A 72,089-nucleotide genomic window follows, 5' to 3' on the forward strand; every position below is an offset into this window, starting at 1 on the left:
AGAAGCCTACCAGGTTTAGTAGGCATGAACTACCCTTGATGAAATCAAACTTGCTCGGGTCCAGTGTCTAAAGGTTTCCTATGTCATTATTAATCATTTCCATGAACATTCTTTCCATGGCTTTGCAGATGAGACTAGTCAGACTAATGGGTCTATAGTTCTCAAAGTCCATTGATGGTCCACCCTTGTGGAGAGGGATAACAGTTGCAGTCCTCCATTTGTGTAGCAGAAAGCCTGTTCAGAGGCTAAGGTTAAAAAGTGACTCCAGAGACCCTGATATGTTATATTTCAAACTACTTAGGAGACATCCTGGGATATTATCTGGGCTCACTGAAGCTTTGCTTTTGGATTTAGAGAGCACATTTAGGACCTGCTCTCTACTGATACTTAGGGAGGTTATGTTTAATGATATTTCCTGGGGGAGCAGTTGAGGAGAGTAGGGGTGAGTCTGAAGCTGAATTTGTCAGCCAGTAGATTTGCTGTATCTTCCAGCTCCATAAACATGGTTCCACTTACAACCAGTCCAGCACACTGCACACTGTTTTGTGTTGCCTTTAAGGTTTCAGGCATAGCTAAAAAAGCCTTGTGATTGTCCTAGGCCTGGGAATCTATCTTAACCTCAATATTGGCTTTGTTTTGCATTAATTTGCCATCTTTAGTTATCTATTCAGCTTGATGAGAGAGTTGTTATCTTTTTGAGTGTTGCACTCCCTAAGTTTAGCTATGACTTTTTTTCTTTTATTGTGCAACCTGTTTAATATTTGATTCCACCAGGGTGGTTTGTTTTTTTTTTTAATTTGATTTGGGCTTACTTCTGCTAGGGACAGCAGCCTCTGTGCAACTATGACCATGGCTGTACAGTTTCTATGAACAGCTCCACATAGGCTGATGTGTTATCTGAGTTTGCTGTGGCTTGGAATTTTAACAGGTTATTACTTAATGAGGTGGTTTGTCTTGGAGTATTTCCTAACTGTTACAGAGCTATGTCATAGGTGGTCTGAGAGAGAACATGACACTGGGTAGGGTGGAGTGCAGTTTCTCTCATATTTGTGTGTACCAGGTCCAATATGTTTGCACCTCTAGTGGGTATATGCACTGTCTGGTCTAGGGTGTATCTGTAAACAAAGTCCAGGAATCTCTCTGTCTGCAAATTTGAGGTTGTGTAGGATTACCAGTCTCTGGAGGCTAATTAAAGTTGACCATGATTATGGTATTTGTTTGAATGGTAAGTGTCTCCAGCAGGTCTTATTCAGTAGATGTCAGCCAATTAACTCCACTCCCCGAAACTACAATTTGTAGTGCATACTGTCAAATATGTAACCATTTCTCTGTTCTGATGCAGTATTTTTTTTATTTTCCATTTCCTTTATAAAGAAGATATAGAATTCAACAAACTGAGAAGGGCATGGCTTCCTATTGAAACGTCGGCCCTTGAAATGCTGACTGCCAACAAGCCAAAAAAAAAAAAAGAAAGGAAACACAGGAGAAGAGTGAATCTTGAAAATCATTAATCTCCTTTAAACTTATTTTTATGGAAGGGAACAAGCCTCCCTGCAGGTCTATATTATAACATCGAAGTTTTAAAACTTCAAATGTTATAATATCGAACCCATTTGATCGAAACACCAGAAAATCGAACAGTCAGACAAACATACACACAACACAAGCACACCAAAATAAATAATCCACACACATACACTTCACAAAACCCTACACTAAACCATACATACACTACTAGTTATCCACTTACCTTAACCCAACCCTAACCCTAAGGTCCCACTATCGCACACTCACCTTACCCACTCCCTAACCCTAAAGTCCTTATCGCACACTCACCTTACCCACTCCCTAACCCTAAGTTCCCTATCGCACACTCACCTTCATTCGCACACTTACCTTAACCCGGTCCAGAACCTTCGCTCCACAGTCGAGGAAACAGTGAAGCTGCAGAAACGGCCCACCAAATACCTTCCCTAGGAAAGTATTCAATATTCTGCAGCTTCGCTATTTTCAGCGTTTGGTGCATAGGGTTCGATATCATAACATTCAAAGTTTTCAAAGTTTTAAGACTTCGATGTTATAATATAGACCACCTCCCTGCACCCCCCCCCCCCAATGTGGAGGGCAAGCACCTCACACCACCTGAACTTATATATACCAACTCAGAGAAATGGCATCTTGGAATTGGCATGTGTAGGCGAGCACCCCACATCCCCCAGACTTATATATACCAAATCCAAGATTGCCATACTTCAGAGAAAAGGGAATATTCCATGAAACGGCATCTCAGACTTAGTATATGTATATCCATTCTTTTGGCAATTCAGTGTCTGTATTTTTGAACTCAGTCTATAGAGTCCTGATATTTGAAATTGTTACTGAAAGGCATACTTCTCAACTTTTGTTCACCAAAAATGTGTAACACAAGCCAGATGTGGTAAGTGAATTTGTGTGATAAGCGGCCATGTGCAGGGTGCATGCAATTCAGGAAAACAGGCTGTGTAACATGGCTGTGCCAAGCAGCAAGCTCTGGTTCAGTATATGCATCTGGCTGCATAATGATATGGTAATAGCAACATTATTAAAATGAGCCTCTTTGTGTTTGCTAATGAGGCAAAACAAGATGGCAGAGTGATTCAGAAGCATATAAATACCACAAAACAGAGATGTGCCTGTTGCATATTTGACCCTGGCCAAATGTTGTTGTTCAGACTCAATGAACCATTAAACAATTAGGGCCTGCCACAGCTTTAGTAAATGTGCATCTGCAGGAGGCTGTTATTGTTGCTGTCACACCCAATAGTGCTCAATGTTGCCCCTCTAGGTGCAGGATCATCCAACTGCACTTAACATTTCATAGACTCCACAACACTGGCATTGTGGACCAGTACTGTGCTGACAGAGAAACCATTCAAGAAACTGTGGACATGTGTTGGCTTGTTCTGCCATCAGTGTGGGAGAAAACCTATCCCTGCACTTACTAAAGTATGTGTGATTTTACATATATTAACTACAGGGACCTTTCAGTGACCAGCTGGGGACACAGTGGTGGTATCTCGGGCATTTATCTTGAGAATACTCCATAATTTTCTCAATGCCATGATTAAGCATGTTCAGCAAGTGGAGGAGCATATGTGGTTCCCACGTACCACAGAAGAGATAGAAAGAGAGAGACAATACCATTCAGGACTTCTATGATATAGCTCATTCCCCTGAGATGGAGGGGTCCTGGACAGTATCCACAATGAAATAAAGGCCCCATCTGGTGAACTGGGAAGGACATATGTGAACCACAAAGGACGTCATGGTATCACCTGTCAGGGAGTCCGCAATGCACAAGGTATTATCTGCAATGTGTATGCAGGCTACCAAGGCAGTTTTCATGACTCCCACATATGACATACCTGTGGCCAGTACTAACAGTTTGTGAGGAGTGACTTCCCACAGGGTCATCTTCTTGGTGATGCCAGCTTTGTCCTGGAATCCTAGCTCATGAGAACCATAAGAAATCCACAAAATCAAACAGACCATGGATACAATTATGCACAATCACAAACAAGAAACATTACTGAGCATATGTTTGGACAGCTGAAGGCACACGTTCACTGTCTGAATCCAGCTGGTAGTGCTCTGCAATATGGCCTTTACCCATGTGCAAAAATAGTGCCTATGAGTGCAATGTTACACAATATTATACTAAGGAAGCTAATAAATCAGTTCACAGCACAACAGACATTGGAGGCTGAGAGAAACAGAGTCAGTGGAGGAATCACCAGCAGGGGATGACCATGCTAGATGGAGGCGGGCACAGTATCTCACAATACTAGCAAAGCAGCAGCAACTAGCACATACCTTCACAACATAAGTATACAAAAGTAAATCATATACACTACACTAAAAATGATGCATTCAAAACCATTGGGCCATGCTTACTCATGGATAAGTTGCCCACACTGAGTATCAGACATATGCGAACAAAATAAAAATGTACAAAGGGCAGGATACAGTTATCATTTGGGCAGGTGGAGAAGGGAGCACAGGAGTACATGTCTTACACAGGGAAGTGTGAGAAAGTGAGTGCTGAGGAATATGAAAGTAAAATGCACTTTTCTGTGAAATGACAGTGCTGGGGGAAGGGGGCTTTAGTGTAATACTTGTTGAGAAGGGCTGTTGTCAGTGGAGGTGTGTAGTGAGGGCTGTGGTGGGGTGTGTGTGGGTCTGCAGGGGCGCAGCCTCAACAGTAGTTGCAAAACTACAGCTTGGTCTATTCGACAGGTTCAGGGACATGCATGTAAGAGAGTTCAACAGCTCATACTCACGAGAGCTGGCTCTACCAGTAGTTACACAGGATGCCCCATGACACTGGCCTAAATTCTGGGGTGCGTGTGACCTTGAGAAATGTCTCCTATGAGAAATGCCAGCACGATTATAGCCATGACTATGGGTATGGAGTTTCCTGGGAGTAGATGCCTCCATGACAGATTTTGCTGTGGAAGTGCTAGCACTGGAGGAGAGGGTTCTCAGTCATCCATGGCCACATTGACTAACATTTGTGGATGTAGCAGATGACCAGCTCCATGGCTGACCTCTTGCCCCTAGCAGGTGAACTAGGGAAGGCATTGTGCATTCCAGTATCTGAGTAAGTCTATCCAAGAAATCACACATATGAGACAAGCACTCCCATAGGTCATCATGCATACCCTGCATCACCCTCAATGTATTAAGAACCAGCACATTTCCCTGATCCATAGAATTCTTATTAACCTGTCCTCCTTGTGAGGTGTGAGAAGCCTGGGTGTCTGCAGGAATAAATGTTGCATCTATGGTCTGTGCTGGAGATGCAATGTCACAGTCCCTGTGCCTAACACACACTCTGTTCTCTCAGATAGTGCCAGCTCAACCCCACCATCATTATCAGAGGCTTCATATAATCCAGCATCAGATTGAGGCAGTTCTTCATGGCTGCTGCTGGATAAAGTATCGCCTGTAAATCCACTAAAGCACAAAATATCCAGTGTAAGTATGACCCAGCACCAGAGTATACAGGCAGCTGACAGTCTTACAAAAATAAACATAATAAAAAGTAATACTTTTTGTGCATACCTTGTGCAGAAGACTGTGGATATTAAACCCGTGATATACCTACATACTGTAAGTTAGACAGCTTTAATATGTTTTGTAATGACTAAGGGGTATAGAGGACTTACAGATATTGATACACAGAAATAGGCCTACATACATGGGGCATCTGCAGTTGATTGTCTTTGGAGCCTGTCCAGCTTGGCCCTAACATCCAGCACTGCATTACACTGCAGGACTTTGTAGAGATGCCACTCCCTTTGAGAGAAATCAGGAACCCCTCCATCTCCATCAGAAGTGGCACACTTGAAGATACACCTACCTGATGCCTTACATTGCCATGGCAGGAGCTGTGCTCTTTGTTGAGCACCACATATCACATCAATGGTCCTAGGTCACACCATTTCATAATCACTGTCCTTCCCATGAATCACATTAATGTAGTTACAGTGCCTTCACAGGCACAGCCATGGTAGGGCTGGTCAGCTGCACGCAGGCCGTGGATATGCAGGGCCTGGGGTACACATGGATGATATCACAGCAGAAGTATTAATGCGTTTCTGCTTGACCTGTTTGTTAGGCATTGCTCTCTTGGCATGAAAAAACAATAGAATCAGTGGCCTTGCTCCTACATAACCCTTACAAATCTTAACACAACCAGTATCTTCCTTAGCCATATAACATACTGTTTGTGTGCCTGATAGTTATATATCTGTATCTACACTCTTTAAGCAATATCAGACACCTAGGTTTATTGAACTCATGCCCCCTCAAAATAATCACAAAATTGCAGTGACAAAGAGACATGACTGTTCCTATCACTATTACAAATATTTTTTGCTACTGAGAGATGTTCAACATATACGATAGTAAAATGTATTGATCAGTGCTCTGGGTATGTGTTCATGGCTGGGTCTCCCATTAAGCTTAATGCCATCCATGTGTGCCATCCACAGATATTACAGAGTGTTCTTTTTATATCTATAATAAGCAGCTGTACAGGAGATGACTGGCGCACCTATGAGAGAACCGGGGTAAGTATGCTTCCTTTAGACTGTCTTGCTTTTAATATTAACAGTACAAGAATCATAGGTGGTCAGTGGTATGCAGTCCAGGAGACCATTAATAAGCCTAACCCAAATTCCCTAATGCCCAAAGCACTGTCTATTTAAATTATTTGTAGAAGATCACCCTATAGGCAAATGAAGCCTGCAGGAATCAAACCCTGCCCCTTAGAAAGTAGCTCATTAATAACTCCTAACCTTAATCACCTGCTCCAGCTGCCAGATTAATCCTCAGTACCAAGTGCCAAACAGTTCTGAAATGTATACCCAGTACCACTTGTATTGTAAATGCCATAGCTCACAAGTAGCAGCATGACTGTTAATGTTATTACTGTGTTCGTTCGTGCATCCTGTCATACTTGTGGACCACTGGGCCAGGATGTTAAGACCCCCAGATTATGAGGATGCACGTGGCTTCAAACCTCCAGCCCCACACCCTACTACCACCAGTTGTGTTATCATGAAATATTTCCGGTTTGTTTACTGTCTCATTATAATAACTACAGAATTAGATGCAGAAAATAAGTACAATCAACATTTTTGGTTGAGTGAACATCTTTGTCAGATAAGCTCTTTCCTGTGCTTACAACCTGTGAATGAAAATTTACATTTGAGCAGCATAATTACTTGTATATGTACGTTTGTCTCAGACATCATTACTGCATCTCAGACTAGAGGCATCTGTTGTTTTTTTCTAAGTAGCTCATCACATTAATCCTGTATTTATCTGAATGCAGCTGAAGATGGAAGATTTTTAGGTCTCCCTCTCAGCTGTGCATACTAAGAGCCTTGTTAAATTCAGAAGTGTTTTTGGTCTCTCAAGTGTATTATGTTTAAGTGTATCATAGTCTAAATATATATCAGCTTCAGATTTTCGTGTAATTTGTACTTCACTCTCCTCCACCCTCTTTGTCACTATCCTTTCTATTACATGCAGTTATTTTGTTTATTTGTCTATTATATGCAGCAGCTTTATGACCTTCACCCATTCCTCTGGCAAGGCCTGTTGGGCCCCTCACAGGTGGCAGAAGCAGCACCATCACCCCCAGAAACACCCAGCACATCTGGGTCCCAGCCTGCCACAGTCGCCTCCACATGTCCTGCCTCACCCTACTTTCACCACCATCTTCAGGTAGCCCTTCACCAGATGCCAGTACAGCTGTATCCACTGGTAGCAGTGTAAGTTGGGGGTGAGATATTTGTCACCCTTCAGTCACTATCAGACATTGTGGGGAGATTATCAATGGGAGGTTGGATGCCTGAATCTAACAGATGGAGAACCTCTTCCAACAACTCATTGAGTCACGTCCTTGTCCAGCACTCTCTCCACCATCTGAAACAAGGCCTAGTAGTGATGTTATCCAGGGTGGCAAGTAATCTTCCACCAGGTTGCAGCTGGCAGAGACTGCTACTGTATCCTATCTCCCAACCTAGTGTTCCCCTCCCTTTTGTGTCCAGGCTCACACCAGAAAGTTGATCAGACCTCTCCTCACCATTGTCTTCCCGCTGTTTGTTTGCTGTCGCCTTCACCATTATGTTCTCCCTCCTTCATTGTGTTACCACATACCCTGTCAGTCTTGTCTGTCTTCCCCTGCTACCTAACCTACCTATCTCACCTTCCCCTCACATCCCTTCCTTCCCCAACTTTCCTTATATTTATGAATTAAAAATGGGCATCTATACCACTAAAAGAATTTACCTCACCTTCCCCACCACCATTCTACTCTTTCCTTAATTACTTGCCTTCTGTTATAGTCTCAGTGTTCTTCTCTTTTTCATCTCTTTCCTATACTCCAATTCCCACCTTTAATCTGACTAAAAAATAGATCAACACACCCCAAACAAGGGCTTCAGAATCACTTATCATTTGTGATTGTACTGTGCTCAACTGTCCACAAAAAACACCACTGATGCTCATATAAAACCAATGAAGACTAACAGTGGTAACTATATAGCAATGATGAAGTACAGCCACTGTCATCTAGTACATACCTTACCCTCAGTGACCATCAAGCATACTAATGAGTTGAGTGTCCCTGCTATCATCTAGTACATACCTTACCCTCAGTGACCATCAGGCATACTAATGAGTTGAGTGTCCCTGCTATCATCTAGTACATACCTTACCCTCAGTGACCATCAGGCATACTAATGAGTTGAGTGTCCCTGCTATCATCTAGTACATACCTTACCCTCAGTGACCATCAGGCATACTAATGAGTTGAGTGTCCCTGCTATCATCTAGTACATACCTTACCCTCAGTGACCATCAGGCATACTAATGAGTTGAGTGTCCCTGCTATCATCTAGTACATACCTTACCCTCAGTGGCCATCAGGCATACTAATGAGTTGAGTGTCCCTGCTATCATCTAGTACATACCTTACCCTCAGTGACCATCAGGCATACTAATGAGTTGAGTGTCCCTGCTATCATCCAGTATATACCTTACCCTCAACTGCCATTGGGCACACAAGTGAACAGAGTAACAATGTGCAGCACTAATGTGCATATACAACATAAGATAAAGCTGATGCCTTTAGTGTGACTGCTTTTGTAGCTCATCTTGTAAATGAAGTGCTTTATAGAGTACAATCAGAGAGGGTTTTGGATTCAAATCATTTCTGGGTTGAATGATTCTTGTAAATATTTTCTTTCATTCTGCAAGTGTGTAGCAATCAATAGCTATGTGTTTCACTATTATATTTGGTGTGAATGCTTCTAGAACTCAGCCTGTAAATCAAGTGCTTTGTACGGTGTAATTGGAGAAGGTTGAGAGTTCAAGTCCCCTAAGCAATGAATGTTTTTGTGTCTTTTCTAAATTCTGCAAGTGTGTAACAACCACCTGCTATGTGCTTTACTGACACCTTTAGTGTAGCAATTTCTCTAGCTCAGTCTGTAAGTGAAACAGCATGTCCAATATAATTCGTAGGATCATAGGCAGTTCCTAGGCTAACGTCTCTAGAACCTTTTTAAACCTAGCATTCATGCCCCAATTTTCCCAGTTACCAATGTCCACAGGCTAGAATGGCTTTGACATATGCCAGTGTCTTAGGACATCTACTAATTATGTAATTATGGAGGGTTAAGGGTTCAAGTCCCTTTAGGGTTGTATATAAGTAGAGAACACCAATAGGGTACCTGTTTCATGATATTTGCATTATAGTACAGACACAATAGTGAGACTCTGCTGATGTTATAACTGCTTTTGGTTGATATATCTTGATCTTTTTCGGTACTCCATCCAGCATGTATTTATTTTTTAACTTTTTTTTATTTTCAATTACTTGGGATTGATATCTGTGTGTTGCATGACTCCTTAAATATTATATTCTATGTCCCTTATAGTGTCACAACCTCTGTTTGCAGTCTTGTCTATGTTAAATGTTTGTTTCTGTGGCCCAACTATCTTCTCAAACTTATTACCTTAATCATACTTCCCTTACTACCTTTCACAGCTATCGTCTGTGCATACATATCCATGAGTCAAAAATACATCAGCACACAAGCTTCAAGATAATGCAGGGTTGTCACAAACCCTTCTCTTGCTGCAACTTGAGACTCATGCTCAATAGATGACCATTGCTGATGTCTGTACTTCTCTGTGGCCACACCACAATCCTACACAATCTTCCTGCAGGTCCCTACTGTGGCCGCAGTGAGGATCTTTCTTGAGCTTCTTGTCACACACTTGCATGTCCTTATTCATTGTTACTAGGCATCAGAGCCTGTCAAGCACACACAATAAATAAAACAGGGTTGGCTCTGATTGTGGGTTTGATGTTTATGAGTACCCAGGAATGATGTGACAAGTGATCTGAATCTATAACATGATAAAAACCTGAAATTAGAATTGCAAGACAGTATAATCAAATACCATGCAGTACACAAACACTATAAACTCCAGTGATATCATAAATTATTCTGTTACTTTAAAATATCATTAAATAGTGCATAACATTACTTTCTTATTCAGAACTAAATGAGTGATGTACCTCAGTGTATGACAATTGAAAAGCATGAAGAGGGGTCTAAGCATTGTGATATTTAGCAAGAACGAGTTCTGCAAAAACCATATCTAGAGACATCCTGCCACATGAAGATGGGTATAAGCATTCTGGTAGTTAGAATTAATGAGTTCTGCAGAAACAATTTCCAGAAAAATCCTGCCAGTCTGAACAAAAGAAGGATGGTGCCCCATGCTGTAATCAGGATCAGTTGGTCCAGTTGCAATGTGTTAGGAAATGTAATCAGGAAGTACAGATCCTGCATTTTCTTTTTTGTACCTGGTACAGAAATGTGCTCCAGTGCTTCAAGTGTTGAAAGCTGTAGCAACTGGCTTGCTGCAGTTAAAAAGTAGAAGTCCTGTATTTTTTTCACTCTTCAGTTGAAGAGCTGGGAGGTGGGATTTGGGGATCTGACTTGGAGTGCCAGACTAAGGGAGCAAACTGAAGAGCTGGGAGGGTGGAGGTGGGGAATGTATCTCAGTACAGAGCATCAGTCAGACTAAGGGAGCAGATATTTTTTTCTTACCCTTCAGCTGACGAGCAGGGAGGGCAGGGTGAAAGATTATGAACCAGGCACTAGATGAGACAATTATGTCTCTGTTTAACTAGCGGTCCAAAATTGTGGACTATGTACACGTTGGTTTACAAAACCCATTGAACATGTGAGAGTAACAGAAAAATGTAGGAATTGTAAAACAGAACTGGAAACAGTTGCACATCTTGTTGCTGGTTGTGACATACTAATGGCAGAAGGACTGTATACTGAAAGGCATAATAATGTGGCAAGACTGTTGCATTGGGGATTGTGCAAGCATTATAATACTGAAGTAGCTGAAAGACAATGGAGACATGAGCCACAAAGTATTACAGAAACCAGCAGTTCAAAAAATAGATGTGAGAAAAAAAGATATGGACGGCACAGTGGTGCAACTGTTTGTGTTATCACCTCACAGCAAAAAGTTCTATAGTTCGATTCTCGGGTGGAGTGCCTTCTTTGTGGAGTCTGCATGTCCTTCCTGCATTCATGTGGGTTTTCTCCTGGTGCTCCAGTTTCCTCCCACATTACAAAGACATGTGTCTGGAGTGTTTCTCCCTGGTCCTCTTATGAAAATTGTCTCATTCCAAGTTGGACTTTTCCAGTAAACAAACGTTAAATAAATATACTAGTCCATGAAAAGAAGACAAAAGTAGCATTGAACATTGAAATTGCTGCACCCAATGAATACAGTATCTTATGTACAGAGAGACACAAAGTCATAAAATACCAGGATTTGCAGGCAGAAATGAGGGCAGTGTGGAAGAAGGACACCCAGACAGTTGCAACAGCAGTAGGAGTAATGGGTCTTATAAAAAAGAATTGGCAATCTTACTTTGACATGTTACAAATGCGTGTAACTCTGTTTGAATTACAGAAGTTATTACTGGGTACATCGTGGGTGTTGCGAAAAGCACTTTTGGCTAACATCAAAGACTGAAACAATACTAATTTCATGAACTTTAATCATACTTTGACTTAGGAATGGGGTCCATTCCCATCACAGTATTAGAAACCTAAAAGACTTGGAGAAATTTAAAAAGGGTGTGGACCTTTTTTTTCTTGCCCTTCAGTTGAAGAGCAGAGAGGCAGGGTGCCAGATTATGAACCGGACACTAGATGAGACAACTATGGCTCTGTTCATCTACAAAGTCAGTTTTTAAAGAAGATAACGCTGTTCAGAAGGACTAAGAAATTAACATTTTTATCTTATTTTGCAGGTAGGTGACCTGGACCACTGTGATTGCCTTTTCAGTCCATCTAGTTAGAGAGAGTAAAAACCTAAGCTTTTATGTTACAGTGGTGTGCAACTAAACAAAAGTCAAAATACAATAAAGTGCAGTTAGCAGCAATTATGAAGATCAGTACACGTCATAAACTGTCACAAGTGTATACAAAACAATATATTGCTCTACTTGTGGCAGATAGCTACAGAGAATGCTGGCCTGCAAACATAAACAAAGATGGTCAATAGGCAGATATTTAAGTTGCATGTCCAGTATGTCCTTCTGCTTACTGCTGAAGCTGTATTTTAAGTTGGCTGGTGAAGGAAGTAAAAGGTAGTGAGCTGCAAAGTGCGCTTTGGGATGAGTTTCAGATAGACAGGCTTACATGGGAGAAAGTTCTGTCAGTGCAGGGAAGTGAACAAAGTGGCGTGCTAAGTAACTTAGCAGTAGAAGCAGAGCTGAGAATCCTGGAGTATTATTTGACAGAAAATGAGTAAAATTAAGGCTATGCACTCATACAGAAGAAGAATTTTATACAGAACTACGCAAATGAGAAGAGAAAGTCTTTGGGCAATCAGAAGCATGTCAGTCTATGGGACTGCAAATAATGGTGGTAATGTTGGGGCTCACAATCAGCCCCAACAATAAGACAGGTGTGATTCTGCAGTGTATGCAGTGTCTGCAGACTTCTGTCAGAGGAAGACCCAATAACAGAAAGGGCGTATTTAAGGGTGACTATGACTAGCATAGCTGATACGTTTGATACCTGGGGAAGAGACTGCAAGGAGCTGGCAGTTGTTTAAGGACTGCAGATTTTACTTCTTAAAGCCTTACTATTTTAGCCAACTTGTTTTATATAAGGCTCAAATGGGAGAAAGTACCATCAGCACAGAAAAGTGAATAAAGTAACATTGCAGTGGATTCAGAAGATCAGAGACCCCTGGAGTGTCTTTTGCAAGAAATGAGCTAATGTAAGTCACTGCACTGATACAAGTAAAGAATTTTACACTGAGCTTTGCTACTTTTAAGACAAGCTAGCTAAAAAAAAAAGATTTGGTAAAAAGCAAAATAAACAGTCCAGAAACAACAGAATATAGTACAAATATTCAACATATTCTCCAGATATGCTGTACTTTCTCCTTGCCTTACTATCACACAACCTCATGTGTGCTTTAAACCCAAACGTCATTACTTAAACATAATTCACAGCACAATCACAAAGGTGAGTCATTCTCTCATAAGTATTTCTTTTTATTTGCTACAATTAAGTATCTGAACAGTAATAAGTTTTCAATTATTTCAAGCACAGCAGCTTCTAAAAGGAGCAGGAATTGAATAATGTATAATAATAATAATATATAATGTTGCTTAGGTTACACGATATATAGCAATATATGTGCAATATAGTGTTTGTCAATGATAATTCGTTAATACAGTTTGATTACTTTTATATAAATTTAGGTTTGCCTGTCACAAGTGATAAGTCAAAGCTGGACTTGCAAACTTAACTCCTTTTATAAGCAACTGATCAGTTAAATGCCCCTACCCTTTCCCAGCAGTTTGTATATGACATGTGTTTGTGTGTGTGTGTGTGTGTGTGTGTGTGTGTGTGTGTGTGTGTGTGTGTGTGTGTGTGTGTGTGTGTGTGTGTGTGTGTGTGTGTGTGTGTGCGCATATGACTATGTTCCAATCTCAAGGGCATTCTGCTAACCTTTAAACTCTTTAGTTGCAGCACTTCTAGTCTGTTAAAATATCACAGTGATCATACAAAGGAGACAGTAAGTTATAACCAACTGGTAATGGCCATGTTGCCATATCAAGGTTACTCTTCTTTAAACTCTTCATTTGTAACTCCCCTAGTCTGCTGTCATAGTCATCATCATTTGGCCTTATAAGTGACTGGTCTATATGCCTTGCATACTGCATTTCCAGACACTGGGAGTGTTACTCTGCAATATCACTGAGATGGCTCAAATGACTGCTTATCAAGCAGCATAGTGACACTGAACAGGTATACTTCACTCATTCCTAAAATACTTTTAATTTCTCATGTTATGTCTAATGATACTGTGCCTTTCCAAATGCTCTAATCGGGGATGGTTAACAACAGGTTATGCAGAAAATGTTGCACATTGTAGTCAGAATGGAAGAAGAAAAAAGCATTGTATGCACTGCATATATATATAATACATGGTGCTGAGATATCAGACAGCACTTTTGGTATGCACTCATAAAACAGAGTTCTCTACAGAGGGCTCAGCAACCATCATGGCAAGTCGAGATCAGCCATTATGGTGACATGTATTCCTTACGCTGTCTTACATCACTGCTTCTTAGTGAGGTGCTCATCATTTCTCCCTAAACATGCAGTCTGCATATCACCATACAATGTGGCCCGGGGCTATAGAAAGTTAGCAGAGTAAGAGCTATACACTCCCAATAAAAATCAATTGTAGTGAAAGGCTACTGCTGCAATCCATGTTTTTTAAATGTCTAGGCTAAAGGCCAAGTAAAATGAAGGTCATTCACTGCCATAATCTTTAACAGCCATTTGTGATTTCAAACATTTTAGACTGAATTTTAATTTTCTGAAGACCATGCTATCTGAATAAGAATAATAGACTAAGGATACTTACCAAATAGCTATTTTCTAATAGTTGTCTACACAAAATATTTTAGAGCAAAATGCATCAGTACAGTACAACTTCTGAGTGAGCAAGTTGTGCGTTGTGACTTTTTTCCAGTCACTATACCCTTAAATGTATGCAATTTATTTTTAATAATAAAGGATTTCAGTCATACCAAGAATAATATTTTCAGTATATTGGGTGCATGCCATTATAACAGTATAATTTATTTAGTGTAACATTTTTTTCTGAAGTTTTAAAGAGGTAGGGTTTTTGTACACCTCTTCTATGTAAAATTAAGCATATCTGTATTACAGCTCTAATGAACCTTCATCTCTTTCATTTACATATTCAAAGAAAAACACAGTTAACATTTGGTAATTAGGAATAAACATAATGTGTTTTTGCAAAATAAGCATATGGGAACTCCTAACAGCAATGTATTTTCTGCTCTTGCTAAACAGTAATCTCCTAAAATCTTCAAAAATATGTTATTTACCTTCGCCTTGTTTTATATTTCATATTCATGAAATGAGACCCCTCTGTCAAGATGAATCTTTAACTCAGAAGGACAACTTAATGTTGGGTTGCTAAAATTATAAAACCAGGCTTAATAAAGAAAACAATCAAGAGTCAAACATCCCTGATTCCCCAAGGTTGCTGTTGTTCTTCTTTCGGCTTTTCCCAGTTAGGGGTTGCCACAGCAGAACTCCAGTCCACTAATGATTAGCAGTAGATTTTTACAGTGCCGAGGTGCCAGCTCGACGCCCAACCTTCAACAAAGACACGCCCATTCACGCATGTCTTTCGAACACCACTCAACCACGGGGAGGACATGCAGACTCCGCACAGGGGGCACTCCAACCGAGAATCAAACAGGAGAACCTCTTGCTGTGAGGCGACAACGCTACCGCTGCATCACCGTGGCTTCAATTTTTCATATTTATTGGGTAAAAGAACAGAAACAAAAATAGACTCTGTCCTACTTATATTCCCACAATACTCCCACAATAACCTTAATGTGAGTTTTTTTTTATTTACAATGCTAACTAGCACTTAAACTAAGATCTGTGCCCAAACCATGAAAACAACAGCTTCCCTGCAACTAATGCTAACAAGATAACAAGCGGTGGGAGTTCAAGCTCCTTACCAGGGCTCTCATAGGAAGCCACTATATTTTCCTTTTTTTAACGAGTTTCTTTTCTCTCTGTAGTTGTACAACCATGAGGTAAGGAAGTGTAAAGGAAATACCCCACCCCATTTGAAGGGTGCAAGGGGGTCTTGCCTCCCAATAAAAAATATTTTTGCTAAAAGCCTCACTAAATTGAAGATTCAACCAGTTGTTTTCATCCAGGTGAATCTTTATCTAGTTGTAACTTGGTGAGAAATAGATGAAAAATAACAATATATCCACCAGTATTGCATGTATTTATGGATTATTGATCACATAAACAGGAATATACACTAACCTCATATAGGACAAAAATGTACTTTTGCAGGAGGATTAACCTCCCTGCAACCCCATATGGGCCCTACACTCCCCTTACTTAACTAACGTCATGGTCCCCCACCAGAAGGGAAAGTGTAGCCCCCACAGCATTTCAGAAGCATCTTGGAGCTAGCTAATTCAAACTAATAGCCCCTGCAGATCAAACCTAACTATAGTTCAGAAACTTTGAAAAAAGAAGTAAAATCTGAAACCACTACACAAATGAAACGAAAATCACATAAAAAAAAATAACATCATTCCATTAATATACATCAAAGTTATACTCCAGCTATTACACAGCAAACAAACCACATATTCACAAAAAGTATAACTGGAATAAACTGCTTTGATATTACTGGATCTCTCAATCATGAATCCAACAGAACATGTTCCAAACAAACTGTACATATGCAATGTAACTTAACATATTCATGTTACATACAATAAGTAAAAAAAAAAAAAAAAGAGGTGGTTCATAGGTTCATAAGTGTGTACTAGGCTAATGGCCCTGGAGCCTTTACAAGCCTTGCCCATAGAAGTGCCCTGGCATCGTGCCACCCAAAGTTAGTTTCCAGTGTCTCTATCAAGTAGATCCACTGGATTGAAACCCTGGGGTGAACTTTCTATTTCCCATCCACTCATCAAGATTTCTCTTGAAGTGGGCCAGTGAGGTGCTCTGCTTGACATGTATGGAAAGTCTATTACAGAGCATGGGCAGTCTCTGGGTTATGAACTTCTCCCTCCAGCATGTTCTGTTGATTGTGGTAATGAGGTTGCGGTCTCTGGAGCATGTGGTGCGGAGGGATTGGGATTTCTTTAGATGTAGCATTTCTAACAGAGCTGGGTCAGACATGGCTTTGTAAGTCAAGCAGAGATCGCCTCTTAGTAGACGATATGAGACAGAGCTGGATTTTTTTGAGTCTGTCCATGTAGGACATGTATTTTGAACCCAGGACCCTGTGCACTACAATCACAGCAACATACCGCTACACCATCTGAGCTTAAATTCCTAAGCTGTGGCTTAGAATATAAATCAGTAGTCTGGCCTCATCAGTCTGGCCTTCTAGTTCTCCAGACTCCAAGCTGATCCATTCATTCTCACTATCTTCCTTGTGAAGCAGCACACATTGGCCCATGCATGCCTCCCTTTTCTATTGGCACTACCTTTTCAGTATCAAAGACATATTTATAGTTTGCAAATGAGACAAAAGTGCTGACAGTTATAGTAAACTGTCTGTCATATACTGCTGCTGAGGATTTTTTTAATGCACCAAATACCCCACCCTTCCAATTTGGAAAGTCATGTGCAGTATATGCTCTGCTGATATTTTCATATGCCACACAGGCTTAATGCACTGTGAACATTCATACTGTCTGATGGGGTATCTTATGCTCTGGAACCCACTTATTCTATGACCCTCATTTCCCTGGCCTTCAGCTATAGTCACTGACAGAATGACAGTCTCCTCATATCCCTTCCTGAGTGGAAGGTGGACAACCATTTGTTAAATCCCACTTCACTAGCTCAACTTTAAACAGCTCCAAGCCAAGATCTCAAACCTGGTTTAGTAGCATCAGAATCAGGGCTCTATCCCTCTCCATCAAACGGCTTGATTAAGTTGTAAGCTGTTTCCAGCTCAGCAAAAGGATCTATACAGAAACAGATGCTTGGTGCCAGAGCCATGGGCTCAAGCTCAATACCAAGAAATGTATAGTTATCCCCTTTGGGAAAAAACATGTATCCGCGAATTACCATTTAGGTGGCAGTACACTAAACACCAAAAGTGTGATAAGAGACTTAGGGACACAGGTGGACAGTGGTCTCACCTTCGATAACCACATTGCCACAACTGTCAGGAAATCCTTCTATGTGGCACATCTCATCACTAAGGGCTTTTCATCCATTAAAAAGGAGGTCATTGTCCCACTGTACTCATCCCTCATTAGACCCATTATAGAATACAACGCCCCATTTGGTATGTACCTCTCAAGACATCTGCAACAACTGGAAAGGCTGCAGAAATACCTCACTAAAAGAATCACAGGCCTAAAGCAGATGCCCTACGCTGACCGCCTTAAAAAAATCCAGCTATACTCTGTCGCATATCGTCTACTCAGAGGCGATCTTTGCTTAACATACAAGGCCATGTCAAACCCAGAGCTGTTGGACATGCTACACTTAAAGAAATCCCAATCCCTCAGAGCCACACGCTCCTGGGATCTAAACCCTGTCATCACAATAAACAAAACATGCTGGAGGGATAGGTTCCTGACCCAGAGACTCCCCAGCCTCTGGAAGAGATTGCCCATACATGTCAAGCAGAGTGCCTCTTTGGTCCTCTTCAAAAGGAACCTTGACAATTGGATGGGAGAAAGAAAATCCACCCCGGGGATCACATCAGTTGCCCTGCTAGACAGGGGTCCAGGGAAGTAAATAGTGTGGGAAGAAATAGACAGGGAATTGTTATGGCTAGGCTTGTATAGGAACAAACCAAACACATGCTCGAGGGACTAAGTGCACGGTCCAAACCAACGCGAAAGGGTAAATCCAAAAACGGACCAGCACAATGGTATAGCAGCAAAATTTAATTAGTTATAGAAGTGAAAGCCATTAATAATGGCTAACAAGCAAGCAAACCGGTTTTGGCTGTACAAAGCCTTCTTCAGTGCTAAAAAGCAAATGTTGAATAGTTAAGCAGCTCCCAACATCATGGTGTTATATAAAGAGACATTTAAAGGCACATTACAGAAATAAGTAATGACTGGATAATGTACACATATCATAAATAGTAGCTGATGAATATAGTAATAATAATACAAATCAAAATCACCAAAATAAACTCATGTACATATGAAATATTAAAAGTCCAAAACAATATAAATAAGGAAGTAGGTTGACATATTATTCTGTTTCATTAAGCCCAGGTTTGAACAAAGCCCCTAACCTGGTTATCCACATATATTCCATGTTATTAAGTTTAGTATGCCAACCTGCTTTAAAGTTCCTATGCATTTGGATTTTGTCTATAATAACAAATTTAAAAACAGCAGTGGGATGATTAATGGTGTGTTTATAGAGGGCATTAGACAATCGGTGGTTTCTAATAGCACTAAGGTGTTCACTAATCCTCAATTTGATTGGCCTGGACGTCTGACCCACATAAAAAGAGGAACAGGTACATGTGGCCAAATAAATGACCCAATCCGAACTGCAATTCCCAAAGATGTTAATATTGTATACCTGTGATGTATTTTTACTTGAAAATTTCTTAGTTTTGATGATATGTTGGCAGGCACTACAATGTCCACAAGGAAAACACCCCACCAAAGGATCACCAAATAAGGTGGTTTGGACAGTAGTCACTGGTGTATATATCTTGTAGTGAGTGAAACGAGAATGTATAGTGCGACCCCTATGGTATGAGAAGGCACATTTATCTGGTAGTATGTCATTCAGAAGTTCATGAGATTTTAGTATGTCCCAATGTCTATTAATAATTTCCCTGAATCTGAATGTGTTGTTTCCGAAAGTGGTTACAAACCTTATCGGCTGCACAGAATTTGATTTGTCATCATGCTTCAAATGTTGGTATTGTAATAAGCTTGAGCATGCCATCTGACTAGTCTGATCAATGGTTTGAGAGATATGATACTTAGAATATCCACGGTTGAAAAGCCTATTTGACAGATCTTGTGCACAAACTTGATGTTGTTCTTCTGAGGAACATATGCATTTCATACGCAAAAATTGGGATTTTGGAATGTTTCGGATGATGTGGCGGGGGTGAGAGCTTGTTGCATGTAGCAATGTATTATATCGAGGAAACTTCCTATGAACATTAGTGGCCAATGTGTGATCTTCCAATCTAGAAATGACAACATCCAAAAAAACAATCTCTTGATATTCTATGTTTAAAGTGAATTTTATATCAAAAGGATTGTTGTTAAGATACCTGACAAAATCAAACACATGGTCCTTATCCCCACACCACACCATCCAACAATCATCTAGATATCTTCTCCAGATGTCCAAATGATTTATATGTAGATTATGATGTGCATCATATATAAATGTTTGCTCAAAAAATCCCATTTGCTGCTATACCATTGTGCTGGTCCATTTTTGGATTTAGGCTTGTATAGGCCCTAGGGCTGATAACCTAGTACCAACCTATGAACCTATGAACCTATTTCAATTTATTGAACAACCAAATTGTCAAAACCCATGTGGTCGAGACCACATGCTTGACAATTCAGTTTGTTGATAAACAACATACACCCAAACAACACAAGCAATGTTTTTGCAACTTCCCATACTCCTGACTAATCACTTATACCAACTTTGAGATTACACTACAGTGGGGGAAAGGGTAAATTCCTAATCCCTACCATACCATGATCTCAGAATGGTTTGGCAAATCAAAATATCGGGTCTATATTATAACAACGAAAGATCAAATGATCGAACGTTGTTACATCGAACTCAAAAGTTCGAATACACAACACATCGAACTACCAGAACAGCAATTTTTTCCCAGGGGAAAAAAATCGCTGTTCCCCAAAAAAAAAAAAAAAAAACCACATTCAAACATTGCATAGTGGGGGGCATTGCCCCACACACACCCTTACTTAAATATACCAACTCCGAAATTGCATTACAGTGCCGAAAATGGCAAAGTGATGTAAGCAGCCAAGCGACTTTTTTCCCAGGGAAAGAATTTGCTTATATGCCACTTCATCATTTTGCTTTTTCAACATTTGGAGTTCGACCAAGACGCATTCGACAAAATGCGTCTTCGGTCTTCTGATAGGAACCCAAAATATCAACCGTATGGTCTCAACCATATGGGTTTCAGCAACTTTGTCATTCTATAAACTGGCATAGACCCTAGCAAAAGTCTGTGCTTCTGTCAGGAAAGGTAAAGAAAACCCCATTAAGATAAACAAAATTTATATAATCCGAAGTGTATCCTTAAAATGCAGGTAACAATTCTATATTGCCTTTGTCTACTGCTAAAAAATGCACTTTGACCAACATCATTGTGTTCTCTGAATACGTCATAAAGATTAACCATAAATGATGAGACATCTGTCTCTTCCCTCAGATTTAAATTAATGCCTAAATTGAGATTTTCAGTGCTTTCATTTTTATGAATGGTATTCAGTTGAATATCATTCTGCGAATTAGCTAGATCTCTTTAAATTAAACGTCAGCAAATTGTTTGGGACACTTCAGAGATTACTACACTCCATTGTTAGGACAGATCTCAGAAAGGCATCTCTTTGTGGTAGTTTTATTGGAAGCAACTAGCACCTGTGCATAAAATCTGCACTTGTCTATCATAAGGCGCTATTATAATGCCCCAACATCATCTGAGTAATATATAGGTTTTGGCAGGACTGTGTGAATATCTTATAAATTAGAGCAATCTTATTAGGAATCTTTTAAAGCATTGGGTGCTCCCCTAAAAAAGAGGATTGTGAAGCAGTTCCCCATATTATGATCTAAAATTGTGTTTTTACACGAGCGACTCCAGAGGAATCTGTGCTCACAGCATATTAGATTATCTTCAGTGTTTATGGTTGTTGGTTTATGCTGTTTTTGATGTTTCTGTGTTGGTAGCATGGATTCCACAGCAAATTTGCTTATTCATAACTCCCCCATTCAAAGAGATGAGTTGCAGAAGCTTCATTGCGAAGTTTCTATTTTGAAGGGGGAAGTCACTCGCCTCATTGAAATGTTTACCCAGTGTGGATCTAACATTCAGCGTGGTATACGTATACCATCACCATGTGATGCATCAGCTGGAAGTATCTTAGACTTTGAACTACCCAATGATCAGGGAGTTGATAATGGTTTACCAACTTGCCCAGGGAACCGGAGACTTGTCGGGGACATCGGCTGCTAGTAACACAACTAGGCAGCAGGAACTTCACGTTTGATTTTTCACTCCATTATCTCGACGGGGAATATCGTCGTATGGGTGCCAAACCAAAATGAATTATGGCTGGAAGGATATACTCGGCAGCAACCAATAACAATAATTCTGTGAATCCGATCAATAAAGGTACTGTAACACACAGCTCTAGTTTCAGAGCTAGTGTTAAAGGTAATCAAAATCAAAAAGAAGTAACTAAAGAGAACATTATTCATTTAGATAAATATTTTGTAATGATGGGTACAATTTTAACATCAATAGTATTAACATTGATGCAAAAGCTGTAGGGAAAGATGATGTATCAACTAATGGGACTTTAAAAGACTTCATTTATCTGTTTCGAAAAAAACTTAATGCAATAAAAGGTGTACATATAGATAATGCTTATTTAAACAAATGTATGACATGTAAAGTTGTCCCTATGGGGTTACGTTTTTTTAAAGTACCTATGGGGATAACATTGAATGAAAAAACATGTGGTGAATTTAATGCACTTTTCAATCAATTCGGGTTTGAGTTCATTAAGCTCTTAATAAAGAAAAACAATGAGAAATTATGTATTTTAATGAATGAAGTGGAGAATCTTAATACAATTGTTAATGACTTGTTATTTATGCAGTGGGTAAATTGTATAGTAAGCAATACACTATAGCAGATAAGAAAGCAGAAATGATTTATTCTAAAAAATTAAAAAGGGACTTAGAACACTACAAATGGAATTCAGTCTATCCGTAGAAGGATAAAGGGAATAAGGGGGACAAGAGAGATGATAGAGACATGGGTAGTAGATATGTTTATGAAGCACAAGCAAGTTACAATTCCCATTTTCATCTGGATTGCAAATGACAACAACAGAAAATACGATGGAAGAAGGACAGGAGATAGAAAGGGAACAGACAACCTTGGGGAAAGGAACAGAACTCGGGTCAGAACTGGGAAGTGGACATGAGATATTAGAACATGTAGAGTTTTTGGACGAACCCACTATTACAACATCTGATGGTATAGTATATTGTTTAGACAATTTTAAAATGTACAACTATACAAGTACAGCTATTAATAAAGGCCATTTTGGATTATTTTCCAAAGGTATGAAATATATACCAAAGGGGAAATTTCGGGTGGTAGACTAACAGAGATTAAATTATTTTTAAGGAAAATCAACTTGGCTCTTTTTTTTTCAAAATAAGACTACATCAAGTAGTAATGATGGTTTAAGGAAAAGAAGCACTTTTATACCACCTACCCACCCTAGTGTGGCTTTATATGAAAAATGAGTTACTAAGGAAATTTACAAGTTACAGAATAAGGTAAGACACAAGAAATTTTCTAGTGACTTATCGATGGAAGAGATAAAAACATTATAGCAGGTTAGAACAGATCTCAACATTAGAATTATGAAGCCAGACAAGGGAGGGGGAGTAGTGCTTTGTGACAATATGGATTATATTAACAAGATGTTTAAAATTTTACATGATTCTGGGAATTATGAGACAGTGTCCATCAACAAAATTAACATTGGATACAGATGTATAGGCATGTATATCTAGTGACATAAACAATTTTTTAAGGGTTGAACATCCCTTAATGGCTACAGTAGTGGGAATCCCCAAGGTACATAAAAGTATTACGGATCCGCCATGCCATCCTATTGTGCCATTGATAAATGGTTAAAACACATATATGCTGAGATCCCACACTTAATTAAGGATTCCTGGATATTTTTAAGTAATTTTACACCAGGTCTATGGAAGAAGGGATTGATATACATCACTGTTGATGTAATAGATTTATTTTCATGCATTCCAAAAGTATCTGGATTGGAAGCATTCAGACAGTAGTCAGACCTAAATTGGGATCAGATCAGTATGATTATGGAACTTATGTCTATAGTACTTGACCACAATTACATCTTTTTTGAGGGAGAATACTATTGAAAAACCAGTGGGGTGGAAATGGGGGCTGTGTGTGCCCCCATTTATGCCAACCTGGTTATGTTGGACTGGGAATCTACCCATTTGTTTAAGTGTAATTATTTTCAATACATCAGATATTACACAAGATTTTTGGATGACATCTTTATTTTATGGGAGGGTCCCAGTTATATGATAGATGAATTAATTTCATACTTGAATGGTACTAGTAGTTTTTTGAAATTTACCCATTCTTGGAGTCTGGATGGTATAGCATATTTGGCCATCTACATTTCTAGTTCCCCTAGTGGGTTTACTTCATGTATATATAGAAAGAATACTTTTTCCAACAGTTATCTGGAATTCACCAGCGACCAACCCAAGAAAATGTTGAACATATTCAAGGGACAATGTATAAGGGCAGTAAGAATGACATCTAGTTACCATGAAATGATAGATGAGATAGACTTTATCACCTCCCTATTTAGATCTAGGAGTTATCCCATCCATTTGTTGAAGGAAGTTAGTGGGTATGTAATAGGAGAATGGGGTAAAAAATACCCACCCATTTTAGGGACTGAATTCAAGAATAATAAGGTGAGTAGTTATGGCAATGATGCTTAATATAAGAGGGCATGTGTTTTGGAATACAATTGTCAAGCCCGTGATATTAAACAAATTCTTAGTAGAAATTGGAATGTGTTTATGGTTGATAAAGGAATTTGTGATATAGTTGGAGATCATCCGGTATTTGTATATAAAATGGGTTGTAATTTGAAGTCTCTACTTGAAAGAGGTAGTATTAGCAGGAATATTAAGAAGCAGAGGAAAAGTACAAGACGTTGTGGGAATTGCAGTCAGTGTAGCTCAATTTGGGAAGTAGATGGTGTTACATTAGACAATATTAACAAAATCAGAATTACACTTCAACATGGGAACTGTAATTCCAGGAACATTATATATCTAGCCAAGTGTATGACATGTCCTAGCTTCTATATAGGAAAAACAGAGAGGTTCTTCAAAAGAAGAATTTATGATCACCTCTATTGCATAAGACGGAAAGATAAAATTAACGCCTTATACAGACATATAGATAGGCATGGGGACTTACATACATTTAAATTTGCCATAGTGGAACAAGTGACTTTGGGAGTACGTGCAGGTAATAGTGAGGCAATTTTAGGGCAGAGAGAAGTCAAATGGCAGCTGTTAACTGACGCATCTAGTGAGCCAGGTTTGAACGAATATATAACTATTAAGCCTATTTTACAACTCAAGATTTAGGCTTTTATACCACTGTGTTTTATAATTATGTACCAACAACTTTTTAACAGTTTAATGACAAATATGATGATTATGATATGTGTATTTTTGACACAATAGAGTAATGTATTATGAATTCCATATATATTTAAAATGAATAATTATTTAAACTAACACAGGAACCAGTACTGTTAACACGAATAGAGGCAGCACAATATCAAGCAGGATCCGATTTATTCAAACTCATAAAATAAAATACAATAAAATGAAATACAAGTAGATGTGATTGTATTTAATTTTATTGTATTTTATTTTATGAGTTTGAATAAATCGGATCCTGCTTGATACTGTGCTGCCTCTATTCGTGTTAATTATTTAAACTTATGTTTTTTATTATTATAATTAATTATATTATTATACATAGCATGTATGGATTGGGAAAGTTGATTAATGTATTGTACCATCCAAACATATTTTTGGTTATGGTTTTAGGGTGTATACCTTTAAAAGTATAGGCTTTTAGCTCATTAGGAATTGTTGGCGCCAAAAAATGTGGATATTTAAGGATCTACTTGTATAATGCTTATGTTCTGATGAAGTCCATTGACATATGGATGAAAGCGCTTAACCAGAGGTTATTTTATTTTTATGTGGAATAAAATTGTGTTTTTACATGAGTGACTTCAGAGTAATCTGTGCTCACAGCGTATTAGATTATCTTCAATGTTTATATTATGATCGTCATGTAGCTCATTCCTGCTTTTGTTTAATTTGAGTGGATGGGAATTGAAAAGAATAGCACCGTAACTTTATAGTGCAGTCCCACTGTCTTAAAAATGAGGAAAAGTAGAACATAAATTCCCAGAGCTTCTGTCAGTTCTCTGTTATGAGATCTGTCATTGTCTGTTTATTTATTCCAGGCTGAATATGGTGTGTACTATTTCTATCTGTTTGCTCCAAGAATTTGTATTCTTGGCTGAGGGTACAGATGAAACATTTTTGCCCACACTTGTTTCCAAAAGGAGATAACTTGGATATAAGGACCCAGTGCACACTAGAGAGGGAAAATTGTTACTTAAGAACTTTGAAGGTTCTAAATTCTTCTTTGTCAGTCTTCTGATTGAAATAATGTATTGTCTTCTGTTCCAGTCTTTCACAGGCATCAGTCAGTAGGGGTTGAGGAGAAATCTATGTAGTATGAGCTATCCTTGTGCTCATGTGCACATTAGCATGAGTCACTGATATACCTCAGAGCTTTCTTGGTTCCTGTATCATGTCCATCTTTTTGCATTTATGTTAGTAAAATATCTTTCACATACTAAATTTATTTCCCTACGGTCTTCCATCTTTAGCTATGGACTGAGCACCCTCTGTCTCAGGGCTTCTGACCAGTCCTCTTCTTGAATCAGTCTATGATGCGATGAAAGGCTGGATTAGCTAGATTCCCTTGTCTCCAGATATATTAACTGTCCCTATTTTGGAGGAATATTCTTGTTAGGAGCAGGCATAGAATCTCCCACCAACACTAATGTTCTCCAAGAAGGGTTGACATGGAGAAATAACTTGTGTTAGAGCCATGGATTAAAACAAAATGCCAAGAAATGCATAATATTATCCTTTGAGAAGTCAGCCACCCCTGGTAACTGCCATATTGACTACACTCCTCCTAAGACACAACCCAGTAATCTGCAACCTCAAGACACACATAGTAATTTGGCCTTTGACCATCACATGTCTAACAATAGTGAGGAAATTATTTTATGTTGTGCAACTTATAAAGAAAGGTATGGCATTTAGGTACAAGGAGGTCATTGGTCTACTATATTTGGCACTCATCAGACCTATCATTGAGTACAATGCCCCTTTCATATGTACCCAACCAGGCATATCCAAGAAATGGAACATCCACAGAGGTTTTTCACTAAAATAATTCAGGGCTTAAATAGCATGCCCTATGCAGACATCCTCAAAGCCCTATCCTTGTATTCGGGCCTATATTAGAAGAGCAAATGCTTAAAATAGTGAATGCTTTTCTATCAAACTGAAAAACCCGAAACTTTAAAATGTCAAAGGCTTGGAACAGCGATTTCTTTCCCTGGGACAACGGAAATGCCCAACAATGGTGAGTAGTGTGGAATGGGATGTATTCCCATTCCCACAATGTGGTGTGATCTCAGAGTTAGAATATTTAATTGGGGGGGGTGTGAGGGGCACAGGTATTTCTGATTGTGTTTCGGTGTTTTACAGAGACGGAAATAGGTTCTGTGCTGTTTTTTGTGGACTTACCTTTGTCGGGCATTTCCGTTGTCAGCGATCTCGTCTCGGCGAACTGGTCTTCGTTTATGTGGCTTTTCGTCCATGTAACATTTAACATGGACCCATATATATATATATATATATATATATATATATATATATATATATATATATATATATATATGTATATGTATACATATGTGTGTGTTTATATGTGTGTGTGTGTGTGTGTGTGTGTGTGTGTATATATATATATATATACACATGTGGTTATGTGGAGGCAAGTGTGGCATTTGCTGAGGAAAGGAGGTAGAGGAGTAAAAAGTCCTGAAAATAACAGCTAGAATGAATCGCTCCCATTAATAAGCAGAACTGCAGCAAAGGATAACAGAATATCTGATGTATGAAAAAGTATTTTAGGTGAATGGAGATCAACATTCCATAATGCTAAGTGCAGCTGAGGTCCAATCTGAGTCATTGTGCCTTCCTCTGCAGACCTTGGTTTTAGATGGGCATTAGGATAGTCAGAGGGTTCAAAGAAGGGTAAGAAATTATCAGTGAGTCAGGCAAACAACTTCAATAATGTTTATCCAGCAATTCAGACTAAAGAAAGAAGACATGATATGGCACCATTAGATTTTAAAAGGTATAATAGAACTATGATAAAGAGAAATGTTACAGCAAGAAAAATGGGAGATGACCAGTAAATGTAGAGGGTTCAGATTTAAGACTGAGATGAGGAACATCTTGAGGTATGACACCTGGAAGTCTATCTGTGACAGTACAGCGTATCCTTAGTGATAAGTAAGAAGGGTAAACCTAGTAGAAGTAGGGTCAGTCCTTATTATGGGGAAATGAACCCTGTGTAAAATTATGAAAAATAGCATATGTACTGAGACTGTAGGCAAAAAAAAATAAAATATTTTCAAAGTTTTCTCTAGAAGCTATATAAAAAAATTGTTCAGTATCTGAAACATTAATAGTGTATGAAACAACTGAAACAACTCAATTTGTTCTTTGTTGGATGCTTCCTCTCCAAGTACTCAGACTCAGTCACTCTCTCCCCTTTTTCCGTTTCCAGTCTCAACCCCTGCTCTCCTTTCACACCCTACTCCTCACCCGCACTGTAACTCAGTCTCTGTCCAGTAAACTTGAATCATTTAAATCAATACAGTCCTGACTTCAGTGATTTATTTATTTATTTTACATTTGTTTACCGGGAGTTTCCATCTGGGCTGTTAGCCCATTTTCAGCGGAGGCCAGAGGAGAAGAGCTATGATTCATTACTGTCTACCACTCTTAGCTATTATTATTAATATGTAACCTATAACATAGTTGTTTTTTACCTCATTTCTATAAAATTATGCCTATTGTATGTCACTGACCTGGGCTGAAGCTGAAAATGGTTCATAAGGATCAGTGTCATACCTGTCAACCATCCAGATTTTCACAGAATGTCCAGATTTTTGACACATATATTTGGTCTATTCCTCATAAAATTTGTGGTTTTGTGGAAATCACTGAGGATTGAAATCACTACTAAATAATGACACACATTTGAGTTTCATACCAAATATCCTTCAGAAAATGCATGCTAATGCAAAACTTATTGTTGCAGCAATGTTCTAAGTATATAAGAGCAATATTTAAACTCTGTCTCTATATTTGGGCCTTTGCCCTCCCATTATTTTTGGCTTTGTCCAGATTTTTAATGCTAAAAGGTTAAGATGTATGTCAGTGTTCTACCATTGTCATAAATAAATAAATAAAATAAGTGTGGCACCCCTGCACTGGCCCAATAATCAAGGGGCCTCAATCCTCATCACTATCACCAGTGAAGGACGTACACATTGGGAGAATGAAAGTAGACACACAGTAAAGTACAATTTCCCCTGCAAGCACAAAGAGATCACAATCAGTCTGGGGCTGGTTTCTGCCTCTTTTTCCAGATCCCCAATAAGACTCCCCACTGGCACAGCTATAGGGTCCAGATAGCCTAGAGGGCAAGCTAAAACCTCCAGCAACCTCTCTGTCCAACCAGTGCTTTGTGTTCCTGCCCAAGTAGCTGACACACACACACACACACACACACACACACACACACACACACACATACACACACACACACACACACACACACACACACACACACACAAACAAACACACTTAGATATTTGATTTATATACAAACACACAGACACTCCTGGGGAAGGCTGGCACAGGTTTGGTAGCTATGCCCCTTCTGCACAGACTATAAGATAGATATTACTACCACCAACTACTATTTATCAGCTACTCTAAGGCCCTTACAAAGGGTGCCCAATCCTACTGTGTAATGTTACTATTATCCAAATGGTCTTCTTCTTCTTCTTCTTCTTTCAGCTGCTCCTGCTAGGGGTCAGCACAGTGGATCATCTGTTTCCATTTCTTCCTGTCCTCTGTATCTTATTGTGTCACACCAACCACCTGCATGTCTTCTCTCACCACATCCATAAACCTTATCTTAGGCCTTCCTCTTTTCCTGTTAACTGGCAGCTTCATCCTTAGCATCTTTTTCCCAATATACTCTGCATCCCTCCTCAGCACATGTCCAAACCAACATAATCTTGCCTCTCTGGCTTTGTCTCCAAACCTTCCAACCTGGGCTGACCCTCTAATATACTTATTCCTAATCCTGTCCACCCTCGTCACACCCAGTGCAAATCTTAACATCTTTAACTCTGGCACGTCCAGCTCTGACTCCTGCCTTTTTGTCAATGCCACTGTCTCCAACCCATATAGCATAGCTAGTCTCACTACCCTCTTGCAGACCTTCCCTTTCACTCTTACTGGTACTCATCTGTCACAAATCACTCCTGACACTCTTCTCCACCCACTCCATCCTGCCTGTACTCTCTTCTTCACCTCTCTTCCACACTCACCATTACTCTGAACTGTTGATCCCAAGTATTTAAACTCCACCGCCTTCACTACCTCTACTCCCTGCAACCTCACCATTCCTCTATCCTCCCTCTCATTCACACACATATATTCTGTCTTAGTCCTGCTGACCTTCATTCCTCTTCTCTCTAGAGCATATCTCCACCTCTCCAGGGTCTCCTCCATCCGTTCCCTACTCTCACTACAGATGACAATGTCATCTGCAAACATCATAGACCATGGTGACTCCTGTCTGATCTCATCTGTCAACCTGTCCATCACCATTGCAAATAAGAAAGGGCTCAGAGCTGACCCTTGATGTAATCCCACCTCCACCTTAAACGCATCCGTCACTCCCACAGACCTCACTGCTGTCACACTACCCTCGTACATATCCTGTACCACTCTTGCACACTTCTCTGACACTCTTGACTTCCTCATACAATACCACAACTCTTCTCTAGGCACCCTGTCATATGCTTTCTCTATGTCCACAAAGACACAATGCAACTCCTTCTGACCTTCTCTGTACTTCTCCATCAACACTTTCAGAGCAAACAGCGCATCGGTAGTGCTCTTTCCTGGCATCAAACCATACTGATGATCACTAATCATCACCTCCCTTCTTAACCTAGCTTCCACTACTCTTTCCCATAACTTCATGCTGTGACTGATCAATTTAATCCGTCTGTAATTACTACAGCTCTGCATATCACCCTTATTCTTAAAAATCCAAATGGTAAGTATGACCAAGAGCAAGGCTATTGGAGTGGCATATACAGTGTCACCCAATACATATGCAAGTTCTGTAAGAGCTTAAATATTTCTAAACAAACCAGCCACAATTAAAAGTTTAAATATATTTAATAATACTTAATATAAGAAAAACACCATACCCAATAACTCAACACAGTGACTACAGAGTAGAGAATCACATGAAATATTTTAAAACAACATTGCAGGACAGTCTCACATAAATACAGAAAACATCTAAACTAATCTTTACTATATTCCTATCTATCTCTAAAAGATACTACATCCTGAATCTTACTGACAGACAACACATGGGCAGAAGTGCAGAAAGTGGTGATGTTTCTAGGTCCAAGACAAGATACAAAAGTAGCTGACACACACACACACACACACACACACACACACACACACACACACACACACACACACACACAAACAAACACACTTAGATATTTGATTTATATACAAACACACAGACACTCCTGGGGAAGGCTGGCACAGGTTTGGTAGCTATGCCCCTTCTGCACAGACTATAAGATAGTTATTACTACCACCAACTACTATTTATCAGCTACTCTAAGGCCCTTACAAAGGGTGCCCAATCCTACTGTGTAATGTTACTATTATCCAAATGGTCTTCTTCTTCTTCTTCTTCTTTCAGCTGCTCCTGTTAGGGGTCAGCACAGTGGATCATCTGTTTCCATTTCTTCCTGTCCTCTGTATCTTATTGTGTCACACCAACCACCTGCATGTCTTCTCTCACCACATCCATAAACCTTATCTTAGGCCTTCCTCTTTTCCTGTTACCTGGCAGCTTCATCCTTAGCATCTTTTTCCCAATATACTCTGCATCCCTCCTCAGCACATGTCCAAACCAACATAATCTTGCCTCTCTGGCTTTGTCTCCAAACCTTCCAACCTGGGCTGACCCTCTAATATACTTATTCCTAATCCTGTCCACCCTCGTCACACCCAGTGCAAATCTTAACATCTTTAACTCTGGCACGTCCAGCTCTGACTCGTGCCTTTTTGTCAATGCCACTGTCTCCAACCCATATAGCATAGCTAGTCTCACTACCCTCTTGCAGACCTTCCCTTTCACTCTTACTGGTACTCATCTGTCACAAATCACTCCTGACACTCTTCTCCACCCACTCCATCCTGCCTGTACTCTCTTCTTCACCTCTCTTCCACACTCACCATTACTCTGAACTGTTGATCCCAAGTATTTAAACTCCACCGCCTTCATTACCTCTACTCCCTGCATCCTCACCATTCCTCTATCCTCCCTCTCATTCACACACATATATTCTGTCTTAGTCCTGCTGACATTCATTCCTCTTCTCTCTAGAGCATATCTCCACCTCTCCAGGGTCTCCTCCATCCGTTCCCTACTCTCACTACAGATGACAATGTCATCTGCAAACATCATAGACCATGGTGACTCCTGTCTGATCTCATCTGTCAACCTGTCCATCACCATTGCAAATAAGAAAGGGCTCAGAGCTGACCCTTGATGTAATCCCACCTCCACCTTAAACGCATCCATCACTCCCACCGCAGACCTCACTGCTGTCACACTACCCTCGTACATATCCTGTACCACTCTTGCACACTTCTCTGACACTCTTGACTTCCTCATACAATACCACAACTCTTCTCTAGGCACCCTGTCATATGCTTTCTCTATGTCCACAAAGACACAATGCAACTCCTTCTGACCTTCTCTGTACTTCTCCATCAACACTTTCAGAGCAAACAGCGCATCGGTAGTGCTCTTTCCTGGCATCAAACCATACTGATGATCACTAATCATCACCTCCCTTCTTAACCTAGCTTCCAATACTCTTTCCCATAACTTCATGCTGTGACTGATCAATTTAATCTGTCTGTAATTACTACAGCTCTGCATATCACCCTTATTCTTAAAAATCCAAATGGTAAGTATGACCAAGAGCAAGGCTATTGGAGTGGCATATACAGTGTCACCCAATACATATGCAAGTTCTGTAAGAGCTTAAATATTTCTAAACAAACCAGCCACAATTAAAAGTTTAAATATATTTAATAATACTTAATATAAGAAAAACACCATACCCAATAACTCAACACAGTGACTACAGAGTAGAGAATCACATGAAATATTTTAAAACAACATTGCAGGACAGTCTCACATAAATACAGAAAACATCTAAACTAATCTTTACTATATTCCTATCTATCTCTAAAGATACTACATCCTGAATCTTACCGACAGACAACACATGGGCAGAAGTGCAGAAAGTGGTGATGTTTCTAGGTCCAAGACAAGATACAAAAGTAGCTGACACACACACACACACACACACACACACACACACACACACACACACACACACACAAACAAACACACTTAGATATTTGATTTATATACAAACACACAGACACTCCTGGGGAAGGCTGGCACAGGTTTGGTAGCTATGCCCCTTCTGCACAGACTATAAGATAGTTATTACTACCACCAACTACTATTTATCAGCTACTCTAAGGCCCTTACAAAGGGTGCCCAATCCTACTGTGTAATGTTACTATTATCCAAATGGTCTTCTTCTTCTTCTTCTTCTTCTTTCAGCTGCTCCTGTTAGGGGTCAGCACAGTGGATCATCTGTTTCCATTTCTTCCTGTCCTCTGTATCTTATTGTGTCACACCAACCACCTGCATGTCTTCTCTCACCACATCCATAAACCTTATCTTAGGCCTTCCTCTTTTCCTGTTACCTGGCAGCTTCATCCTTAGCATCTTTTTCCCAATATACTCTGCATCCCTCCTCAGCACATGTCCAAACCAACATAATCTTGCCTCTCTGGCTTTGTCTCCAAACCTTCCAACCTGGGCTGACCCTCTAATATACTTATTCCTAATCCTGTCCACCCTCGTCACACCCAGTGCAAATCTTAACATCTTTAACTCTGGCACGTCCAGCTCTGACTCCTGCCTTTTTGTCAATGCCACTGTCTCCAACCCATATAGCATAGCTAGTCTCACTACCCTCTTGCAGACCTTCCCTTTCACTCTTACTGGTACTCATCTGTCACAAATCACTCCTGACACTCTTCTCCACCCACTCCATCCTGCCTGTACTCTCTTCTTCACCTCTCTTCCACACTCACCATTACTCTGAACTGTTGATCCCAAGTATTTAAACTCCACCGCCTTCACTACCTCTACTCCCTGCATCCTCACCATTCCTCTATCCTCCCTCTCATTCACACACATATATTCTGTCTTAGTCCTGCTGACGTTCATTCCTCTTCTCTCTAGAGCATATCTCCACCTCTCCAGGGTCTCCTCCATCCGTTCCCTACTCTCACTACAGATGACAATGTCATCTGCAAACATCATAGACCATGGTGACTCCTGTCTGATCTCATCTGTCAACCTGTCCATCACCATTGCAAATAAGAAAGGGCTCAGAGCTGACCCTTGATGTAATCCCACCTCCACCTTAAACGCATCCGTCACTCCCACCGCAGACCTCACTGCTGTCACACTACCCTCGTACATATCCTGTACCACTCTTGCACACTTCTCTGACACTCTTGACTTCCTCATACAATACCACAACTCTTCTCTAGGCACCCTGTCATATGCTTTCTCTATGTCCACAAAGACACAATGCAACTCCTTCTGACCTTCTCTGTGCTTCTCCATCAACACTTTCAGAGCAAACAGCGCATCGGTAGTGCTCTTTCCTGGCATCAAACCATACTGATGATCACTAATCATCACCTCCCTTCTTAGCCTAGCTTCCACTACTCTTTCCCATAACTTCATGCTGTGACTGATCAATTTAATCCATCTGTAATTACTACAGCTCTGCATATCACCCTTATTCTTAAAAATCCAAATGGTAAGTATGACCAAGAGCAAGGCTATTGGAGTGGCATATACAGTGTCACCCAATACATATGCAAGTTCTGTAAGAGCTTAAATATTTCTAAACAAACCAGCCACAATTAAAAGTTTAAATATATTTAATAATACTTAATGTAAGAAAAACACCATACCCAATAACTCAACACAGTGACTACAGAGTAGAGAATCACATGAAATATTTTAAAACAACATTGCAGGACAGTCTCACATAAATACAGAAAACATCTAAACTAATCTTTACTATATTCCTATCTATCTCTAAAAGATACTACATCCTGAATCTTACTGACAGACAACACATGGGCAGAAGTGCAGAAAGTGGTGATGTTTCTAGGTCCAAGACAAGATACAAAAGTAGCTGACACACACACACACACACACACACACACACACACACACACACACACACACACACACACACACACACACACAAACAAACACACTTAGATATTTGATTTATATACAAACACACAGACACTCCTGGGGAAGGCTGGCACAGGTTTGGTAGCTATGCCCCTTCTGCACAGACTATAAGACAGTTATTACTACCACCAACTACTATTTATCAGCTACTCTAAGGCCCTTACAAAGGGTGCCCAATCCTACTGTGTAATGTTACTATTATCCAAATGGTCTTCTTCTTCTTCTTCTTCTTTCAGCTGCTCCTGTTAGGGGTCAGCACAGTGGATCATCTGTTTCCATTTCTTTCTGTCCTCTGTATCTTATTGTGTCACACCAACCACCTGCATGTCTTCTCTCACCACATCCATAAACCTTATCTTAGGCCTTCCTCTTTTCCTGTTACCTGGCAGCTTCATCCTTAGCATCTTTTTTCCAATATACTCTGCATCCCTCCTCAGCACATGTCCAAACCAACATAATCTTGCCTCTCTGGCTTTGTCTCCAAACCTTCCAACCTGGGCTGACCCTCTAATATACTTATTCCTAATCCTGTACACCCTCGTCACACCCAGTGCAAATCTTAACATCTTTAACTCTGGCACGTCCAGCTCTGACTCCTGCCTTTTTGTCAATGCCACTGTCTCCAACCAATATAGCATAGCTGGTCTCACTACCCTCTTGCAGACCTTCCCTTTCACTCTTACTGGTACTCATCTGTCACAAATCACTCCTGACACTCTTCTCCACCCACTCCATCCTGCCTGTACTCTCTTCTTCACCTCTCTTCCACACTCACCATTACTCTGAACTGTTGATCCCAAGTATTTAAACTCAACCGCCTTCACTACCTCTACTCCCTGCATCCTCACCATTCCTCTATCCTCCCTCTCATTCACACACATATATTCTGTCTTAGTCCTGCTGACCTTCATTCCTCTTCTCTCTAGAGCATATCTCCACCTCTCCAGGGTCTCCTCCATCCGTTCCCTACTCTCACTACAGATGACAATGTCATCTGCAAACATCATAGACCATGGTGACTCCTGTCTGATCTCGTCTGTCAACCTGTTCATCACCATTGCAAATAAGAAAGGGCTCAGAGCTGACCCTTGATGTAATCCCACCTCCACCTTAAACGCATCTGTCACTCCCACCGCAGACCTCACTGCTGTCACACTACCCTCGTACATATCCTGTACCACTCTTGCACACTTCTCTGACACTCTTGACTTCCTCATACAATACCACAACTCTTCTCTAGGCACCCTGTCATATGCTTTCTCTATGTCCACAAAGACACAATGCAACTCCTTCTGACCTTCTCTGTACTTCTCCATCAACACTTTCAGAGCAAACAGCGCATCGGTAGTGCTCTTTCCTGGCATCAAACCATACTGATGATCACTAATCATCACCTCCCTTCTTAACCTAGCTTCCACTACTCTTTCCCATAACTTCATGCTGTGACTGATCAATGTAATCCGTCTGTAGTTACTACAGCTCTGCATATCACCCTTATTCTTAAAAATCCAAATGGTAAGTATGACCAAGAGCAAGGCTATTGGAGTGGCATATACAGTGTCACCCAATACATATGCAAGTACTGTAAGAGCTTAAATATTTCTAAACAAACCAGCCACAATTAAAAGTTTAAATATATTTAATAATACTTAATATAAGAAAAACACCATACCCAATAACTCAACACAGTGACTACAGAGTAGAGAATCACATGAAATATTTTAAAACAACATTGCAGGACAGTCTCACATAAATACAGAAAACATCTAAACTAATCTTTACTATATTCCTATCTATCTCTAAAAGATACTACATCCTGAATCTTACTGACAGACAACACATGGGCAGAAGTGCAGAAAGTAGTGATGTTTCTAGGTCCAAGACAAGATACAAAATGCACAGTCTTCCTTACTAAGAGAGTTCTTTAATTAATATTGCATATTACTGCTGGGATAGCCTGCATGACATCACACTTTGTCACCTGCCTTTAGTTCCCAGTCTAACAAAAACTAAGAATTTTAGCATCTCTGTGTGAGAAGTACATATCTCTCAGATGTTTGCCTAGAACTGGAAGTCATAAAACAAACACATTTACATTTTAAACCTAGTAATTATTTCTGTTTCAAGACATTAGAAAACCCTCTAGCTCTAAACATTGTGTCTGTTTCACTGAAACTAAGAAAATGCAATCCTAAAACAATTTCAGCTTATTTTCTTGAAGTTTTGCAAGTTAACTCTCTATCTTCTAGCTTCTACTATTAAAACATACATTTGCACAGGTATATAGTTTATATACATTTCTGTTCTTTTACAGTAGGGTACACTGTGGTTACATTTTAGCTCAGTTTTTTACATAAAGGTCAATACACACTTCTACACCAGTAGTTTACTATCCACATAACATATTGTTCTCTTACATTTGCAAGAAGAGCATAAGAATCGTATTAATATTCACAAATGACATATGATTATTTACAAAATTCCAGACAGCTAGGCTGGCAGTGTCACATTTCTCTCTTTCCCAAATACTCAAGCTAGTTTTTCAAGGGACCCTTGAGAAACATTGCTTGAGAGGGTTGAGCCTATCTGGGAATACCTTACCCATTCCCTGTCTTGAGAGCCCATTTGCATTGCCATTGCTAACCCCACTGCGGTGCTGCACCGTCATATATGCTTGCAACCCTAGGCTCCACCTTAGTAACTTGGCATTTTTCTGGCTGGCTCGACACAGTCATGTTAAGGGATTGTGGTCTGTAATGACAGTAAATTTTCTTCCATACAGATAAGGCTGAAGTTTCTGTAGTGTCCACACTGTGGCTAGGCATTCCTTTTCTACAGCTGCATAGTATTCCTCCCTGGTTTGCAGCCTATGACTGATATATACCACTGGGTGCTCTTCTACCTCTGAAGAAGCCTGGCTAAGTACAGCCCCCACCCCATGGTTTGAGCCCCCACCCCATGGTTTGAAGCATCCACCTGCACAATAAATTATTTGCTATAATCTGGACTGCTTAACACAGGGGGTCCTCCCAAAGCTCCTTTAAGCTGTTGGAATGCCTGATCACATGCTGGGGTCCACACTACCTTATCTGGCCTATTTTTCCTTGTTAAGTCTATGAGGGAAGCAGCTATGGTACTATAACTGGGGACAAACTTTTTGTAGTACCCTGCTGTCCCTAAGAATGCCCTCACCTTCATTTTTGTAACAGGGGCAGGCCATGTCTGAATGTCTTCCACTTTAGCAGGTTCTGGCCTGATCTTATCACTCCCCACTCTATGTCCCAGGTAGGAGACCTCTGCCGTACCCACCTGATATTTGCTGGGATTAATGGTCAACCCTTCTCTCTGTAGTCTGCCCAGCACCTCCCTGACATGCTGAAGGTGCACTTGCCAGGAATGGCTATAGATAGCACTATAGTTTAGGTAAGAAAGGGCAAAATCTCCTGTTCCTGCTAGGATATGATCTACCAGCCTCCAGAAAGTCACTGGAGCATTTTTCATCCCAAAGGGTATCTTTGTGAACTCATACAAGCCAAAATGAGTCACAAAGGCTGACCTCTCTCTAGTGCTGGGAGTCAAAGGCACGTGCCAGTAACCCTTGGTAAGATCAATAGTGGTAAGATACTTAGACACACGCAGCTGCTTTAGGGGTTCATCTGTCCTAGGCATGGGGTAAGCATCTGACTCTGTGTGCTATTTACTTTCCTGTAGCCCACACAGAACCTGGTGCTGCCATCCTTCTTTGGTACCAGCACCACTGGGGAGGCCCAGGGACAGCTGGACTCCTGAATTACTCCTAGTTCCAACATTTCCTGTATCTCCTGCCTCAGAGTCTATTTGACTCTCAGGCATCCTATAAGGGGCCTGCTTAACAGGCCTTTGTTGTCCTGTATCCACATGGTGTTGCACCATGTGGGCGCACCCTGGTTTCCCAGTAAACATGTCCCCAAACTCCTGTAACACTGCTTGGATTTCTGAAGCCTGGGTAGAGGATAGCTGCTGGGACATTGCTACCCCTTCCACTGAGGTGTCAGTCAGAGCCTCACTGAGGAGATCAGTCACCAGATCCCCCTCAGACACCTCCTACAGTCCGCTGCAAATACTCAGCACAAGGGCCTCCCTATCATGGTAAGGTTTCATCATGTTAACATGGTACAATTTGTGCCCCTGCCTGGTGCCTAGCAGTTCTACCATGTAGTTAAAATCATTGACCTTCTTTAGCACCTTGTAGGGTCCCTCCCAGGCTGCCTGCAGCTTGTTGTGTCAGACAGGAATGAGAACGATTACCTGCTGCCTTACAGCATACTCTCTAGCTCAAGCATTCCTGTTATGCCAGACCTTTATCTGCTGTTGGGTTTCTACCATGAGTTCCCTGAGCCTTATCTTGAGGTTTAGGACATATGCCACAACAGACTCCTTGTGGGATTCAGACTCACCCTCCCGCTCATCTGAAATCAAATCTAGAGGCCCTCTCACCCTATGCCCATACAGCAACTCAAAGGGTAAAAAACCTGTGGATTCCTGGGGAGCCTCTCTGTAAGCAAACAACAGATGGGACAAATATTTGTCCTGTTCTCTCTTGAATTGGTCTGTAAATGCGTGTAGCATGGACTTGAGTGTATAGTTTAACCTCTCAACAAGACCATTAGTCTGGGGATGGTAGGAGGTGATCTTTAGGTGCTTCGCCCCCACAGTACTTCCACTGACAAGCCAGCAGGTCTGACGTGAAATTGGCACCTCTGTCAGTCAGTATTTCTTTTGGGAAACCTACCCTGCTGAAAAACTCTATCAAAGCATTTGCCACCTTTTCTATCTCAATGGAGGACAGAGCCACTGTCTCAGTGTATCTGGTAGCATAATCTACTACCACTAGGCTATACATTTTCCCTGTGGAACTTGGGGTATTCATAGGCCCCAAAATATCCATAGCTACCCTCTGAAATGGCTTTTCAATCACAGGCACAGGCATCAAAGGAGCTTTCACCTTGTCTACTACCTTCCCTGCATTTTGGCATTGCTCACAGGTCCTGCAGTACCCTGTTACATCTCTGGAAATCCCAGGCCAATAAAGGTTCTTTATAATATGTCTCTTTGTATGTTTTATGCCCATATGACCTGCAAAGGGAATATCATGGGCTATGGCTTGAAGTGCCAGATGGTAGGCTGAGGGTACAACCAACTGCTGTATTCTCTCCCTCTAGCCCTCCCTGAGGAGGCCACTCTCTATACAGTAACCCTTTGTCCCAGTATACAGATCCCCCTTCCCTTGAGAATCAGGTGCCTCATTAGCTACCTCCCTCAGGCCTTGTAATGTAGGGTCTGACTGCTGAGCATGTCACAACTCTCTCTTTGTAACCCTTCCCAGCTGCCCTCCCACAGGTAGTCTGGCATTCTCTGACAGTGGTGCCTCACTGTCAGCATGTGTACTGCTACTCACCTATGCCCTTGTAGTCACTCTGTCCATGGGGAACATCAGTACCCACAAGCAGCTGTGGCTCACCTTCAGTCTCACTGCTACAGGGTAGCTCCCTCCCTGAACTAAACACCTCACCAGTCCTGGCTGCAAGTGTGCAGTCTGTCTGGGTCCCCCCCAGGCTACCAGACCCACATGTTTGTCTCCAAGCTTGACTGAGTGTAACTGCATGCACAAATAGTGCTGCATTATCAAAATCATTCCCTACCAGGACATCTGCAGAGATATCCTCAAACACACCTATGTGTTTGCTTCCTTTTCCACCCTCCCAGTCAAGATGAACCCTAGCCAAAGGTACTTGGAATGCGGTCCCTCCTAAAGCTCTGAGGCTGTGTCTCTCTTAGCCATGGCCTCTTTCCCATTCACTAAGATAGGATATAACCTCTTGTGGTAGTTTGGTACCCTTGTTGTCTTGAGACAACCAACTGTTGGCATTTTGTCACTCCCACTAACTGGCTCTCCCACCTTTTATTCCCCACCTTGCCTCTGTGAACATCTATATGCTACATGGCCCACTGGTTGCATTTAAAACATTTAACCCTTGGTCCTGGATGTGTACCTGGACTAGTGGCTTCCCTTTCTACTGGCAGACTCTGTTGGGGCAGTCTAGGCTGCCCATCATGGGTTCCCTTAGACCCATGAGCAGCACTGGGTGTCCCTTTCCTGTGCAGTGATACCCTGCTTGGTAGGTATAGGTCTCCCTGTTTCTCCCCAGCTCATCTATAGTATTGCATTGTCTATCAGCTAACCAGATTTACATGTCTTCAGGGAAAGTGCTAAGGGCTTGTTTCCTTACCAAAAGGTCTGCCAGCCCTTCAAAAGTGGTGAACTGACATCCACTCACCCACCTATGAAAATAAGTGCTTAGTTCAGCAACACACTCGCATACATTTTCATCTGCCTTGCGTCTATGTTCATGAAACTTTTTCCTATAAGCTTCAGATGTTAACTTAAAACATTCTAGCAACACATTTTGACCGTATTATAATTTAAACAATCTGTATCAGACACTTTTAGAAATTGCAGTTACAGCTTTACCATGGAGTAAGGGAGTCAGGAACCGTACCTAGAGCCCTTGGTCAACATTATACTGTTTACATACCCTCTCAAACATATGAATGAAACTATCAAAATTATTCTCCTCTGTAAATTGTGGAAGAAATTTACTGACCTTTGTTGCTTCTGGGGTTTGGTTACTTCATTCCCCATTACCTCCATGACTCTGGTGAAGAGTCAGTATCTTCTTTTCATATTGCCTCTGCCTCTAATTCTCCTCAGCCTCCAGATGTCGCAGTCTCTCTGCTACTTCCATTCCCAAATGCTTGGTCGCCAACTCAAGTCTCTTTAACTCCAGATGGATTTTTAAGTCCTCTGTGGAAAAGTTAAGTTGTCTATTTTCTGAGAGTTGTACATTTCCACAGCCAGTCTGGTTGTCTTCCATGTTGCTATTCTGTGATGCAGCTGTGACTAAAGCTGCAATCATGTCTATTTTAGTCAGATTGGCATGCACCAGTCCTTTAGCCTGGCACATCTCTGCCAACTGGCTCCTTGTCAGCTTGCCATACTCCTCGTCTGTCTTGCTTGCCTGCTCTCCCTTGACTAACTAAGCTAACAAAAAAATAAAACAGTTGTGATATGAACTCTGAATGTTCCCTGTGTGGCTGATTGAGAGTACAAACACCTTTAGTGACCACTGTATACAGGCTACAGAAATTAAATATTCACACCACTACAAGCCAATTAATATGTGATGTGGCTACCTCACCACTCTCAACCAATTAATATGTAATGTGGATATCCCACCTCTGCCAGCAATAAATATGTGACACCCTGTACTGGCCCAATAATCAAGGAGCCTCAGTCCTCATGACTAGCACCAATGTGGGACGTACACATTGGGAGGATGACAAGTACATGCACACTAAATTACACTTTCCCTTAAGAGCACACATAGATCACAGTCAGTCTGGGGCTGGTTTCTGCCTCTTTCTCCAGATCCCTAATAAGACTTCCCACTGGCACAGATATAGGGTTAAGATCTCAGCAAAGTGGTCAAGCCAAAACCTCCAGCACCCTCTTTGTCCAACCAGTGCTTCATGTCCCTAGCCAAGTAGCACATGCGGACACACACACACACACACACACACACACACACACACACACACACACACACACACACACACACACACTTTGAGATTTGATTTATAAATAAACACACATACACTCCTGGAGAAGGTTGGCACAGATTTACTAGTTATGCCTCCTTCTGCCCAGACTATAAGGTAGTTATCACTGCCACCAATCACTACTTATCAGCTACTCTAAGGCCCTTACAAAGGGTGCTCAATCCTACTATGCAATGTTACTATTATCCAAATGGTAAGTGTGACCAAGAGCAAGGCTATTGGAGTGGCCTATACAGTGTCACCAAATACATATGCAAGTACTCTCAGAGCTTAAATATCTCTAAACAAACCAGCCAGAATTAAAAGGTTTAAATATATTTAATAATTAATAATAAAAGAACAAGACAACACTCAAAAACAACACAGTGACCACAGAGTTCAGAATCATGGGAAATATTTTAAGACAGCATTGCAGAATAGTCTCACATAAATACAGAAAACATCTAAACTAATCTTTACTATATTCCTATCTATCTCAAAGAGATACTATGCCCTGAATCTTACTTACAGACAACACACAGGCAGAAGTGCAGAAGGTGGTGATGTTTCTAGGTCCAAGACAAGATACAAAATGCAGTCTTCTTCTCTGAGAGAGTTCTTAAATTAATATTACTGCTGGATTAGTCTGGATGACATTGCTCTTTGTCACCTGCCTTCAGTTCCCAGGCTTACAGAAACTAAGAATTTTAGCATCTCTTTGTGAGAAGTACGTATCTCTCAGATGTTTGCCTAGAACTGCAAGTCGTAAAACAATGAAACTCTTACATTTTAAACCTAGTAATTATTTCTTTTTCAAGACAATAGAAAAACCTCTAGCTCTAGACATTGTGTCTGCTTCAGTGAAACTAAGAGATAACACAATCATAAAACAATTTAGCTTATTTTATTGAAGATTTGCAAGTTAACTCCATATGTTCCAGATTCTACTATTAAAACATATATTTGCGCAGGTATATAGTTTATATACATTTCTGTTCTTTTACAGTAGGGTACACTGTGGATAAATTTTAGCTCAGTACTTTAGGTACAGTTCAATGCACACTTATGCACCAGTAGTTTAATATGCACATAATATATAGTTCTCTTACATTTGTAAGACAAGCATATGAATCTTATTAATATTCACAAATGACATATGATTTGTCGCAAAATTCCAGATAGCTGGGCTGGCAGCGTCACAACAAGGATGAACTTTTATTCTGGAAAAAGTAATGACTAATCCTTTTCACTGCTAGGATGTATGGCTTGTTCTGCAAAATGTCATAATTTCATGAAAACATGCCCCACTTTTGGTGATTCAAAAGCTTGCAACACTATCTAAAGAAGTAAACCATCTGTTACACAATAAATGTGTTCACAACCTTCCTACCCTCCTTTCATCATCAAAGTTGTATGCCTGTCATGACTGACTAGCTGAGGAAAGGAGTCTAGTAAATGAAAAATGTCTTTCCATTGTTACACAGTGGTAAAATATTAAGCTGATACCATGAAAGCATACTGCATATTTCCCCAGACAAAGTGGAGCATGTTATGTTTAGTCTGATATCAGCTTCACAACTAAATGCACACGGGTCCCGGGTTACCTTGAACATATGTTTGAAAACATGGTTGAAGTTGTACATCTTGGAATAATAGTGGGGCATGACCATGTAAGAGATTATGTTTCCCTTTCCTTTGGTACAAGAGCTTTTGTTTGACAGAGGTGTACATCAACGTTACTTTTAACAATTTCTGATACATTAAGGCAAACAATTGTGATGTAAGTGTTAGAAAATAGTACCTTCAATATTACATTAAAAGTCAAAAGAGACACATTCTTAGCAGGCTGTTGCTGTGTTTCTGGGTGTGACAGTATTATCTGCTAAGACTAGAACCCACCTGTTAATGGTATAGAATTGTACTCCATTTAAAGGTTCATAGGTATTTTTCATAAGCAACTCTGCTCCAGCTTAGGGAACTCCTCCTGGTAAAAAAAATAGGGGGGAGGATTCAATAAAGCCCACAAGATAATTTTGACCGTGTGCGATTCACTCATGGCTGAGAAAAGTTTTAGATTCAGTAAATTCTTTGTAGCAGTGTGCACTCATGCGCAAACACTGAAACTTTTGTGGCATGCAAATTACAGCATAAGTAGCTGAATTGTATGCTATTGAAGTAAATGAACACGGTGGAGTGATTCAACAAGATCTAAAGTAATCATGTAGACTCTGTTCTAATGTTGGCCATGTATGCAAAAGTTTACTGAATACAGGAGTCTACACAAAAACTAGAGCAAGTAATTTCTGTACATTTGTACAGAACACGCTGTAACATGTAACCCCACACAAAATATGACATTCCAGACATGCTGGATGCTAGAAAATCATGTTAAAAATAACAAGCCCTTATTAAGTGCTGTTACATAAATGCTGCTTTTGCACCCCTAACCTCAAATGAACAATGTAATTGCAACTAATGCAGACAGCTAAAACTGTAAACCCCATGAAATATAAAATCCCAAGCCTGAATTATTGTGTGTACATATATACACCTGAGTCATACACTCCCTTGACTGTACAACATCGGGCTTCCCCTCAATTCCCCTGCCTACACAGTTACCAACCATGTAGATTCAGGGCTGTCAACATGGTGAAGATGCAAATGAGACCAAAACTCATTAAATTTGCTGAACCCCAAAAATGTGTAACTATGTAGGAATGTTGACTTCATCTAGGAACTTCCACAGTGTTTGTGTTGAATGCATGGCAACAGTGAATGATGACATTAAGGGTGTGTGTCAGGTTACACTTACATAGGTGTACATGTAGGTCTGTGAAGTGTAAATGTGCATGCAAGCAGTGCACATCTCCCAAGTTCTGTTTCATCCTCTTTATTGTTTGTTAAAATGTATCTTACATTAAAATTTATTTTTTAATTTTCTTCCTTGTTTGCATGATGCGGAGCTTAGTACAAGCATGGAAAATGAAGGAATGAATGTCCGGTTTCTCGATGGATATCATACAACTATTCATGTGACAGCATGTGTATGTCTAGGGCTAGAATACAGAAGATCCTGGATTCTACCACAGGGTCATCAATCTTCCCTCTACTTTTTGAACTGCGTATTTGTGTGATATAACAGGCACGGACAAAAATAAGTTCCCTTGTGTTCACCTTATTTCAGTTTCACTGCGCACAGCATTGCTGCACGCAATGGCACATAGGTGCTCATCATGTACCAATGGGCACTAACAGATCTCATATATTCAGTAAAGTGCCAGATGTTTTTCATAGCTGCTAATTACAGCATAAGCAGGTGATTTCAGCATGGTGGAGCTATTCAAAAAGCTGTAAAGCATCCATCTAGTGTACATTCTGTGTTTTCCTGCATACTTCCATCCCATGGGAGTAGACACAAGGAAAGTCTAGGCCTGAAATAAAATTGTCTCAATTGCTGCATTTGCAAGGTAAGTCCTAAACCTAGAATGCATTCTGTAATAATGTTATGGCATATCCTTGTATATCTTAACTTGGTGCAGTCATGAAGTAAATAGTGGTGGATTTGTCCAGAAAGTATTTTAACATACACTTAACAAAACCCTACACTAAACCTTACATACATTACCTACACAAAACCTTACATACACTACCTACCTATGCACTTACCTTATCCCCTCCCTAACCCTAAGGTCCGTAACTATCGCACACTTACCTTAAGGAGCTATACCGCAGATGGGCAAACTATGCAATTTCGATATTTCCCCTTTCGCAGTATCATTCATTCGCCATATTCACGGTTCGCTCTTTCCGTGTCGCATGATTCAAATTCGGGTTTTACTGCTTTCGAGAGCTTAAAGTAGACCCAGAAAATCCTTTATGTGGCCTACCTAATCAAAAAAAGGTTTGCATCCAGATCAAAAGAGGTCATTGTGCTCCTCTACGCATCACTCATCAGACCCATCATAGAATACATTGCCCCATTTTGGATGTACCTTACAAGACACCTGCAACAGCTGGAATGACCACAGAAGTACCTCACCAAGAGGATCACTGGCCTCAAACAGATGCCCTATGCAGCTCGACTGAAGAAACTCCAGCTGTACTTGGTTGCATACTGCCTACTCAGAGGTGATCACTGCCTGACTTACAAGGCCATGTCCAACCCAGAATTGATGGACATGCTCCACCTAAAGAAAACCATATCCCCTCAAGCCACACGCTCTAGGGATCTAAACCTCACCACAACAATAAATAAGATGTGCTGGAGGGATAGATTCCTGTCCCAGAGACTTCCTATGCTCTGGAACAAGACTCCAATCTACATTAGGCAGAGCTCCTCGCTAACCCGCTTCAAGAGAAACCTTGACGAGTGGATGGGAAACAGAAAGTTTACCCTGGTGATCACTTCAATGGCTCTGCTGGACACAGGCACAGGGAACTAATTTAAGGGGGCAGTGAAAGCCAACACATTCCGGCTAGGCTTATAAATGCCTTCGGGCAGATAGCCTAGTACCTACCTATGAACCTATGAATATGTGACACCAAACACTTATTTTACAGTTTCCTATTAGAATTCCAAAACCACTTCTGTCGACTGTCATGTGGTTGAAAGGCAGTTTTCAAGTGGGCCAAATACTGAACCAGAAAACATCGACCACACTACTGCGAATGTGTAGTGTAGTTTGATTTTCTGAGTTTGGCATTGTGTACAGAGATCACAGTTCAGTGAGGAATAGGGAATTATCCCATTTCCATACTGTAGTTCCCTCTCAGAGTTGGTATATATAATTTGCAGGGGATATGGGGGGCACAGCCCCCCTCATGGGGAGTGCAGGGGGATTTGCTCCCCTGCAAAATAGTAAAATACACTTACCATTGACTGTGGAAAGTCATGGTATGGTAAGGTGCATAGCATGGATGACTGACGTCACCTCCGGCTATATCAAATACATTGAACTCTGTGAGTCAATGTATTGAATTTCGTGTTTGCTGCCTCTTCAGCGGTATGGGTTCGTCTTTACAGGTCGCCATTTTGACCGGTCGACCGGAGTGGTTTTGGAGAATCTGATAGTAAACCTTACTTTACTCATATGTGTCCAATACTAAGGTTTTCTTTCTTATTCGTTCCCTTTTTCATTGTCCTTTTTGCATGATGCACCACATAGCGCTAATAGCGTAAGCAGGTAATGACTGGGTTTATCGAGTCTGCACAAAGCACAGTTGACCACCTATGAAGTAGACGGCCAAAAATAGTAATGGTTACATTCAATTACTGCCCTTGTCCATTGTAAAAACCTGGCCTGGAGTACAGATGGTACTGGCTTCTAGTACAGAGTGTGCAATCTTTGTTTTATTGCTGTGACATGGCAGTTTACAGCAATGAAGTGAAACATAAACAACTGTATCCTCAACATTCTTGTGGCAACAGGTGTAAGTGTAGGATTGCCAAACACATGGTCCTGGGTTCGAGTACAGTATATGCAATATAGTATTATTTTTACTGACATTAGCAATGCTGCTCGCATTTGTGCACCGCTTACCAGTGCACAAACAGGCGTAACTCACATGATCATACACTTTGTTAATTATTGCGCAAATCTGCTGCACACTGCACTATGGAACTGTATATGTGATGCTATCTTATTTATGTTTATTTCCATTTCCTTTGTGTGACATAAAGCCACATGTGGAAACATTGCAAATTCAGGGCACATTCTCAGTATACATCATATATTCACAATGCATACATGTGTTGTCCCCCCAAGCAATACAATCATGGGGGGCTCGGTATGTTTTACACACATATATCAACCATAATACAAAGTGTAATATATAATGTTGTGTCCTCTCTCATGGTCAAGGCTAATCAGTGGTGCTGACCTTGCTCTGCTAAACTCAAACATCCAACTATGCTCAATAAGGCTACTTTTGTTTTTACACAAATAGGCTTCTACACACCTAGGACACACTACAGTTAGTTACATCTATTTCCTCCTGGGCATCTGAGAAATAAATTCCAAACCGTAGGAGGCCCAGCACAAATCCATGTGGTACACCAGTGGTAACTGGTCTACTGCTAGAGGTGGGATCCCCAAATTTGACCGTATGTGTTCTGCTGGTGATCCAGCTAGTTACACACCTTGTGAAAAATGTGGTAATTCCCAGTTTTAATTTCTCTAACTCTTTTGGGTTTCTAATACCATGATGGGAATGGACCCCATTCCTAAGTCAAAGTATGATTAAAGTTCATGAAATTTGTATTGTTTCAATCTTTGATGTCAATGAAAAGTGCTCTTCGCAGCACCCGAATTTGCCCAGCAATGACTCCTGCAATTTGTACGGAGTTACATGTATCGGTAACATATCTAAATATGACTGTAGATTTTTTTTTCTAGGACCCATTTCTCCTACTACTGCTATTAGACCTGTTCAGGTAGCTTTTTTCCACATTGCTCTCATTTCTGCTTGCAAATCTTGACATTATATGACTTTGTGCCTCTCTGTAAACAAGACCATGTTGTCACTGGGTGTAGCAATTTTAATGATCAATGCTACTTTTGTCTTCTTTTCATGGACTACTATATCTGTTTTTTTCCCTGTTGGTAATGGGTGATCCCGTGTGATATAGACTTCATCACTTTCTATGATGCTTTGTGCCTCATGTTTCCAGTGTTTTTCAGCCACTTCAGTACCATAATGTTTGCACAATTCCCAATGTAACAGTCTTGTCACATTATTAAGTCTATCGGTATACAATCCTTAAGCCATTAGTATGTCACAACCAGCAACAAGGTGTGCAACTGTTCCCAATTCTGTTTTATAAAACCTACATTTGTCTGTTTCTCCCACATGTTAAATGGACTTTGTAAACCAATGTGTACGTAGCCCACTATCTGGGGCCACCAGTATTAACCTTTCATCTTCTGGTTTGAATTCACCTCTTCTTAACCATTCCTGCATTCATTCCTGATCAACATGAGGTTCTTCCAGAAGTTTTCTATACTTGCAACTATATTTATGCATTTTCCACATTTCTTGCCTTCTCATCTGATCCTTCACCTTATTTTTTTTTTTTTGTTTTTATGGCACATTCATGTTGCCTGATTTTTATCAACTTCTGGTTTGATTTCCATTCCTGCTTGAAGTTGATATGCTTCTGCTAGCCTAAGCAGGGAAGTCATCTTAGATTTATTCTGCTCATGTTTCGAAACTTTCACTATGTTTGGGTCGTGTGAATTCACCAGATATGTGTGCAGTCCCACGATTGCAGAGCTATACATGTAATCAATTTCAAGGAGGCACATACCTCCTTCAGAATGGGAATATGTAGTCTTGGTATGCACTGATTTTTATAAATTATTTGGTGAGCATGAAGCATCCTTCTTTTTTTCCTGTTTAATCTATCCAGCACATTTTGGGGCCAGTCAATCATTCCAAAACTGTAAGTTAGGACAGGGAAAGCAAATTTGTTTATAGCTTGAATTTTGTTCCTAGATGTCAACACTGTTTTCAGGACTAATTTAAGTCTTCTAAAATATTCCTTACTAAGTTTTGTTTGCATTTGTTCACGTTTTATTGTTGATCCTCCATCAATTCCCAAATATTTATGCATTCCCTCCTGCTCAATTTCTTATATATTACATCCTTATCCCAAACTGATGCGTTCTTGGTGCTGCAGTTTTCCTGCTTTAAAGGTTGCTTTTGCACTTTTATCAAGACCAAATTACATTTTTATATCATCTGAAAAAGTTTTGACTACTTGCAGTTGTGCTTTCAGTTCCTCATCAGATGAGCTATACAATTTTAGATCATCGACAAAGGGAAGATGTGAGGTCTTTACACTTTGTTGTTTTCTATGAGCCAAATTATAGCATGGCCTAAGCTGTTAAGTAGATGGCTTAAAGGGTTAAGTGCAAGACAGAATAGCAGCAGTGACAGGGAGTCACCCTGGAATATCCCCCTTTGAATTTTTATCCCTGGAATAATAATCTGTCCTTTATCGTGGCTTAATTGCAAAGTGGTCTGTCACTGCTTCATGGTCACTGTGATGTAGCTGATTAATGTAGAGCAGGAGTGTCCAACCTGCGGCCCGCGGGCCGCATGCGGCCCTCAGAGCTCTTCCATGCGGCCCGCGACCCTTAAATTTAATTGAAATTTAACTTTTTTTCCGTGTGTTTACACGTCCGCGTACTTCTGCTGTTCTGCGCATGCGCCAACTTTCTTTTGTTCCCCTTTTTTCATACCAGCGTCTTTCCGCTGGTATGCGATGCGCAAAACACCTTCGGTCGTTTTTTTCATTTGCGGTGAAGGAAGGAGTGAGATCGCGGCGAAGAAAGTGGATTTATTATTTTTTTTACAAAAAGACTACTACAACATCTATTCTACAGCAGTAAAAGGTAAGCTAAGCTATATAATTATAGTTGACTGAAGGATGCTTAATATTGGACCTAGAGATAATGATTAAAATGTATGCAAGATCTTGATTATTTTGCTGACATAATTTAAGCTTTTGCTTTTGAATCGTATCCATTGCTTATTGAAAAACTGGCTTGGTTATTTTTGCTATGGGAAAACTAGTAACTAAAATAAGATTTAATTTTATTTCTAAAAAATGAAATAATAAGATTATGGGCTTTCAGAAGAGAGTGACTTGATGTGTAAAAATATTTAAGGCTGGTTTTAGTCTTTTCATAATGGAAGAGTCTTGAATATTAATGTTAGTGCTATGATTTGCTTCTGCCTGTTTTAATTAAGTTGTATAACAGAATAATTGGGTTCAATGATTCTAAGAGACTTAAGCTAGTTTAGATCGGATTAAGTATTCTTTTAACTGTTTTAATATTCCTTGTGTACTTTCTCATTCATCTCTGTATTTAATATGTATCCTCAATGTTTGTCTTAAAAAACAGCCACAAGCACTTTGTGAATACATTATTATGTATGTCTTATTACTATTTATTACTGGAAGGTTGTCCTTCCATCACAGGCTAGCAGGCTGTAGTTTTTGTCTCCAGTTAGCAAAATTACTTGAGTCTGCTACCACTGAATGCATATTTAATGTATATATTTATATTTATTTGGCTAAATCAAGACTATCCCATAGCTGATTATTTTCTGGCCACATCTAGAGCTGTGGCAGTACTACTGTTCCAGGAAGAAGGCTGTGGGGAAATGCTTGTTTCCAAGGCTTTTGTCTTGGATAAGGAGCAGAGGGAGACGCTGCAGTTCACTGAGAGAGTGGTAATAAAGGGGTGTATGATGCTATTCCAAGGATTTAACACTGCAAGTGGACTGTGTCCAGTCTAGTCTGGATGTGGATGTTGGAGGCCCAGTGAATATTTGTTTATTTTCATGGGGCCATTTTTTTTTATTGAATCCAGAGTTGTGTGTAGTTTTATCGTTGTTCGGTATCAGTGGTGCGACTCAACAGACCACCCCTCTGATGCCACCTTGTTCCTTTCTTCTCAAATGGTTGGCAGTGGTGGGATTCAGTACTCATCTGTGCCATCTGGTTTTAACATTATTAGTTAATAGTGATGGAAGTTAAACCATTGCTGCTGACAAGTAGGCTCTACTAGTTTTTAACAGGACTGATTTAAAAATTGAAGTGACTCAAGTGTTATGATGCAGTAAAGCATTTATACACCTCAAACTTTAGAGTAGATTCCCAACCCCATATTTTATAAAATTCAGACTGTGTAGTGGTTTTATGGTCTAATAGCGTAGTGGTCTTAACAAAATGTCTTGCGTAAGCTTGGTCAAACCAAAACTCAAATAATGCTCCCTCATACTACCACTAAGAAGGGCATGCACAAGAGCTTGCAAGTCAGACCTGATAGCATTACTTGTTGAGAGCAGTGAAATTAATTTTTTTACTTGGATGCAGTGTGTTAGGAGCATACAGATTATGTTGCCAGCTTGTTGACAGAATATGATAATTTGCTGTAAAATATGCCTTATTTTGATAGTAATGTTTGCTGACCAAACTTCAAAAATCGAGTACCTCCTCTGCTTTTGAATTCTGACTAGTTGGCTCATTGGTTGAATTAGCATTTATGTTCTCTGCTCATAATGCTGTTTCAGTTTTATAAAGATGTATGGTAGTCTTTGCAGCTTGCCAGACAATGTGTTTGCATATCTAATTACAGTATTTGACTTTGTATGTTTAACAGATGCAAAATACAGTGAATATAAAAAGTTTACACACCACTGTTTAAAATGCCAGGTTTTTGTGATATAATTTCAAAACTTTCCCACTTTTAATGTGACCTATAACCTGTGCAATTCAATTGCAAAACAAATCTCTTGGGGGGGAAAAATATAAAAAAAACAAAACATTCAATAAGCTGGTTGCGTAAGTGTGCACAACCTTAAACTAGTACTTTGTTGAAGCACGTTTTGATTAAATTACATCATTCAGTCTTCTTGGGTAGGAGTCTATCAGCATGGCGCATCTTGACTTGGCAATATTTACCCACTCTTCCTTGTAAAAGTGCTCCAAATCTGTCAGATTGTGAAGGCATCTCTTGTACACAGCCCTCTTCAGGTCACCCCACAGATTTTTTATTGGATTTAGGTCTGACTCTGGCTGGGCCATTCCAAAACTTTAATTTTCTTCTGGTGAAGCCATTATTTTGTTTTTGGATATATGCTTGGGGTTATTGTCACGTTGAAAGGTGAAATTCTCTTTATCTTCAGCTTTCTAGCAGATGCCTGAAGGTTTTGGGCCAAAAGTGACTGGTATTTGGAACTGTTCATAATTCTCTCCACCTTGAGTAAAGCCCCAGTTCCAGCTGAAGAAAAGCAACCCCAAAGCATGATACTGCCACCACCGTGGGGATGGTGTTCTTTTGGGGATATGAAGTGTTTTATGCCAAACGTACCTTTTTGGAATTGTGGCCAAAAAGTTCAACCTTGGCCTCATCAGACCATAACACATTTTCCCACATGCTCTTGGGAGACTTTGTTGTTTTTGCAAATTTTTTCTGTGTAAGAAAAGGCTTCATCTTGCAACCCAACCCGAGGAATTCCTGCAGCTCCTTCAATGTTGCTGTAGGTCTCTTGACAGCCTCCCTGACCAGCTTTTCATCAACTTTGGAGGGACGTCCAGTTCTTTGCAATGTCATTGTTGCCCCATATTTTCTCCACTTTATGATGATCTTCACTGTGTTCCATGGTATATCCAATGATATGGAATTTTTTTGTACCCCTCTCCTGACTGATGCTTTTCAACAATGAGATACCTTTGTAGGAGCTGTCCAGTTTCATTGGGGGGGGGTTGCTATGTAGGTTAGTCATGATGGGGGAGGCATACAAGAGAAATGGTAGTAAACAGGTTGATGCAAGTTTTTTTTCTAATGCTGTCAGGTAATGTTTACTTCTAAAAAACTGTATATGTATTTTCAAAGCGCATGCATTAACTCATGAGCAGAATAAAATGTCTGCATCTACAGAAGACTTTTAATAAACCAGTCCTGGATGTTTTGCAGTGCTTGATTTGCTGCATAGTTTTGTTCACTTTTAAATGAAAATTATTTTGGTTCATGCTTGTACTTAAGTTGGTTGTTTGCTGCTAGCTTAGGCTAGATTTTCATCATTTTGCAACTCGTACCAAGCTGGAAACACAGGCCATTGTAAATGCACAGCACATCTGATTATTTTATTGAATTGCCCTATGAGCTTTGTGTGAAGGAAGTAGTTGTTATGCTCTGCTTTGTGAACTTTGAGGGAGCAGAAAGTTTTTTGCTTGATAGATTATTCCTTTTCTTAACAGCTACAGCTCTGGCTTAGTCATTCAGTCATTTTTATTTGATGGCCTCTACTAACATATTCAACAAAACAGTTTTGTGAACTGTAATATATTGAACTTAGGGTTGCCACCTTTTCAAATGGCCAAAGTGGGACATTTTTGGTACAAACATCAGATTTTACAGGGCGACACATACCCGTGAGCAGTACAAAGGATAAAACTTAACTTTTTTGCCTAAAATAAAAGCTTATTCTTGTAGCATTTTAGTTGCTTATTCTATTTCTTATAACATTAGGAATTTTTAGATACAGAATAACTGTTTTATGCAACTATTACATAAAATATAGGAAATAATTTTGTCCTAAAATCTCAGGACATTTGCCATTTTTTTAATTTTTTGTCAGGACACAACTGCCCAAAGAGGGACTGTCCCTCGCAAAGTGGGACAGGTGGTAACCCTAATTGAACTATGCTGATTCATTTGTAAAATTACTTGGTAATTATACAGTCTGAATAATTCATCACAATATTTCAGTTTGTTATACTGTTCCATTGGTTATTCCTCAGTGCTGTCTATACTAGGCAAAATGACTCAAAAGAAAGGGGTGTTTAAATCTGTAGTCTAGTGAACGTCCATCAAACTAATATGAAACAGAGGTCAATGTTATATTGATTGTGGCCTTTTCCAGTAGGTATCTGTCTGCATGTCTGTCTGTTAACTGACTATGTAAGCTAGTCTGTTTTAATCTCAATGCATTCGTGCTTGAAGTGTTTGAAGCATTCCTGAATTTCACAATTGCCTGTTGCAATTACTGAAGTAATTTATTAATTTATTTATTGTTCAAATTCACCTACAAAACAGCCAGTGGGTCGACTTTGTATTAGTCCGCAAGCTCTTCAGTTTACGATGCGGGTTTTTTTTTTTTTTTTTTGCTCTTCAGTTTGTGAGAGACCTCCTCACTTGCCCCCAGACCATTTCTGTTGACTCAATGCAGCCCTTGCAACTGAAAAGTTTGGACACCCCTGATGTAGAGTATATCTTATACATTTTAAGCACTCTTTTATTGATGAATGTGGGATCCTATCAAATGCTTTTTTGTAGTCAAACCATGCCTTTCTTAGATTCTTCCCCTTTTTACAGTTATCCATTATGACTTTATTTAGCAACAGATGATCCTTTGTTCCATATGACTCTTTTATTACCCTTTTGTTCTATTGCCATGATTGAATTTTCTTCTAAATGACTATAAACTCTGTCGGCATCAATTCTGTTATATAGTTTATACATTGTCAGAAGGCAAGTTATTGGTCATTAATTTTTAGGATAACTTGCAGGTTCTCTCTTAAGTGCGAGCATTATTTTTCCTGTTGTTAGCCAGGTTGGTGTCTGTTCAAGGTGTGCATATAAATAGTTCTTACTCATGGCTGAATAATTCTGCAAAGGTGTTAATACTTTTAGCCAGAAGTTAGGTACTGCATCTGGGCCTGGGGTATTCCATTTGAAGGATTTTCTTCTCAATCTCTCTGGCTGTTACCTCATCCCATTTCATATCCTGTACCTTTGAACTTCTTATTCTTTCTTTTAATTCTACTGTCCATTTAGCATCTTTGTTATGTGCCATAGGATTTTCATAGATGTTTCTCCAAAATGCATCTATTTCTTCTTTTTTTGGGTGGTCTTTCAATTCCTTTTGCCTTGTTTCCCAATTCTCTATAGAACTTTTTGGATCATCAATAAATTGCTTATTTTGTACTTTTCCTTTATATTTATATGTGTACCTTCTAAGTTTTTCTGTCTGTGCTGAAATTTTTAGTTTACTATTTGTAATAGTGCAAGATAGATCCTGATCTGCTAAAGTACTGAGCATTGCTTTTATCACATCTGTCTTTCTGAGTATTTTTGTTGATATGTTCCCTCTTCTATACTCTTCTAACAGTGACACTTCTTGTCTAAATTGCTTTATATTTTTCTCTGTTTGATACTTCCTTGATGGTATTCGATTTCTCCCCTTCCTTTCCCTTACTACCCTGTGTTCTTGTAGTTTATCTGTTATTAATTTAACTGCACAGTAATATATCCTGTTTACTTCTGTTATATTGCATTGACCTCTATGGACAGTCCTAATTACTGTATTAATTTGTTTTAGCAAACTTCTGACTTTTTGGATTTTATTGACCTTCTGCAATTTATTTCCCAGCTGTGTGAGTTTATCAATGATGCCTGAGTGGGGGATTGTGGCAAAAGCCTCGGCTAAGTCAAGATAGGCTGTATGAACTGTTTTGCCTTCATCCAGGGCTTTGGTAACATTCTCAAAGTTGTCCACCAGGTTTTAATAAGTCTGATCTACCCTTAACAAAGCCAAATTGCGTATGGACAACAGTTTGAAGGTCACCTATGTCTTTCTTGATAAGGTCTATGATTATTTTCTCCATGGCCTGGGACATAGCTGGTGAGGCTTAGGGATCTATAGTTCCCAGGGTAGTGAGTGACCAGGGAATTACTGTTACTGTGTTCCACTCTGCTGGGACAAAGCCAGTACTTATACTGTGGTTGAAGAGCGTGCCTATTTCAGACCATTTAGTAGACAGCCTGTGATGTTATCCAGTCCTATAGGGGCTGTTTTTCTTCCTATTGAGAGTGTGGTTATGAACTGCTCTTTGCAGACACTAAGTAGTAGAACTGGTGGCAGGTATGCTTTGGGGGATGTCTGGTGGGAACAGGAGGGTGAAATGTGCCCCAAAATGTCTGGAAGCAGGTTTGTGATGTCCTCAGGTCAGTAGGAGTGGTACCATCCACTACTAGTTTGGCACAAAGCTGGCCCTTCACTTTTAGATTTCTGACATAGCTAAAGAATGCCTCCTTATTATCTGTAGCTAGGGATGCTACTTTAGGTTTGTACATGGCTTTTGAGGACTTTATGAGATAGCTAATTTCCTTGTTCAAGCTGTGGATGGTGTTTTTCCTCCAATGAGTCAGTTCCGTCTTGCTCTTAGACATTACTTTCTTCCACTTGTTGTATAACCTATGTATGCTTGATGCCCACCAGGGTGGCTTGTTTTCTGTGAGGAACTTGTTTTGATCTATTCACATTTAGTTGACTCTAGGTGTTTATACAGGCCATTTGTGTACACCCTCTGTATAACAGTCATTGTTGACAGTGGTAGCAGGGGGTTTGCAAATATGTATGGCATTAGTTAGGAGCCTATAGTTTGCTTTGAATAAATGTTTCATCCTTTCTGCTCTTGAGGCATGTCTAATATGATTGTGAATGTGAACGAGAGTGAAATGTGATCTGACCTGACCAGCTGGGCCAACACACAGGGGTTAGTGCAGAGAGTCACTATGTTTGTCATTACTAAGTCTAGGACATTCAAGCTCCTTGTGGGGTGCACACTATCCGTTACACAGCATGTGTATTAACAAAGTCCAAGAACCTTAGGGTGAGCGTTTGTGCACATTTATGACTCCAAAGTGATGGAAGGATAGTTGAAATCACACATGACCAAGGTGTTTGGTAGGTCCAAGTTGGCAGAGTGGTACTCGTGGTTCATGGTGGGGACCTGTAGCTAACAATGATATGGAGGGGGGTTGCATACAGTTAGTTGGACTTGGAGTAACACTATGGAGTCATACTCTTTAACCAGTCTTGTGGTGTATTTGTCTTTAATGAAGATGTATACACCGCTGCCTTTGGTTCTTTCATGCTTGTTTTGATGTGTGAATGTGTAAAAGGCATTATACCCTTGCAGGGCCAGAGGGCTCTCTGTGGCCTTGAACCATGTCTATGTGACTGCACAGACATGGGCATCTTCCAAGGTAAGGAGTTCTTCCAGTGAGTGCAGTTTCTGATTAACAGCTCCTTGCATTAAGCAGCATAACCTTCAGTTTGTCTCTAGTGGATTCTTTTATGCTAAGACTTTAGTTGTTCTGACATTGCCTAAAAAGGCAACTATGGGGGAGGCAAGCACCTTCATATAGTACAGTGAGGTACACCTCCAGTCATTCACTGCAACATGGACTATGACAGAGTCATAACAGTACTTGTTGTTGAGAGACTTGAATGCGTGCATGATAAGACAGACCCTGGCACCTGACAGGCAGCTGCCTGTGACCTTCTCCTTGTCCAACCTGGTGAGGGGGACATCTGTGTGTCTCACTATGGAGTTGCTTATGAGCAAGATTATTGGCTGAGACACTGTTGTATGTATTATTATGTGTAGTGGATTTTGTTGGGTCTGCAGTGTGTGCAGTAGGTTTGTGCTTCAGAGGTCTTTGATCTTTAGTTCGGTTTCTAGCGAATACCTCCACATATGTGGGTTTATGTGTTGTGAGCTTGTTATGTGCAAGAGGTGAATTGTATGTGTGCTGACAATATGTTTGTATGGCATTAGTTAGCAAATGCCATACAAATGAAGGCTGTTTTCACTCTTTTGGATTCAGGGATACAAAAGCTTTGTGTCTGATGCACAGGGTGCATAGCTACATTAGTGCCTAGTATGTCTGCATTTGTGTTGTTGAACTGATAATTGTACCTGTCAGTTACACTTGTCTTGCCATATGATACAGTGGATAGCATCATCATGACAGTACTTTCTAGTGTTTTCTCTTGTAAAGGTTGTGAAGTCAGCAACTGCAATGAGTGTAACTTTTATCTTTAATGTTTTCCAGTACATACATATGGCGCACATCATAAGACATGCCATCACATTCAGATCTCAGGATTGTATGACAGCACTGTAGTCAGACTCACCAGAACATTAATACAGTATAATGCTCTCTTTTGCATGAACTTCACCAGACACATGCATGTCTCAGTGCTAGCTTTACATCTTGGTATGTTGGACAGGTGTGAGCCATGCATGGTAGAGGTGGCAGTTCATCACTGTCTCCCCCAACCACAAGACCTGGCTCTGCCAGGAGTTGCACTGGCACCTCCATGCCCAAGGTCAGGTCTTGATCAGAAAGCCCCATGGTCTGGCCATGTTGACTATCAGGAGATGTTGCGGCTGACCTACGCCCAAGAATACGCTGTTCCCCTCCCAACAGATGGTTTGTTATGTGAGAGAATTGATTCCAAATTCATAGTATAGACACAGCACTCACATGTTGCATGTGTTGTTTTAGCAGTAACTGGTTGTCAATATACATGAGGCAATTGCTCTGTTGCCTCAGGATGCCCATGTAAATCAGGCTACCTGAAGAAATGGTGGGAAACTGTATGCCCATTATGGAAGGTATATAGTGTAGTAACTAGAGGGGAATGGGCTAGATGGACCAGGTTTTGGTGTAAGACTAACAAAATGTGTCTATTCTATGGAGAGCTAGGGTTACAAAAATGTGTAAGTGTTTCACAATGCACAACTAAGTTAATCACAGGACAGCAGTGCAAACTCAGAGAAGCTATGGTAAACTGAGTGCAAACCCCCCCAAAACACAATACTGGAATACAAGCAAAGTTAGACTATTTTTAAAAAGTAAACAAAGGGAAAGGCCAACAGTGAGCCTTACTCCAGCAATCCCCAACTCAGACAGGTTTTTGTCTGCCACAAGGGAGCAGAGGGCCTTTTTAATGTAAGAGAGCTGGTTTTAGTGCTCCAATGATACCAAACAGTCTAGATTCAGCAAGCCTGAACTGAGCTTATGCTGCAAAATGCAGAAGTACTACAAATCCAAAGTGCAGAAAATCACAACAGAAGAACAGTTTAAATAAAGTAGCAATTCAGGAGAATACTTCAACAAGGGTGTAGACAACAAACATTTCTATTGTGAAATAAGTGGTCAGGAACCCAAGTGCTTAAACCAGAATACACAATAAGCCTTCAGTCAGCAATTCCCAGCCTAGAAGGGTTTAGGGTATCCTCCCCTGCCACAAGAGTCTATACCACAAACCTTCCTAATGTAAAATAACTGGTTTGGAGGACAAGTGCTTAAAAAATAACAAAGAGGCTTGGAACAACAGCCACAGTAAGCATACAACCAGAAATTCCCAGCTCAGAAGGGCGGAGGCTACCATCTCCCTTCACAAAAATGTAGACTACAAACCTTCTTAATGTAAGGCAACTGGCCTGAAGTCCAAGTGCTTAAACCAAAAGTAATAGGCTTAGAGTAACTGTTACAATGTAATGCGATACAAGACAGATGACAGTGACATGTCTATTAATCTACCCACATACATCATGTCATGGTTAGTAGGTCTTCTGTTATCTTGATGAGAAAGCCCCGTGGTCTGTCCAGCTGCTGCATGTGTCTGGTGAAGTTCATGCAAAAGAGAGCATTATACTGTATTAATGTTCTGGTGAGTCTGACTACAGTGCTGTCATACAATCCTGAGATCTGAATGTGATGGCATGTCTTATGATGTGCGCCATATGTATGTACTGGAAAACATTAAAGATAAAAGTTACACTCATTGCAGTTGCTGACTTCACAACCTTTACAAGAGAAAACACTAGAAAGTACTGTCATGATGATGCTATCCACTGTATCATATGGCAAGACAAGTGTAACTGACAGGTACAATTATCAGTTCAACAACACAAATGCAGACATACTAGGCACTAATGTAGCTATGCACCCTGTGCATCAGACACAAAGCTTTTGTATCCCTGAATCCAAAAGAGTGAAAACAGGGCTATGGCAAATTTATCATCACTTACACAGGGTGCTGGAGGGAGGACAGGAGGCCTAGGTTGTCACAAAAGGTTGGTGAGTGTGTGTAATGGAGAAAGAGAAGCAGGCAGACTGCATGTGTGTCTGTAGGGGTCCTCCATGTGAAAGTGGTGTGTGCGTTTCTGCATGAAAGCAGCCAAGCTCAGTGCTAGCTTTACATCTTGGTATGTTGGACAGGTGTGAGCCATGCATGGTAGAGGTGGCAGTTCATCACTGTCTCCCCCAACCACAAGACCTGTCTCTGCCAGGAGTTGCACTGGCACCTCCATGCCCAAGGTCAGGTCGACTGCTGTGACTTGAACATGACTGACATCTGCTGAACATGGTCCCTTCCTGGGAATGTTCAGGATGATGACCCCATGGCCTGCCACATCTGGGTGTGGACAGCACACTCACTGATGGACAAGCAGAAGTACTGCCACTATGGGAGCATGATTAGGAATGGCCATGTTGACTATCAGGAGATGTTGCGGCTGGCCTACGCCCAAGAATACGCTGTTCCCCTCCCAACAGATGTTCCCTCAAAAATACTGCTCATTCCATGACAGACACCCTTCAGTCCATCACAGACACCCCTTGTTCCAACATTTCATTCATCCGATCCAGTATATCGGTGACACAGTGGAGGCAGTCACGCATTTCAGATTATGCCACTGCTTTTGTCCAGGGCACCTTTTTGAGCATGCTTGTGCTTCCATGATGGCCCTAAACATCCACTGTGTGACATGGGCAGAGACAGCTGCAGCAGGTGGAGAAGGGACAGCAGGCCCCCACCCAGCACCCTTATCAACCCTCCTGCATGGCACCTCACCAGCACTTTGGTTATGACCAGACACAATAGGCACTGAAGTCACAGTAGCCACACTTCCCTGCTGTACCTGTGGGCTGAGTGAACTAGATAGTCATAGGCCTACTGGCTGTATCTGGGGAAAAGGAAGGGGGTGGCTGGATGTCAACCTCTGTGTCAGATTCAAACTCTGCACCCCTTGACTGTGCCACTAGTATAAGAAAGTACAGTAATACACACAACAGGCCTAAAATGACACATTATATTTCTAGAAATTGATCTATAGTACTGAAATAACTTGGTTTGGCTTACCATCTGCGGGAGTCATTCATTGTTGGATTCCTGATGGTCCTGAAATAAGTTAAGCAGGTAAGGCCAACATCTTCACATTTAACAGTAAGACAGGGGGTACTACCTGTACTCCTCTCAATCTGCATGATGTGTTACTTCAACAAGAATGTGGCTGACAACTCCAAATTGGGCTGATCATACTAATCTTCAATCCCCCCTAAAAAAGACATGTGACACAAAGTAACTTTTATTTCAATTGTTTTACTGTACAATGGTATTCAACTGGTCATATAGCAAAGCCTACCTGGGCGGTCTTCCTAAGACTGATTAGGTGGGGCACCCACATCAGTCAAATATTTGAGCTACTCAGCTTGAGTTGTCCTGTTGTAGAAGATTTGCCATTAATTCCTCATTGGGGGTGAGAGGTAGTTCTACAGCAGGCCCACCCCTGGTTACCCTCTGGTCTCAAGCAACAGCAGCTGCATGCGTCTATGCAGATGTGAGCATGTCAGTGGTCCTGTGGTGCACCTGCTCATAAGTACAGCAGTGGCCGCCCATGGCATTTATGTTTGCAATGATCTGCTGTCATACTCTCAGCCTCTCTCGCATATTGGGAGACCCCTTCTGAGAAGGAAAGCGCCATGTTGATAGAGAGCAACTACTATGATTATATTCTCTGCCACACTGAAGAGGAGGGAGGTCTGCACCTCAGTGACATTTTGGTCCTAAAAGACAACAGAATGATAATACACATAACTGTCACATAACTACAAAGTAGCTGTTACCAGATAAAACAGTTAAGGTAGGCAGTCAGTAGTACCTACTGGAAAAACATAACACATACTACAGGTGTGAAATACTAACAACATGCAGGATGCAAAGCAAGAAGGGCAGCAACAGCAACATGTCCTTGTATGTGCCATAGCAGGAACTCAACTGTGCTCCCCCCAAAAGAACAGTCCATTCTAGTTTGTGACATAACAGTAACGTCACTTTGCTTCCTCCACCCACTAAAGAAAAGGCACATGAACCATTTTGCTAATAAAACACGTTTCAAATGCTAAACATGCATTCAAAGGACCTGTCCCTGAAACATTTTGTACATATGTTTCAAACAGCTTACTATTTTCATGTATTGTCAATCATTTGTACCTCTGAAATGCCTTGACAAACATGGCCATGTCATCAGTACACAGCTAACTAATGCAAACTGAATGCAAACCCCTTCATTGTAAGATGGGTTGCCAACTGGCTCACAAACCAGACGCACACAATCAAAGTGGGTGACTCCACATCAACCAGCATACCTGTTACCAGCAGGATGCCACAGGGGTCAGTGTTGGGTCCCCTACTGTTTGCTGTATAATTCTCAGAATTTCAGGACAAAACTAAAGGGTTGTGGCTGACTAGGTTTGCAGATGACTGCAAACTAGGTGCAATCACTGAACCCCTAAATGATGTCAGTATACCTCAGGATGGTCTCACACAGACCAGCAACTGGTGTATTAGTCACAGTCTCAAAGTGAATGCAAAAAAATGTATCATTATTCCCTACAGCAGAAACAATGTCCCTTCCCACTATCAAATCAATAACAATACCCTAAGCAGCCATGAAGTGGTAAGGGACCTGGGATCACAGGTTGATCGCAACCTTAACTTTAACCACCAGGTGTCTACCATTGTAAGGAAAGCTTTCCACATAGCTCACTTGATTAGTAAAGGCATCGCCTTGAGAGCAAAAGAAGTTATAACCCCCCTATACTCAGCATGTATCTGGCCCATAAATGACTAAAATGCCCCATTCGGTATGTACCGTACTAAGCAACTATAGCAATTAGGGAGACCTCAGAGGTTTCTAACAAAGAAGGTCAAGGGCCTCCAGCATGTGCCTTACATGGACTGAGTAAAATCCCTGTCACTATACTCCATATCATATAGACTTCTTAGGGGAGACTTATGTCTGGCCTACAGAGCAATCCAAGACTCAAACCTAATGAACTTACTGCATATCTGTAAATCAAGTGGGTCTAGGGCTACCCATTCCAGGGACTTAAATATGGCCTGCAACTTAAATAGGACATACTGGAAAGACAGATTTATTGCCCAGTGACTGCCATGTCTTTGGAACAGGCTACCAATTCATGTGAAACAGACCACCTCTATGACACTGTTCAAGAAGAACCTGAAAGAGTGGATGGGGGCACCATAAAGTCTTACTGGGGATAGTGCCAACATCCCTCCTGGACATGGGCAGTCATCACTAAATGTATCTTTGGCATTGACTAGTACCTCTACAGTATTACATTGGGTTAAAACAGCTAGGCTTAAAATTACCTCTGGGTTGATATCCTAGTAATCTCCTATGATCCTATGATCCATACAGATAACAGTGTAAAGGCTTTGTTTCACATTATTCATTAATATATTTCAGTATATGCATTACATAGGTAAAAAAATAACAGCATACCAGGTGGAGTTCAATATTTATTTTATTTATTTATTTGCAGTTGGTTTACCAGGATAGTCCATTGGGCCATTTGAACCCGTTTTCAATGGAGTCCTGGGGAGAAAAGCTCCAATAGCACTCTAGGTTACAATAGTTTAAAGATTATATTTATACAAAGGTTGCAGTTTTGAACAAGACCTTTACAATTAATACAGCAAACATTGCAAGTAATACACACTAGTGATGAGGTTGGAGTTAAAACTGACTGGCAATGGAACATTGCATTGTACATTAGAGAGGCATTTCTTCGTAGGAACATACAGTTCATAGTTACAGTCTGATTCATTGTTTACAAATCGCATATAAGTAGCAGCAGTCAGATGCAATATTTACAACTAACATATAAGTACTGGAATAAAAGTATATGGAGAGATGAATAGAAGGAGAAAGTTTTAGATGAGAATAAGATCGAGAGAGAAAGAGAGAAAGAAGGAATCTAAGGCATTGAATGAGGTGAAAAAGGGGTTTGTTTGCCATAGAATGAATGGAACTCTGTAAAGATAGCTTGGGAAATATTTTGCTTTGCTGAACATGTAACAAGTATCCTCAAAATCAGTTTGGCTAGCTACATGTTTGCCTTTTTATAATGGAGTAGATTATTAATGGACTGCATCTGTCTAGGCTGTGTTTTATAGATGGTAATTACAGCATTAGCTGAATTGCATGCTAATCAACCAGTCTGGTGGAACTATTCAAGAAGTTATAAACCACCATTTAGACTCCATGGTGTTTTTTCCTGTGGATTTCAAAAGTAGTAGAGTACAGGCACAGAAAGTCTACACAGATAGAATGTTAGGAGCTGCTACTGCTTAACTCCATTTGCATGTGCTACAGGCTGCAGGCAATGCTGCTGCTGCAAACAGGCCTAGGCCAAGACAGAGAAGAGTTTTCCGGCCACATTTAACTTATCACAACATACATAACATGGACATTGTAGCATGCTACAGGGTAGACAGGGACACAATACAGGAACCTTGTGACCTCTGCCAGCCTCAACTCAGAGCCACAGCCTTTGCCTCCACATGTATTGTCTGTGTACTACTTGCATCACACTCAGCCCTGAACTAACACTGTGTCAACTGCAGCATTTACAAGGTAAGTCTCGAACTTAGTAACCCTAGTATTGTATAATAATAATATGACATGTCCTTCTGTTTCATCACTTGGTACAGTAAGTAACTACAAGGTGGGAGATTTGTACAGCAGTTGTCACATGTTACAGCAGAGAGTTATTTGACTTGTATGTGTCCATTAGCAAGTAGTAGGCCTCAGGCCTCAAAGATTCGCACATTGACAAATTATGATTACTGCATGCCCTCAGTTTAGCACCATATATTTGAAATGGTAAATCATAACAGAGAAAAGTTCAAAAGTAATGAAACACATAGCAGTTTCCGATTTCACCACCCCCATAAGATCAAACCAGCAGGATTCAAAACAAGAAGAGTAACAAGAGCAACATAGCCTTGTTTATGTCATAACAGTAGCTCAGCTTGTCTCCACCCCCTTGAATGAACATTACACCCTTGCAAGTTCCATGACAAGAACCCACCTTTGCTCCTCACCCCCAAAATAGCAGTCTGTGCTTATTGGTGCCATCCAACCTTCCATTAATTTGATCATAGTATTCCCAGTGAATATCCTCACACATTTTAATGTAAATGATATAGAGTGGCTTACACACTGCATGTCTCTGAGTACTAGTCAGATAACTGATGAATGACCAAGAAACACAGAAAGGTAGGACACAGCTGTATATTTGCAAGGAATAATCATAGCAGGTTGTGTGATCACTAAGTGAACTACATCTAAATATATTACATAGAATACATTTACAAATTACAGGTCATGCTTTGATATCAGTACATTCAGTTGCATTTGGTTGTGTGAGGAATTATGTAATGTATTTGCTGCAAAGCTGATTGTGGGGCAAAGATGGAAAAGTTCTCCCCTCCTGTTTTGTGATGGTGCATTGCAGTGAGAGTTGGGATCCAGACCTATGTAGTTATATGTCATGTGTACTAATAGTTTCTACTGCATATGTCATATATTGTTTCTTCACATTTCAACTAAATCCATGTTTTATATATTTTTTCTTTTTTTTGGGGGGGCACTGTTTGCAATATGTGCCACTAAGCACAAATGGCTTTAGCTATGGCACATTTCATTAGTGCATAGAGTGGCAGTGCAGAAACCGGAGGAATGACCCAGGTAGCAGACAAGAAACAGCCAGAGACATACACCAGATACATCCAATTGATACTACTGGCCATCGTGTAAACACATTTCCTGGCAGGTTGCACTGTCATGCAATGTGTTTGAGTGATGATAAGCACCATGCAATACTTTCCAATGTTGCAAATCCAGAATGTGTGCACTCCCAGTAAGTGCAATACCTGCAATTGGCAGGTAAACATCATTCTACATTGCTCTTGATATGTGATAGGCATGGCAGGCATTCTTGGAGAGGTTTTGAGATTCCATGCTCAGAGATGGGGTATCCAGGAGTCCAAAGTGTTTGCTGGACTCCTAGTGAATAAGCATGACCCAGGCTGTTGCAGAGGGACTACTGTGGCACAGATATAAGGCTGAGGCATGGAATAGTCTTGCCTGGGCTCTGAGCAGTGCTACCAGTATCTCCCACACTGGTGAACAATGTAGGAGTAACTACCGAGACCACAGGATGAGAAGAGGGATACCCTTAACCATTGGCTAGAAGAATGTAGGACTGGGGCCAGCCCACAGATATGTACATATCACTTACAGAGATGACTTGTCAGAGTTAAAAGCTGGATATAGTCAGGATATGTATGCTTAATGGTATTCTGCTCTGCTGTGTTTTATCGACAGCCATCACAGACCGGGAACTGAATGTGCAAACCCATGCTGCTTGATTGGCATGGATGCAAGAAGCATGTGGTATGCATGCATCCCAATAGTGCATGCATTACTCTGGAGGGCAAAACAACAGTTCATTATTACAAAGTAGTCTTAGGTTGTGCCTTCAAAATCCACATTTCCTAAATATACAATACTATTAAGTTTTCATCGATATTGCAATGTCACATCAGAGCTGTAAAGCAGTGTTATCACTGGATTGTCATAAACTGTAATAAGTATATTTGGACTATGCATATGTACAATGTATGCACACATCAAGGATTGCTTACTGCACCCTGTAGTATATTACGCATCTGTTAGCAGCTGGGTAGTCTTAACAGTAAGCAAATGTATCTGTTTGGAGTTGATACTGTTAAAAGCAAAGGTAATAGAAAAGAGTCAAATACTTGTATCAATGCTTTATATGTCACATATGAAGATACTCATCTTCTCCCTTTTTTCTCTCTCACCCCAACCCTTTTCTCTCTTTTCTTTTGTTTTGTTTTTCCCACAGCACAGTGGGGTAGGACTTTCCCAGGGGGGAGCCATCTGCCCCCACTCCACCAGCTACAGCAATGCTGCCCAGCACGTCTGGTGCAGAACCTGGTAGCAGCCCCTCTGCCTCTCCTGCACTGCCCCGCTCCTCAGGTAGTTCTGCCCTGTAGAATAGATATGTGGCTCCCTCCAGGAGCAGTGGCAGAGGTGTTGAGTTTATATCCTGTGGTGAACTGTCAGGGATGGTGCATAGGATTGTGCACTGCACTGTGGGAGCACACCTATGCCAGATGGAGACACTGTTCTCCACTGTTGTATTAAATAACACAAGGAGACACTGATGTCAGACACTGCAGCTATTGGCACAGTAAGGTGACAGTGATGACAGCCCACTGGGTGAGAACTCTATTCCTACTGTCACCCAACTTAATGTCTTTGGGTTTGTGATGTCTGCACCCTCACCTCAACCATGGTGTTCACCCCCCTCATGTGTCCTTCACCATCCCTGTCTCTTGTCTTGTTTGTCTTACCACACCCAGACATTACTACAGCCCTTCCCCCAACATTCTTCTCTCTCTCAAAATAAATATGGGAACCTGTCCCACAACAAAATATTATCCCATACATAGCTCTCCATGTGTGTACTAGGCTAATGGCACTGAGGCCTTTACAAGCCTAGCCATAGGATTACCCTGGCATAGTGCCACCCGACATTAGTTCCCAGTGCCACTGTCGAGTAGAGCCACTGGAGTTATCCCAGTGGTGAATTTTCTGTTTCCCATCCACTCATCAAGATTTCTCTTGAAGAGGGTCAGCGAGGTGCTATGCTTCACATGTATGAGAAGTCTGTTCCATGGCATGGGCAGTCTCTGGGTTATGAACCTGTCCCTCCAGCATGTTCTGTTAATTGTGGTAATGAACTTGAGTTCTCTGGAACATGTGGTGTGGAGGGATTGGGATTTCTTTAGCTGTAGCATTTCTAACAGAGTTGGGTCAGACATGACTTTGTAAGTCAAGCAGAGATCGCCTCTAAGTAGGTGATATGATACAGAGAATAGTTGGAGTTTTTTCAGTCTGTCCATATAGGACAAGTATTTAAGGCATAGGATCCTCTTTGTGAGGTACTTTTGCAGCCTCTCCAGGTGTCTTGTGAGGTACATGCCAAATGGGGCTTGTACTCGATGATTGGCCTAATGAGGGAAGAGTAAGACAATTACCTCTTTCTTCCTGGATGCAAAACCCTTAGTAATGAGATGTGCCACATAGAAGGACTTTCTAACCACATTCATGACACACATGATTTGGTACAATACTTTACCTAACAGATTGTTTTGTTGCTGGATGTGACAGTCCAAATTCAGCAAAATCTGTGCACATATATATATATATTCATAGGATCATAGGTAGGTACAAGGCTATTGGCCCTGGGGCCTATATAAGCCTAGCCAAAAAGGTTCCCTGGCTTTCGCCACACAAGAAAATTATTTTCTTGTGCTCTTGTCAAGCAGTGCTGCAGAAGTGATCCCCGGGGTGAATTTTGTATTTCCCATCCAGTTGTCAAGGTTTTCCTTAAAGAGGGCCAATGAGGAGCTTTGCTTGACATGAATGGGTAGTTTGTTCCAGAGTATGGTAAATCTCTGGGACAGGAATCTATCCCTCCAGCATGTTCTGTTTATTGTGGTGACAAGGTGAGAAAAACAAAAAATAAATAAATAAATAAAGAGAGAGAGAGAGAGAGAAAAGGGCTGGGGTGAGAGAAAAAATGAGAACATTAATACATTTATTTGTGACATACAAAGCATTGATGCAATTATTTAACTATGTTCTATAACATTACTTTAAACACTACAAACTTCTAACAAGTTTCTTCCTTACTTTTAAGATTACCTAGTTTATAACAGAGCCACATTATAGTACAGATTGTAGACACCAGTCCTTGATGTGTGCATATATTACGCATATGCATGTTCCCATTATACTGATTACAGTTTACAGAAGGCCATTTGTGTCACTGGTATAAAGGTATGAAGTTACATTCCAATAATGATGAAAATCTAACAGTACTGTATATTTGGGCAGCGTGATTTTTGAACCCACAACAGATGACTGTGCTAAAACATTGTACAGTTCTTTTGTCCTACAGACTACTGCATTCACACTTTTTCTTTATAGCTTAGAGAGGCATGCTCACTTTTACTTGAGAATACAGCACCATTGCTTTGTGCTACAGACTAAGGTATGCATAGTTTCTTTTAAAGTTGGGATATGCTTGCTCAATTTGATACAACTGTATTAAATACCAGCTAAGAGGTCCTTAACTTTTAATGATATGAAATTACTATACAAATTATTATTATTATTAAAATGCTATTTAAACAGTACTGTTCTGATGCATACATACCGCATGCTTCTCACATCCTTACTAAATGTATGGCATGGGATTGAACATTCGAGGCTCACTCTTCAGCAGCTGTAGGAAAAAAAATAACTGAACACCATTATGAATACCAGTCTTGACTATATTCAGCTTTTAACTCTGACAATATTCACTGAAATTGATATTTACTCATCCGTGGGGTGTCCCTTGTCTGAAATTCCCATTTCCCAAGGTTGAGAGTATCCCGCTTCCTCCTCTGGTGGTCATCAAAATGATGTCTGCATTGCTCACCAGTGCAAGGGATACCTGTAACACTGGTTAAATCCCTGGCAACACTATTCCAGGCTTCAGATTTCTAATCTGAGCCCGGATAGTCCATCTGCAGCAACTGAGGCCTATGCTCCTTAACTAGGAGTCCAACAAAAATTTTGGACTCCTGGACACCTCACCACTGTCCCCAAAAGCACACACCCTCTCCAGCAACTCTTGACCTGCCTGTCATAGTTCAAGCTCAATGTATAATGAGCATTTCCTGCCAATTGCATTTTAGATGCTGCTGTTTTCCTGCCTATTGCACATCTCATGCTTATTGAGAGTGTGCACAGTTTGGTTTTGCAACATTTGAAAATGTTGCACATTGTTTACCATCACACAAGCATGGGAGGTGAGGGTGCACACTGCTGGGTACAGTGTTTGCACAATAATAAGCAATGCGCAACAGTGGCAAATAATGCAATTTCTAGATTATTAGGTATACAGACGCTTATGTAAATGTGTTAGTCAAATATACCAAATATACAGTTCTCCTACACTGACAGCTATTACGGCATTAAGGTTGAAAAACAGTTGTGTATATTGCACTTCATTGCTATAATCTGCAGTCTCACAACAGTAAAATAAAATTTTCTCACCCAATACTAGAACCCCAGACCATCTGCATTCCACACATATACTTAACACCTACTCCCATGGGATTTGTGACTTGATATTTGCTATCTTAGTAGCTGTTGTAAGGTTCTCGACATTGATCATAGTGTAATGCCACTTACCATGTTTGTGCAATGCACAATATTTTTAATTGCATGCATCTGGTTTATATGTGTGGCTGTCTGGGTCCTGTCTACAACCTCAGTGGTCTACTCCTCCAGTTTGTGTAGTGCTGTGCTTCACACATACTGGGTGAGCACAGCAAAACATGTTTATGCTAAGTGGTGCACCGTGCAAACACTGGCCAAAGAAGTAAAAAAATAACAAAGAAGAAGAAATTAAAAGACAAAAGGAAGACTA

This window comes from Protopterus annectens, chromosome 4.part0, assembly GCF_019279795.1.
Source record: "Protopterus annectens isolate FY-2018-M chromosome 4.part0, PAN1.0, whole genome shotgun sequence".
In the NCBI taxonomy this organism is placed as follows: Eukaryota; Metazoa; Chordata; order Ceratodontiformes; family Protopteridae; genus Protopterus; species Protopterus annectens.